The 71310-nt window shown below is 41.8% G+C and overlaps 3 protein-coding genes and 1 long non-coding RNA gene across 4 annotated transcripts in view; 1 reads left to right on the plus strand and 3 right to left on the minus strand.

The window, feature by feature from the left end:
• Positions 1-15500: 15500 nt before the first annotated feature.
• KCNK17 (potassium two pore domain channel subfamily K member 17) lies at positions 15501-39622 on the minus strand. The gene is made up of 5 exons (XM_044674425.1): positions 39335-39622; positions 35633-35747; positions 24144-24304; positions 23482-23656; positions 15501-15718 (listed from the first exon to the last, which is right to left on the minus strand). Exons 1-5 carry the CDS (start codon positions 39620-39622, stop codon positions 15501-15503), a joined length of 957 nt encoding a protein of 318 aa, XP_044530360.1.
• Positions 24215-25772, plus strand: LOC123245509. The gene is made up of 2 exons (XR_006506113.1): positions 24215-24321; positions 24411-25772. It is a non-coding gene; the product is annotated as an uncharacterized LOC123245509 (long non-coding RNA).
• A 2225-nt stretch (positions 39623-41847) lies between the features above and the next one.
• Positions 41848-50771, minus strand: KCNK16 (potassium two pore domain channel subfamily K member 16). The gene is made up of 5 exons (XM_044675842.1): positions 50547-50771; positions 44365-44479; positions 43872-44038; positions 43157-43322; positions 41848-42178 (listed from the first exon to the last, which is right to left on the minus strand). Exons 1-5 carry the CDS (start codon positions 50769-50771, stop codon positions 41955-41957), a joined length of 897 nt encoding a protein of 298 aa, XP_044531777.1. The 3' UTR covers positions 41848-41954.
• An 11546-nt stretch (positions 50772-62317) lies between these two features.
• Positions 62318-71310, minus strand: part of KIF6 (kinesin family member 6) — a 540790-nt gene continuing 531797 nt past the window's right edge. Inside the window, exon 23 of the mRNA XM_044675300.1 lies at positions 62318-62514. Within this exon, the coding sequence (XP_044531235.1) occupies positions 62318-62514 (197 nt within the window). The remainder of the gene's footprint in view (positions 62515-71310) is intronic.

Genomic DNA, 71310 nt, shown 5'->3' on the forward strand with positions numbered 1-71310 from the left:
TAAACAGCTAGCCAGATTTGAACTTAGGCATTCTTGACTGTAGGCCTGATGCTTTATCACAAATATCATTTTTGTGAAAATAACTGTTTTTTAAAAAATGAGTATAAAGAGTGGTATTTTACAAATCTCTTTAATGTCTTACTTAGTAGAAGACAACTGGATTCTCATATGTGCTTCTGCATTTATTCTGTCAGAATATGCTGTTTTGCTAAATAAAATCTGGCCGCATGTGGATACAGTTTAAAAAAGAAAGATAATTTTAATAGTTAAATAACAAGTTAATATTATTTCAAAAATAATTTTGATCTTGCAGACCCCCTGAAAAGTACTCTGGGATCCTCATGGGTCCTAGACAACACTTTGAGAACTGTTGCTCCAATGTTACCAATGATCTTTATTTTAGTTTTCTTTTTTTTAACCTAACAACCACCATATAAGTATCTTATTATACAAATTCTCAGTATACAATTTGACTGTTTCAATATACAAAGAATAGAAAAAGAGGCTCACATGCATAGCATTGATAAATTTTTTCCATGTACAGATCACTTCTCCCTCTAAGAATATAGAAAATTCTACGTGCTATTTTCAATGTTGTCCTGCTTTGTCTGTGTTTCCTATTGACCTTCTTTTTGTTCTCTTAAGTACATTTAACAATGATCTTTTAATAGCCATATCTGGGAGCCTTTTCTGTGTCTTCATCCTGCTTGACCTCTCTCCACAGCATTGACTATTGTTGATCACCTTCTCCTTCTGAATACTTTCCTACTTGGGAGAATACCACCTTCTTCTCCACTCTCTCTAGATTCTCTTACTTTCTTTCTTACCACTCTTCATCTCATTTGTTTGATGGATCAAAAGCCATGTCCCACTCCCTCTTTGTGATCCTCAAGGGCTCCCTTTTCTCTCTATACTTCTCTTTTTGACATTGGTTCAAATATCCCTAATCTTTCTTCTGATCTCTAGATTTATACCATCAATTATCTTTGGGATATCTCTAGTTGGATGTTCCATAGGCAGATCAAACTCTATACATCCAAAATGGAACTCTTTACATTCTCTCCAAACTCTTCCCTATTTCTATTAAGAGCATTATCATCTTTCCCGTCAATTATCCTCAGAATCATCTTAAACTTGTCCTACTTGAACTCTCAAGTCCAATCAACTGCTGAGCCATTCTTTCTTTTGTTCCTTCATTCCTTTGTTCCTTCCCTCCTTCTTTCCTTCCTTCCTCCTTCATGATTCATTCCAAATGCTCCATGCCTTTACTTTGGCTCTCCCTTATACCTTCAAGTGCTTTCCCTCTTTACCTGCCTCATGGAATCCAGGACTCCATAAAAATCTCAATTTCTGCAGGACATCCTTTATCATTCCCTCCCACTACTTCCCCAATGGGATAGTCTTCCATTTACTCTGGACATGTCTTATATATACAATTTTCTTGCATGTGATTTCCCTCTCTCCAATTAGAATATGATCTCCTGGTGAGCAGGGACCATGTTTCTGCCATTCTTTATGTCACCAGTGCTTGGCATATAGTAAAAAAGCTTAAAAAATACTCAATTAACTGACTGACCCCTCTCCCCCTTACATCCATTACATTAGCAAATATACTTTAAAAATGATCAAATTAAATGTTGGTAGCTATGGAGGAACAGGCAAGCCACTATTTTATTGAGGGCTAATACATTAGTATGAATGGGTGTCATCTTTGTTGAAAGTAACATGGTATTCCACGGCAAGAACTAGAAATATATTCATCCCCTTTTACCCACTCATTCCCACTACCAGAGCTGTATCCTAGGGATGTTACTGAAAGGAATAAAAAATACCCTTGTCAATTCTATCTTTAAAACTTATTCTTATTTCCATCCCTTTCTCTCTACTCACCTGGCCTTGAGCATCATCCTAGTTCAAGTTCTTATCACATCTTACCTGGACAATTCAGACAGTCTTCCATTTTATTCAGTCACCTCTAGCAAATTGCTTCTTCTATTGTCCCCACTCCCTTACTATTCAGTCTCTCCTCGTCCCCTACAAACATAACTTCATCCTCAAAATAATCCTCACTTGATCCAGACATCCCAGCAAGCTCTTGTTCTGAATCTTTGTTCTTTTCATAGTAAAACTCTTTGAGAAGGATGTCTGTGATAAGTGCCTCCACTTCCTTTCCTCTCATTCTCTTCTTAACCCACTGTAATCTGGCTTCCCGTCTCATCTTTCAGTTGAAATAGCTCTCTCTAAAGTTATCTCACTTGCCGAATCTAATAACCTTATTTTAGTTCTCATCCTACTTGGCCTTTCTTCTTCATATATTCTTCTCTCTAGATTTTCATGACATTTTTCTCTCTTAGTTCTCTTCCTACCTGCCTGAGCAATCATGTTCAGACTCTTTTGTTTGATCTCCATCAAGACTTTACCCACTAATCATGTGTGTCCCCCAAGATTCTGTCTTAGATCTCCTTCTTCTTTCCCTCTATACTATTTTGCTTGGTTATTTTTGTCAGCTCCTATGGATTCAATTATTATCTTTCTAATAATGATTCTAAAATCTATTCCTCAGCCCTGTCTTCTCTGCTGATTTCTAGGCTCACATCTCCAACTGCCTATTGGACATCTTGAACTAGATGTCCTATTGACATCTTAAACTCAACATGCCCCAAACTGAATTTATCTTTCTCCCTTAAACTCTCCCTTTCCCCTAACTTTCCTATTACTGTTGAGGATGTCCTGCTTCCAATCTACCCACATTTCAACCTATCTTTCATACAACTGTCAAAAATAATCTTGAAGTACAAGTACTCTTGCTCCCAAAGTTCCAGTGCTTCCATCTAATCTCAAGAATAAAATATCAACTCCCCTCTTTGGCATTTAAAACCCTTTACGATCTGATTCTGGCTCACCTTTTCCAGACTTATTTCTGATTATTTCCCTTCAGGCATTCTACATTCCAATCAAATTGGCTTACTAGCTATTTCCTGAATTCTGCATTCCATCTCCCAATTCCAGCACTTTGGCAAAAGTGATCTGGTATTCACTCCTTCCTCACCTGTGTCTCTTAGAATCCGTATCTTACTTCAAGGCTTGGCTTAGGTATTGCCTCCTATAGGGAGTTGGTCTTAGTCCCTTTAGTTATTAAAGTTTTTTTCCTCTTCAAATTATATTTTCTGTATACCTGTCCCTTGTAGAGTGTAAGCTTGTGAAGTCAATGACCATTTTTTGTTTTGTCTTTGCTTTTTATATTTGTATCCCTAGCACTTATCGTTGTGCTTGGCACATTTTATTGTTCGTCTTTTCAGTCATGTCTGACTCTTTGTGACTCCATTTGGAGTTTTTTGAACAAAGTTACTGGAATGGTTTGCCGTTGCCTTCTCCAGTTCATTTTACAGATGAGGATATTGAACACATAGTGGTGAGTAAGTTCCCCTTCCTCCCTCCCTCCCTCCTTCCCTTCTTTCCTTCCTTCCTTCCTTCCTTCCACCCTTCCTTCCTTCCACCAGTAGTACCCGGCATTGTTCCAGGAACATTTTAGATCCTTGATAAATGCATGATGAGGACAGCTAGGTGGCTCAGTGGATAGAAAGCCAGACCTGGAGTTGGGAGAAGACCTGAGTTCAAATCATCTTCCAGATTTGACACTACTCAGACACTTCCTAGTTGTGTGCCCCTGGGCAAGTCATTTAATCCCAATTGCCTACCTCTTACCACTTTTCTACCTTGGGATTGATGCTTAATAAAGCCAAGGTTTAAAAAAAAAATAAATACATGATGGATTAGAGGGGCTATCAGGGATTCCTAAGAGAAAGAAGGCATCCAGGTTACTTGAAATCAGGGGTAGAGAGAGAGAATGTTTCCCTAGAATTGGAAAAGGAATGACTGGTTAAAAGAAAAAAAAATATTTGCTGAGAGAATAGGGTCATGGTGGTAGGGACAATTGAAATGTGGGATTCCTTCCACTGAGTTCTTCAAGCTGCCTCCACTCATGGCTCAATGGATGCTCTAAGATACTTGGAGTCATTTAGGGGAAGTTTTGGGGATCATACATATCTTTGGGGAGGGGAAGAGAGGAACACCATTGAATTGGATGCTGGTAGGGAATGAGGTGCTTCATTGCTCCTGGGGATATACCTAGGAAACCATAAATTGCAAGAGCTTCATTCTTTATTCTCCAGTCCCCCAATACTGCTGCAGGTTTGGAGGGGAGGTCTATGGAGCGTCTAGGGTCTGTGATTCAGAGGAGCGGGAAAAGAGGGGATGGGAGCTGGGCTAGGCTGAGCTGGGCTGTGTACTCAGCCATGGCGTTGTGGCCCTGTCTGCTGAGTTTGCATTCTCCAGGCCAGGAAGAGGGTTACAGCCAATGGATTAAGTGAAGGGGGCCAAGAGAAGGGGAGGGGGTGAGGGGAAGAAAAGCTTCAAAGGAACTGCCAGATCACTTGCAACCTTTGACCCTGCTTCTGGCTTCTGCTGAAATCACTTCTCTGTTCTCAATTCCCAGAATGACCCACCCCAGCTAAATGAGCCCCTTCCATCACATTCCCCTCTCCTCTTTCCTTCCTCCTCCCCCTCCCGGTCCCCCTGCTCAGCCCTTCAGAAGTGGGACAGACTTTGGGAGGGAGAGGCAACAATGAGATGCTAGTTCATTTTGGTGCCAATTTCCCTTCTGTCCCCAGGGCCCCTGGATGGGTGTGTGCTGATGTTCAATATCCCAGCCTCTTTGGATCCAAATTCCAAAGTCAGCTCAGCAATGTTGGGTTACAGGGAGCTGATCTGCCATCCACTCCTAGAGAACTTGGTTTAATTAAAACAAGAGACAAGGGCTGAGGGAGTGGCTAGATTATAACATTAAAACTAAAAGGGGTGGCTGGGTGGCTTAGTGGATAGAGCTGCAGGCCCAGAGATGGGAGGTCCTGGGTTCACATCTGACCTTAGATACTTCCTAGCTGTGTGACCCTGGGCAAGTCACTTAACTCCCCCATTTTACTACTCTTCTTCCTTGGACCTAATACACGGTATTGATGGTATTGATTTTAAGGCACAAGATAAGGATTGGAAAAAAAAAAACACACACTAAATTAAACTAAGAGGGTGGGTGAGCAGCTAGGTGGCTCAATGGATAGAATGCCAGGCCTAGAGACGGGAGTCCCTTGTTCAAATTTGACCTCAAGATACTTCCTAGCTGTGTGACTCTAGGCAAACATTCGACTCCATTTGCCTGGCTCATACCACTTTTCTGCTTTAGAATCAATACTTAGTATCAATTCTAAGAGAGAAAGTATGGGTTTAAAAACTAAAAAGAACAAAAAGGGACCTCTTTATTTATTTAGTCCTATGCCTTTCATTTTACAAATGGGGAAACTGAGGCTAAGAGAGAGAAGCGACTTGTCCATGGACAGAGAGTGAGTTAGTGGCAGAAGCAGAACCTGTATTTCCTATATCCAAGCAGCCTTCACATCTGGACAGTGTCCACAACAGGAGGGAAGAAGGTATGCCCCAGAGGGTCAGACCTATATGTGCCATGGGCTAACTTTATCTGTACCACACATATGCACACGTATGCCCATATATACTGGTATTTTTACTTGTAACACACATCTACATATGCACACTTCACAGCTATCATGAGCTGTTATATACAGGGAGCTCCAAAAGTCTTAATGTAATTTTAAGATTTTAAAGCTGAAGCTGCACCGAGACTTTTGGAACAGCCTGTATATATGCAGACACACACTGTTTCCCATGGCTTACAGCCAGTATTTTCTGGTCTATTGTGCCAGCGTCATGGAAAATGTCCTGTACCGAATCCAAACAAACGAAAGATTCCTGTTGGTAGCGAGAATCTCCAAATGCTCTTACTCCCAGATGTCATTGTGTTAATTGCATCAAGTCCTAGAAAACTACAAAGTCCCCTTTAAGTAAAATCCATCAGTCTGCCAGAGAGATGGCCAAGCTTCCATGCTGCAAAAAACAAAGTTGATGAAAAATGCATATTTTCCACATTATCACATGGAGACCATCAAGCAAGTCCATCAATATTTATGTATTTGATAAGTGTTGTACATGGACAACCAATTCCGATTTGGATAAGAGGAGAGCAGGCTGTGGGAAACTCCACATTGATCTCCAAGCCTTGGAAACACACTTCTTTAGGACCAGTTTCCTGGTGATGCCTATGAACCATCTCAGAAGAGCCAGAGCAAGAGCTAGTCCACATTGGGTTATGGAAATGGAAGAAGTTCATGGCGAATGTTAACAGGCTGAAGCACGTCACCGATTATGACTTGTGCACGCTGAGTGGCATAAAAGATGTTGACAGATATGACTAAGGGGAAGCTATAAACAAGAGACAACATGATGGACAGTCCAGGCAGCTCTATGGCAAATTCTAAGACACTAAAATAACAAAAGTGAGGTTGGATTTGTCATTTATGGAAGATGAAACATGAATAAGAAGGCCCAGAGAGAGGATTGATGGATGATGAAGAATGCTACCCACTACCTGACAGTGAAGCAAAATGGCCTTGGCAGAATGAAATCATCGTTTTTAACCATGACCGACATTTTTTTGATTATGACATTTGAGGAAAAGGGTGTTTTTTCCTTTTTTCCTTTTTTTTTCTTTATAGAAGGAAAAAGCAAATGGAGAGAAAAGAAATATTCATTAGTGGAAAACAATTTTAAAAAGGCTGATGAGGCTGTGGTCATGGTAGATATAGGGAGAAGCCACATTGAGGAAAACATTGCTCTTTCACATGATCATAGATCTAGACCAGGGAGGAACCTTGGAGACCACTGAACCTGACACATTTCCCCCTCTTCCCATTTTATAGGTAGAAAACAGAAGCTCTAAGAAATTAGGTAAGATTCTGAGGCAGGATTTGAACTTAGGTTTTCTTGTCCCACCTTATCTACTACATTACCTAGTGCCTCAACTCAAAATCTTCATGTTGTTCTTCTTTGTTCCATCCCTGTAATGAGAAATAAGCCCCTCTACCTACCTTTAGGACAAGGACATCAGTAAAGGGAGAAGAGAGAAGTTCTGGAGTGTATTTCATCCTGGCTGTTGCTTTCTCTAGAGAGACTGGTTGGCAGCTCAGGTTCATATTGCAATTGTGTGTGACTGTTTTAAGACTGTTTTAAGTGTGACTAGGGGCGATTTCCTTACTGCAAAGATCACAAGGGGGCAGTTGGGTGGCTCAGTGAATTGAGAGCCAGACCTAGAGATGGGAGGTCCTAGGTTCAAATTTGTCCTCAGATACTTCTTAGCTGTGTGACCCTGGGCAAGTCACTTAACTCCAGTTACCTAGCCATTATTACTCTTCTGCCTTAGAACCAATACACAGTATTGATTCTAAGATGGAAGGTAAGGGTGTAAAAAAAAAAAAAAAAAGACCACAAAAGGATGATGGGCTGAGAATGAATACCTGGGCCAGGGGGTGCCAGGGAAAGAGGGTCTATAAAATTGTGTTCCAATCAGCAGCTTCTTTTGAGGCAGGCATTCCTCGATGGACCCCTTTCTTTAGGAAGGTATAAATGATGAATGAATGAATGAGTTCATGAAGGAAAACACTAAGTGCTTATTCTGTGCCAAGTGCTCAAGATACACATGTAAAGGGCAAGATTGTCCTTGCTTTTAAAGAACTTATACTCTAATATGGGATGACCACACATATGGAGGAGTAGTCACTAGGGAGGAGTATTTTGGTTTGGGAAGTCGAAGAAACTGTGAATGGAGTCATAGGGCAAGGGACCATGACTTTTCCAGGAAGGAGAAGAGTGGAAGATTCATGTATTGCAGCAGGACATGAAGATGTCCCAGGAGAGTTGAGGGTAGGCTAAATGTAGGTGGAGAGGAAAGGGTATGAGCTTTGGTGGCAGAGGACCTTGGCTGGGACACTGACTCTGCTCTTTGCCGTTTGTGCGGTATTGAGCAAATACTCAAACCCTTCTAGGCCTTAGTTTTTACCACTTTGCGTGGATCTCCAAAGCAGACTTTGGGGAGAATGTGGGCAAAAGTTTGCCCACATAGGATGGGTAGGTAAGGATACCACTAGAGAGAATTCCTCTGTCAATGAGATGACAGATCTGTTTGGATTTTCTTTTGAAAAAAATCACCTATCTCTGAGAGCTGATACCAAATGGTTATGAATGTTGGAATTCCCCAACCATGAAAAATCAGTGTTTTGGGTGAAACAAATGTCAATTGATGGGTGCAAGTATGCCAGCTGAGACCTATAAACTTAAGAAATAGAATAAGAGGTATTTTTTAAATTTAAATTTTTTTATTTGAAAAACTAATTAATTAATTAAGAATAGTTTTCTATAGTTACATAATTCTATATAGTGACATTTTCTAGTTACAAACATACATATAGTTTATGTTTTTTCCCTCCCTTCCTCCCACCCCCCTCCCTTAGCCAATGAACAATTCCACTGGGTGTTACATATGTCATTGATCAAGACCTATTTCCATATTATTAATATTTGCACTATCGCCTAGATAGTGATGGCCTAGATTCTACATCCCCGATCATATCCCCATTGACCCATGTGATCAAGCAGTTGTTTTTCTTCTGTGTTTCTATTCCCACAGTTCTTCTTCTGAATGTGAATAGTGTTCTTTCTCATAAGTCCCTCAGAACTGTCTTGGATCATTGCATTGCTGCTAGTAGAGAAATCCATTACATTCAATTGTGCCACAGTGTATTTGTCTCTGTGTACAATGTTCTCCTGGGTCTGCTCCTTTCACTCTGCATCAATTCCTGGAGGTTGTTCCAGTTCACATGGAATTCCTCCAGTTCATTATTCCTTTGAGCACAATAGTATTCATCACCAACAGATACCACAATTTGTTCAGCCATTCCCCAATAGAAGGGCATCCCCTCATTTTCCAATTTTTTGCCACCACAAAGAGTGGCTATAAATATTTTTGTACAAATCTTTTTCCAGAATAAGAGGTATTCTTGAAGAAATGTGTAGGTGGTAGCACAGTGATTAGAGCACTAGCTCTGGAGTCAGCAATGTCTGAATTCCAATCTGGTCTCAGACACTAGCTAGCTACGTGACTTTGGGCTTAACATCTGTTTATCTCAATTTTCTTATCTGTAAAATGGGAATGAGCACCTACCTCCCAGGGTTATTTTGAGGATCAAATGAGATAATAGTTGCAAAGCATTTGGCATGTGGTAGGTGCTATATAAATGCTATTTTGATTATTACTGAAAAAAATCAGACTGGTTGTGTAATGTGATTGAAAGTTAACATATGGACAGATCACATGATATACAAATAAATATAAGATGCAAAAAGACCTTTGTAGAGCTATTATCATGGCACACATAGGATGAGGTGGATTGTTATGGTCAGTGATGGAGGGAATGGCCACAATGATGGTGATCATAGATCTACTATATAAATGACAACATTAATAACTCATTTAGTTGAGAGGATCACACACACACAAATTATATATATATTTAGAGCTTGAAGAAGCCCTCCTAAAGGCCATCAAATCCAACTCCCTAATATCCAGATGAGAAAATAAGTTCAGGAAGAATGACTGGCCCAGGGTCACACCTCTAGGAAACTTCTGGGGCGAAATTCACTTCATTTACTCAAAGTTCTCAAAAACTATGCTGGTTGAGTTTATGATCCTACCAAAGTTCATCTGTCATCTAAAGATCAGTCTAGCTAAATTCAGGAAGGTTTACTACCAGGCTGATGGCAGGATGGTGAAATTTTTGGATGTAAAAAATGCTAATACTAATATTAATCAGGTGCTTTAAAGTTTGCAAAGCACTTTACAAAGATTATCTCATTTTATCCTCACAACAACCTAATAGACCAGAATCGTTACAAGTTGAGGCCAGCAACCAATAAAAATAATTGTGGAGATATAGAACAGCAAACTCCCTAAAAGGAGGGAGGAGAGAGTGAGGAAGGGGAGAAGAAATGTAGGTGATAGAAGCAAGAAGGGCAAAGGAAGGAGGGAGAGCTCGACTCTGTCAGAATCTTTGGGAGGTACTATTATTATTTATTATCCTCATTTTAGAGATGAGGAAACCAAAGCAGGCAGATATTAAATGATTTGCTTAAGGTCACACAGGTAGAGTCTGAAGGAGTATATGAATTTATGTCTTCCTGTCTCCAGGATAATATTTTCTCTAATCTACCATTTAGATGCCACTTAGATGCTGCAAATAGTGCTCTATTATGTTGTAAAGGCCATTATCTAAATCTTAGAGGGACTAGGAATCTAAAGAAAGGGAAAGGAAGAGAAGGGGAGGGAAGGGAAAGGAAGGGAAGGGAAGGTGAGGGGAGGGAAGGAAGGGAAAGGAAGGGGAGGGAAGGGAAAGGAAAGGAAGGGAAGGGAATGAGAGGGGAGGAAAGGGAAAGGAAGGGAAAGGAAGGGGAGGGAAGGAAAGGGAAGGGAAGAAAGTCAGACAGAAGTCAGGATGGCAAAACTCCTGATGGACAGCTGGTGACAGCCGCTGATGTTGAAGTTGGCCCTGCTTATCAGCAAATGCTGGCAAAATTCCCTGACCCCTATTCTTGAACATTGTCCATACTTTTCTAGTTCACTTAATTTATGTCCCTGGTGAATATATCCTTACTCTTTCTGTGTGTGTGTGTGTGTGTAAGTATGTGTAGAATAGATAACAATAGCTAGGAAATGTGCATTTAGTATATATGTGTGTACATGTCTGTTACAAGTATGCAACAGCTGTGACACATCTGGGTATATATGAGCAACTGTGTACGTTATGGCTAAAGCTAACCAAGACACATCTAGAACTTCATCAGTAGAATGTTTTCAGGCTGAGCCCTCCACTAAAGCCAGAGGTCGTGTGGCTCACTCATACAACAGTTAAATCTCTTCAGGGAGGTCAGTAAAGGCTTTCCACTACAAAGCCATATTTCTCTCTCATTCAATCAGTTTCTAAAGCACCTTTGAAAGGAGCAGAGGCAGTCAACTGAGTTGGCAGAGTGGTCTTCACTTGGTTTTTCCTCCTCCTCAGCTTTTTGCTCTGGCTATGATGTGAAGACCTTCTAGCCCACTTACATTAGAAAAACCAAGCTGTGTTAATTGACAAAGATAAAAATTTTTATCCATAAGGCAAAGAAAATAGAGATAGAATGAAAATTTTTATTTCAAAGTAAAATTACATCTACTTGTGATTATTTCTATTTAAAGTACATTTGTACAGATAGGAGAAATTACAGTAATTAAAAAAAATCTTGCACCAATTGACATGCCTCTTCCCTATATAATAATTCCACCTCTGTGTATACGTCCGAGTGTCTATCTCAGACCAGGAGATCCTTAGGGCAGGGACCATCTCTGGCAATCAAGCTCTCCCTCCTTCCTTTTCCCCTCTTGTTTCCATCAACCACATTTTTCTCCACTTTCTCACTCTCCTCCCAACTTTTAGGGAGTTTGCCTGTACTCTACTGCACAATTATTTTTATTAGTTGCTGGCCTCGACTTGCAGTAATTCTAGTTTATTAAGTACTATTCTCTATTCAAGGCTGAAAATTAATATTGGATGTTATTCCACTGGTGTCTATGACTGGTTCAGGCCAGGCTAAATGAGCTTCGGAGGCTAGACGCCTGACTTTGCTCTTCGCCACCTGTGTAATTTTGAGCAAATACCCAAGCTTTGATTTCTGCTACTTTGTGTTGACCCCCTGCAGCAAACTTTTGGGAGCAAACTCTCTTCTGGGTACGTGGAAGAGGAAGGTAGTGGACCCTTGTTTAGGGACTATGAGGGACAGTAGTCAAGAGTGATGTAACCTCTTCTGTTTACAATCTTGCCTCTGTCTGTCTATACTCACTCACTATAATTTCTTTCTAGGGATTAACTTCCTGTAGCCATTCATATTTGAAGTTTCAAAATTTCCTGGAAGAATGTGACATGTAGGTTCAAGGCACTCCCCTCCAAAGAACTCTGTTTCCTTCCATCATAGATGCCCCCAGGCCAGCTGAAGGGAAGGAGAATGGACATTCTCTGTTGTTTACCAACAGTGCCAATTTTAGTTGTACTTTGTACTAACTTTCAGCTTCCTCTGGCATACCCAGAGCTCCAAGGCCAATGTCTGCGTAGATATGGATGGTGTAACTGTACCCTGCCCTTCTTCTATGGAGATGATGCCCCTGACCTTATTGCCAGAAGGACAGGCACTGAAACTTTTTTCCAATAGTGGGTAGAGTTTACACTGAAGCAGCCATACTTCCCTCTCCTGAATGCCCTGTGGGGGGCATTCCTGTGCCAGCTTCCTCAATGTTCTCATCAAAGCTCTGCTGAGCAAAGATTTTAGGCTGACTGTTAATTTTGACAGGTAGAGGTGCTGATCAGCAGGATCTGCTAATAATGGCCATACCCACAAATTAATTCCAGGGGATAGAAGGACGGCTTTCATAGGAATAGAAGGAATCATAAGCTTTTGGAGCTGGGTGGGTTGTAATATTTCCATTGTACATATGAGGAAACTGAGGCACAGAGAAGGGAAGCTGACTCTTTAACAGAGCCCTGCCTAGTTAGGGCAGCTAGATGAAGCAGTGGTTCCCAAACTTTTTTGGCCTACCACCCCCTTTCCAGGAAAAATATTACTTAGCCCCCTGGAAATTAATTTTTTAAAAATTTTAATAGCAATTAATAGGAAAGATAAATGCACCTGTGGCCATCACTGCCCTCCTGGATTGCTGCAGCACCCACCAGGGGGCGGTAGTGTCCACTTTGGGAATCACTGAGTTCAAATCCAGTCTCAGACACTTGTTAGCTATGTTACCCTGGGCAAGAAACATAACCCTGTTGGCTTCAGTTTCCTCCTCTGTAAAATGAGCTGGAGAAGGAAATGGCAAACTGCCCCAGTATCTTTTCCAAGAAAATCCCAAATAGGGTTGCAAAGAGCTGGACACAACTGGAATGACAATGAACTAGCTAGAGGTAAAGGTGTCTTTGTAGGGTAAGGCTGTGTTTCCTTTTCTATGGCAACCACCAGTCCAGCTCTTTTCTCCCTTCATATCTCTGTCCACAGGTTCACTGTGGTTCTTCTCTTGCTGGGATCTCTAGCCTCCTCTGCATGAGTTGGGATTCAGGCTAGATTTTCTTGGAGATAGGATGTCTCTTCTTCTGGTTGACTGTACCCAAGACTATATGATTTGGGCTGTCTTTATGGCCCATTCCCTCTCATTTACCCCAGTATAAAAATTCCTAATTAACAATTGTCCTCTGTGGAAAGGCAGATAAGACACGGGTCCAGTTATGTAAACATGTACCCCATAGATGCATCAGTCTTACCAAGAATGGCTAAAAGAAATTCTGACCAAAATTTGACCATTTGACCAAAGAAATTCTTTTTGGTCCCTTAGTAATCATATAGGCTGTGATCTACATTCAGCAGAATTTTGTCCCCTTCCTCTAATTTAATATTAATGATGATAGAAATAGAGAACTGTCTTGTGTTTTCACTGGCATAAGAAAATGCTTGGATGAAGAAACTTTCCCAATGCAGGTCAAGCCCATCTCTTCAATTTATAGACAGATGATCTTAACCTGGGGCCCATAGTCTTATATTAAAAAAATATTTTCATAATTGTATTTCAAAGTAATTGGTTTCTGTTGTAATACTGTATATTTTATTTTATGAATTTAAAAACATTATTATGAAAAGGAATCTATCGGCTCCACTAGACTGGCAACAAGGTCTAATGAAACAAAAAAAAGCTGTGAACTTTCTGTTTTAGAGTTGCCTAATATGGTGGTGTCAAACTCAGTAAAAATGGGGCCACTAAACTTTACATAGGGATCTCTATGGGCAAATATATTAATTTAGAAGACACATGAACATCATCTGCATTCGTTTACATTTCTGATTATTTGTTAAATATTTCCCAATTATATTAAAAAAAAAACCTTGCTTTTCTGTCTTTGTAACAGTAAACAGAAGGACAAGGGCTAGGCAAACAGGGTTAAGTGACTTCCCTAGGGTCACACTGCTAGGAAGTATCTGGAGCCAAATTTGAACCCAGTTCTTCCTGACTCCAGGCCTGGCACTCTATCTACTATGCCATTTAGCTGCCTTCCCCTTCACCAATTACATTAAAAAAAACCCCCAAAACAAAACTCAACTTCTTACCTTCTGTCTAAGAATCAATAACTGTGTACTTACTCCAAAGTAGAAAAGCTGTAAGGGCTAGGCAATGGAGAGTAAAGCACTTGCCCAGGGTCACCTAGCTAGGAAGTATCTGAGACCAGATTTGACTTCCCATCTCTAGACCTGACTCTGAATCCACTGAGCCACCTAGCTGTCCCACCCATTACATTTTTTTTTTAAACCCTTACCTTCTGTCTTGGAGTCACTACTGTGTATTGGCTCCAAGGCAGAAGATTGGTAAGGGTAGGCAATGGGGGTCAAGTGACTTGCCCAGGGTCACACAGCTGGGAAGTGTCTGAGGCCGGATTTGAACCTAGGACCTCCTGTCTCTAGGCCTGGCTCTCAATCCACTGAGCTACCCAGCTGCCCCCACCACCCATTACATTTTAATCTGGTTCTGGCTACACTCTCTGGAGTGTGGTTTCAGCAAAGTGGTCCATAGGCATCATGCTTGCCACCTTTGACTTGACCTATAGCTTGGAGAGGTTAAGTATCTAGTCCAGGATCAAATATCCAGTAATGTGTCATAAGGCAAATCTTGAACCCAGGTCTTTCTGGGATAAGATGCTTCTTGCAGCAGCAGCAGCAGCAGCAGCAGCAGCAGCAGCAGCAGCAGCAGCAGCAGCAGCAGCAACAACAACATTAATTCATTTATACGGCACTTGGTCTTCCCAGATTCAAAGCCTTCTAAAGTCCTGGGCAATACCCCAACATTTCCCACACCCCTTTTGTATTCAATTCAATTTAAGATTTATTTAGCACTTCTTAAGGCATGCTCATAGACAAAATAGACTCCCTGAACTTGAGGAGTTTATGTCTCTCTTACACAAACACGATTCATTTTTTCTTGGGTAAATTCCATACTGTGGGCCTTTTCTCTTTGATCCTCTAATTGTGTCTCTGATTTTTACTATTTGGGGTGTGAGTTACATGGAGCTCTGATGCAAGCGGTGGTAGTGGTGTGTGGAGGAGAGGATGTTTTTCTGGAGTGGCCAACACAAGAGAAGGGCTGGCAGGAAGCCAGGGAGGAAGGGGAGGAGGTCACAGGTTATGGTTCATTGAGGATTAGCAATGAGTCATCTTGTAGGTAGGTGGTGATGGTGAGGAGGAGAAGGAGGGGGAGCTGCTATAAAAGTATGGGGGATTCAGAAGACCCGGGTCTGAATTCAAGTGCCACTTTTGCTTTTTACTGTGTGAGATCTAGGACAAGTCGGTACCTCTCTGGGGGCCTCAGTTTTCCACTATGTAAAGTGAGGGATTGGATGATCTCTAAAGTTCCTTCCAGATCTAAATCCAAAGGGTCTTGTTCCATCCATTATCAGCTATGGGTGGGGTTCCCACCACTATTATAAATGAATTATTTTTGATCTGTGGTGGTTAGTGTCTTCAGTGGATCCCCAAGTCCTGCATGGGTACCTTTGACTGCAAGGGCACAGGACTGTTGAACTCTCCAGCAGAGAGATGACCAAGTTGATGATGAGGGCCAGCCAAGCCATCCCGAAAAGGATCCACATGGACACGATATTCTTGTACCATACTGGGTACTTCCGATTTGGATCCATCCCTGGGAAAAAGAAAGAGCTCAAGAAATCATCTCAACTTTGAGAACTTAATAGCTATGTGATCCTGGGCAAATCATATAACCTCTCAGCCTCAGTTTCCTTATCTGTCAAATGGAGATGATAATAGCACCTACCTTCTAGGTAGGATTGTTCTGAAGATCAAATGAGATAATATATACAAAGTGGTTTGCAAACCTTAAAATGCTATACAAATCTGGCTATTTTAAATCTCCTTTGCCTTGGATCTCTATTTTTTTGAGATGACTTACTTATAGTATGTTTCCTTTTCTTTTTCTAATTTTTAAAATTTATTTCATTAAATATTTCACAATTACATGTAAAATTTATTTTTTCTTGGGTAAATTGTAAAATATTTTTTAACATTCAGTAGAAAATATTTTGAGTTCCAAATTCTTCCCTTTCTTTCTGTTCTTCCCCCACCTCTGGAGAAGTCAAGCAATATGATATTGATTATTCATATGAAGTCATGCAAAACATATTTTATGTTGTGTTTTCAGTAGATGCCTCTGTATTTGTTTGTTGCTTTGTTAGATCCAGCCTGGGAGCTCCCTGAAGGCAAGGACTTTTTCCATATTATAATACAATAAATGTTCCATAAGTATCTACTATGTGCTAGGCATGGCACAAAGTGATATGACACCAGCCAGTTTCCTTTTACTTTCCAAAGATAACTAGTTTTAATCCTCTTCCTTGAAATTCCTTTCCCTAGCCTTTCTTCCTTTGTTTCAGACCTTCCCTTCCCCCAATTTCCCCAAGAGATCCAGAGATGTTATGTGTCTGGGGCTGAGGACCACTCCCTTCTCTTGCCTTATCATATGAGAGTGATCTCCCAGACTTATTTTGGGTGCTCAGAAATACCAGGCTGAAGGAAGCAAAGGTGAAAAAAAAAAAAACCCACCTCCTGTCTCTCACCTTCTCTTCCTCTCCTTGGCCTTGGTACCCCTCCTGGTGTGGCCCTGCTGCCTCAGTGGTGGGGATTGGATTAAGGCTGATTGAATTACTAAAGCTCAGGGCTATGATTTAGTTGGGAGCCAAAATGAGATCAGTAGTGAGCAAGATTTCTCTGTAGCCAGCAGCAGGCAAGGGGGGAGTAGGGTGGAAGGAGGGATTTTTCTGTCCTCTTATTTCATTTTTCAGCCACAAACATAAAGGTCGGGGGACCAAGCAGCTGGCAAAGGGCTTAAATGGGTAGCAAATGCAATTGAAGGAAGAGAGGCAGGGCTGGAAGGGAGCCAATGGTTGGCAAGGGGGACTGACCCTCACCACAGATTGTGGGATAAAGAGGCTCTGAAAGCCTCAGTGAGGATGGCTTCCATCCATGGCTCTGCTGTTCTGTGATCTGAGGGGTATCATCTCTGGCAGATAGACCTCAGTTTCTCCATTTGGGGAAAAAAGGTTGTAATCCCAGGTAACTCTATTTTCCATCAGCAGCTCAGCTTTTTTTTTTTTTTTCTTTTTTTAAACCCTTACCTTCTGTCTTAGAATCAATCCTGTGTATTGGTTCCAAGGCAGAAGAGTGGAAAGGCTAGGCAACTGGGGTTAAGTGACTTGTCCAGGGTCATGCAGCTAGGTTCAGCTCCACAGTATATCATGCCTTCTCTAAGAGAAAAGCTGATCCCCTGAAACATCATCCCCATACAGACTTACCTAGGTTTTTTTCTCCCCAAAATAACTCTTACTTTCTATTATATTGACAACTCTAAGACAGAAGGGCAAGGGCTAGGCAGACAAAGATAAGTGATTTGCCCAAGATCACACAGGCAGGAACAGTCTGACACTAGACCTGAACCCAGATCTTCCTGATTCCAGACCAGGTGTTCTATCCACCATGCCATCTAGCTGCCTGGACTGACACTTTTTAAGACTCAACTTCCTCAGTTTCTTGTTTTCTCTGATTGAAGAGCTGGAGGATGGGGTAATAAATTCCTACAAAATTTTCCTTTATAGAGGGCTCAGAACTTTCCAAGTAATTCTGCATTTAAGCAGCTTGGCTGCTTCCCCCTTACCCCCACTGGTATTATAACCCTGAGCTTGGTATACCCTCCCCATCCAATCCTTTTCAGCTACTGTTTGTGCATTATCTTCCCTCATTAGATGGTAAGATCAAGGGCTGTCTTTCTTTTTCTTATTTGTATCCCCAGTTCTTAGCCCAATGTCTAGTACACAGAAGGCACTTAATCGTTGTTCTTTGTCCTTTGTGTTCAAATAGTTCCAATGACAACCTGGAGTCTTTACTTTTGAATGAACTGGATTTAAGAGAGGCAGAGATGTACAAAGTCTTTAGCCTCACTCTCTCTTCCAGAGTCACTGAAGTCTGGTGGCAAGACAGAAGTCAGGATGATTGGCTGTGGCCTGAGATGCAGTGGATAACCTTGGCATCTTCCATATCTAATGAACTTCTAAGCTCTCCACACCGCCTGCTTCGACAGCTTTCATGGGCTATGGAACAGATTGTTCTCTGCTCATTCCACAGGGAGAAGTCTTCACATGCTTGGGGCAGGCATTCCTATAATTCACCAGTGGGTTTGTGGCCCATTGGTTACCCTCAGCCTGGTTAAGCCAGTCTGTCTAGATGGTTTTGCCAGCCTGTGGCTATTGCATTTGCTACAGCTTCTTGGAGCCAAAGGTTTGAATTGAGTGCCAGGTGGATGCTAAAGGTAGATGAGCAAGCCTTCACACCAGAGGTACTAGTCCTTCTCAAATACCTATGCACCCCAACTGCTTAATAAATATTTATTGAATCGAATTGAAATCCTGCCCTCTGGAGAACTACCAAATTAAAACAATGAAGATTTAAAGTCCTGTTTTTCCCCCAGCTCCAATCCATCCTCCCTCAAACTGCCAAAATGATTTTCCTAAAACATAGGTCTCACCGTGTCACTATGCCCCCTCAGTAAATTCCAATGGCTCCCTGCTACTTCCAGAATCAAACATAAAACTCCTTTGTTTGGCATTTAAGGACCTTCGTAACCTGGCCCCTTTTTATCTTTCCTCTAAGTACTCCTGAATCCAGTTTTATCAGCCTACTTGTTGTTTCTTGAACCCAACTCTCTATAGCCTTACTCCATGCCTGTTCCCTGGCTATCCTCTAGGCCTGGAATGCTCTCCCTTCTTTTCTGTGACTCTTAGGATTGGTGGATAGTGGCCTGGGGCAAGTCACTCAGTTTCAGCTTCCTCTTCAGTAAAATAGCAATAATAATAACACCTGACTTATAGAGCTGATGTGAGAAGCAACCAAGAATTATCTGATTTGATCCTCCCAACAGCCCTTAAGGTGGTGCTTTTATAATTATATATTTATATAAATTATATATAAATTTATTATACATTATACTTATGTATTTAATATATAAGCTTTTAATTTATAATTATGTAAACTCTTAAAGCTAGTGTTATTTGTTTCTGTCTTTCTTCAAGACGTCTCAGCTTTTGCGGGAGGCTTTTCTATTTCTTCCTACCCCAGTGCTTTCCCTCTGAAATTTTTGTTTAGTCATTCAATCATGTCTGACTCTTTATGACCTCATGGACCATAGCATGCCAGGTCCTTTTAGCCTCACTATCTCCCTAAGACTGTCCAAGCTCCTGTTCATTGCTTCCATGATGTTATCTATCTATCTAGTCTTCTGCCATCCCCTTCTCCTTTTGCCTGTGATTTCCCTCAACATTAATCTTTTCCAATGAGTCCTGTCTTCTCATTGTGTGGCCAAAATATTTGAGCTTCAGCCTCAGTATTTGATCTTCCAGTGAAGAGTCTGAATTAATTTAAATATTTACTGCTTTGATCTCCTTGCTGTCCATGGGACTCTCAAAAGTCTTCTCCAGCATCACAATTTGAAAGCAGATTCTGTTGCTTTCAAAAGCGGCACCACAAAAAAAGTAGATTCTATGGGACTCAGCTTTCCTTATAGTTTAACTCTCACAGCCATACATCATCACTTGAGAAATCATAGCCTTGAGCATATAGACCTTTGTCAGAAAGGTGATATCTCTGATTTTTAGTATGCTGGCTGGATTTGCCATAGTTTTCCTTCTAAGGAGAAAGCATCTTTTAATTTCATCACTGCAGTCACCATCTGCAGTGATCTCGGAGCCCAAGAATATAAAATCTGATAACTGTTTCCATTTCTTCTCCCATGATCTGCTGGGAAATGATGGGACCAGTTGCCAAAATCTTAGTTTTGATGTTAAGGTTTAAACCAGCTTTTAAATTTTCCTCGTTCACCCTCATGAAGAGGCTTCTTAATCTTTCATTTTTTTTGCCACTGGAGAGTTATGTTCTACATATCTGAGATTACCTCCTATCTACTCCAGGGAATGCTATGAGGCTCAAATAAGATCATGGATGTATAACACTTTGTAAACCTTAAGGAGCCATATAAATATCAGTGATTATCACTATCAAGTCATTTTCATCATCATCATTGTCTCCCTCCTCTTTTTCTTCCTCTTCTTTCTCCTTCGGTCACTAGGCTTCCAGTCTGATGATAACTCAATTCCCTGAATCTTCTGTTAAATTGCTGCTTAACGTTTAATGTTTAGAAAGAGCAAAACCTAGGTATGCTGGTAAACACTTTAAAACCATGCTCTTGAGGGAAAATTTGGATCATATACTTTATTATTATTATTATTAGGCATTATTAGCATTTAAAAAGTATAGACAATCAACAAAACAGGAAATCAAGTCCTGATTTGTAGTGATTGCTAATTTCTCTTCCTTCCTTCCTTCCTTCCTTCCTCCCTCTCTGTTCCTTCCTCCCTCTTTCTCTTTCTCCCTCTCTTTCTCTCTCTCTCCTCTTATCTTCTGTCTTAGAATTCAAATGAATTCTAAGGCAGAAATGTGATATGGGGTAGGCAAATGGGGTTAAGTGATTTATCCAGGGTCACCCAGTTAGGAAATATCTGAGGTCACTTTTGAATCCAGGATCTCTTGACTCCAGACCTGGCTCTCTATTCACTGGGCTACTTCCCTCCCCATGATTCCAGCCTCTGAGATATAAATGCTCAGACTGAAAATGTAAAATTCGGGTGGCAAATCACATCCTTGATGGACTCCACATATATCTTGTACGTAACTGGTTAGTTACATGTTGTCTCCCCCATTAAATTGAAAGCTTCTTAAGAATGGGGGTAAAAAACAAACAAACAGTGGCTACCTTTTGCCTTTCTATCTTAACCCTTAGCAAAGGATTGTTGTTGTCATTGTAATTCTGTCATTTTTAGTTGTGTCCCACTCTTTTTGACCTGATTTGGGTTTTCTTGGCAAAGATACTGGAGTAGTCTGCCATTTCCATCTCGTGCTTATTTAACAGATGAGGGAATATGGCAAACAGGGTTGAGTGACTTGCTCAAAGTTGCACAGATAAGAAGTATCTAAGGCCAGATTTGAACTCAGATCTTTCTGACTTTAGGCAATGAGCCACCAAGCTGCCTCAATAGGCGCATAATAAGCACATAATAAATGGTGGTTACCTGCCTGACTGCTGTTATATTACTAAATTAGATAATCCTCTTGGCTTCAGACACTTACTTTCTAGATATGTGACTGTGGTCAAGTCACTTAACCTCAAATGCCTAGCTTTTATCACTCTTCTGCTTTAGAACTGATACTTAGTATTGATTCTAAGGCAGAGGTTAAAAGTTTAAAAAAAAAATTAGGTAATTCTCTAGAAGTAGAAGGACCCTTAGAGATCCATCTAGTTTGACCAAGGAATACTTTAGAGTTTCAGCTATATTGACAGCACTGATAAATGCTGTTGGTTGTGTGAGTTTGGGAGAAGCCTAAGGACATGGCACATCCCTGAGATAGAGGGGATGGGAAAGGGGCTGGGAGAATTTTGTAGTAAAATACATGAAAATAAGTCAATTTTCCTACTGGAAAAATGCCACAATATTGTTTTAATATATGCTTTAAATTTAAGAGGGAAAAATATGCTAAATTTCCTATTAGAGAAATTGCCACAATATTTTTAAAATATATATACTTAAAATTTTAGAGGGAAAGGACTAGTAATATGTTCTCACAGACATCTTTCTCCACTCCCCCTCCTCTCCAAACAAAATGTTGGACATTAGGTTTCTGTGTGATCCATTTTGGAAGATGCTGGTCTACCTTTCTGATTTTACAGGTGAACTAAGAGAAGGAGAATTATCTGTTAGCTAATCAGTGGCAGAGGTGGAACTTGAACTCAGGTCTCTTTCCTCCTAGTCTCTTGTTCTGTCCACACAGAGTGGTATATTTGACTTTATATGGAACATAACTCTTAGAAGTTCAGGTATGATCGGAATGACTGATGTGTGATCTATTCCCCCTCTCTGCCCCACCTTCCTAAGATTGGGCATTCCTACATTGGGTGTGAGGGTATGGGGGAGGGTCTGGAAGAGGAGATCTGGACAGCCTGGAGGCTTCTGCCTCCTTAATGACCCAGGAAACATTAATTGGAGCCCTCAACTTTCTTTAGTGGGAATATATATCACCCCATCACTCACTACTTTAAATTGTTTCTCCAGCAGGGAGGAAGGAGCCACATTGAACTGTCCACAGCCTTTGGAGCTTTTGACCAATGAGCTGGAGAATGGAGACCAAGCTACCCTCACTTTCCCCTGAAGACTGGACCAAAAGAAGAACCTAAAACAGGAGGGATTTAGGAAGAATTAGGATCAGGCTTTTGTGCACTCTGCAGCAAAGTTTGAAAATGGAGCCCTCTTGTGCTTGAAAAATGTGTGTGTAACTGAGCAGCTGGAAGGATTTGAGGCATCTCTGAAAGAGAAACGTGCCACAAAGAGTAGAATTTGAGGCCTCTTAAAAAAAACGGGCTTGATCATCTTTTGTTTTTGAAGAGAATCATTCTCATCATGGGGGTAAATTGGATGAATATATGAATTCATGAGTACATGAATTGGATATAGATGAGGCAGAGTTGCACAAAACCTTAGCTTTAATCATTCAGTCATTGAAGTCCAATGGCAAGACAAAAGTCAGGACTGGTCATAGCCCAGGATGCAGTGGATGACGTTGGCATCTTTAATGTCTGCCAGGTCTCTAAGTGTTCCATAACACCTGCTTCAGCCACCTTCATAGCCCTTGGAACAAATTGTTCTCTTCTACCCATTCTGCTGGGGTCATTGCCACATGAGTGGGGTAATGTCTCCCTAACTCACTGATGGGTTTGAGGTCTGTTGGTCATCCTCAACCTGGTTTAGCTTGTTGGCCTAGAGGATTTTACCAGGGTATGGCCACCATGCTACATTTTCTTGGTGCCACAGGTTACTCTTGTTACTTTTACCTGTGGCGTCAACACAGCAAGGCTAAGGCTTCACTCTTGGTGCTTCCTTGCACATTGAGTGCATAGCTTGCCTATTTCCAGTTCTAGATTTAGCTCCATGGGGGGGGGGGGGAAGGGAATGGGAAAAAGCATTTATATAGCACCTGCTATATTCCAGGCTCTGTGTTAAGAGATTTAGGACCATAGGTTCATAGGATTTCATAGAGATCATCTAGGCGAACTCCTTGATTTTAGAGAGGAGAAGATGAAAGTCTAAAGAGCTTGACTTTCCCATAGTTATAGTTAGGAAGTGGAATAGCCACTGTGGTGTGAAATTCTTAGATAATTCTTAATTCAGAGATAAGGTATCATCCTTGAAATCTCAAGGAAAGGAAGGAAAGAGAGAATGTCTAGCCCGAAGGCAGGAGGATGACTGTGATGATCCTTGGAAGTCTTTTTGCCCCTCCCTCCCAGCAACTCACCTATTACATAGTCACCAAAGCCCACAGTGCTGAGGGTAATGAAGGAATAGTAGAATCCTTCTTCATAGCTCCATCCTTCCATGGAGGAGAAGAGGATTGGAGGCAGCAAGAAGAAGAGTAGGAGGCCTGAGAAGAAGGCAAAGGAGCCAGCATACCACCGGGCTCTGGCTTGGTTCTGTAAGGGAATATAGACAAGAAACCATGGGAGCATGTCTGGAAAGATAGGGAGTAGATCTAAGGGGGCAAAATCTTGCAGGTTCCCAAGAGACAAACTGAATTTGGGGGCATGAAGCAGTAACCACCCTCTCCACTATCACTTGTATACCTTTATACCTCAGACCTCCATGCAGCTAGCATTCCTCTTGACCTCCATGACTTCTTCCTTGCCTGTTAAGAAGGGTCCCTCCTCAAATGATCCTTCAACTCGGTAGGAACCCCACACTTATAATAACTCCCCCATTTTAAGTAGTGACTTTTCCTTTCCTATCCCTCACCACTGATCTCTAAGAATGACTCATCCTCAGTAATGTTCCCCCTCTCTCCCAAGGGATTCCCCATCCTCAGAAATGATCCCCAAGTTCTCTGCAGGGCACCTGGCTCAATATTTCCCCAACTTCTACCATTGTCTCCACATCCTTCCTTCCCCTTCCAATATCTCTTACCTTCTGGGCCCCACCCAGCCACAGGGCCCAACGCTGAACCCAGGAGAGCATGAGGCGTCCCAGCCTGTTGAGCAGCACAAGATTGAGAGGGATTCCCAGAAGAGCGAAGAAGATGCAGAAGAGACGGGCACCCATTGTTTGGGGGCTCAGGTTCCCATAGCCTGAGGCAGAGGAGGAGGTAGGTATTACAGGGAATGAATGCAGGAGATACCCCAAATCTCCTCCATCACCATACCTTACTAGTCTCTTCTGCCTCTCTGTTCTCAGAATTTCCAGATCCATGGAAGGTGAAGAAAGGGGCATATTGAAGAAAATGGAGAAAAAGGATGAAAGAGCATTATCTCTTTCCTTGATGATATATTCCCTTGGAGAAGGTGAAGATGGAATGGAATAGGACAGCCACTGGTTGAAGGCCCTGCCCAATTCCTCCTTGGCTTTGCAGAAAGGGACAAGGAAGAGCAATTCTAAATGAACTTTATGACATCAGGAAGGTCCCATCCATCTGAAAAGTTTTTGCTTCCCTTTTATACCTTTATTTACTCTTCTCTCATCCCTCTCCTACCCCCTTCTCCTTTTCTGCCACCCAACCCTAGGAATTAACCCTATAAATTTAACCCTAGTAACCCAGTATTCCTACTGCCATCATTTTATTGAAATTATTTCCAGTCTAAGGTCATTAGTGACCTCCTTAGGTCTCCTCTTTCTTAACTGTTCTGTAGCATCCATTCCTGTTGACCATTCCAGCATACTCTCTTCCCTTGGCTTTCATAATATGGTATTATACTGGTTTGATTCTACTCCTACTTCTCTAACTTATCTTTCTCTGTCTCCTCTTTTATCCCCTCTTTCCCTTCCCATCTTCACTGATGAGCCATCTCTCTTCTATCTTTTCATTCTTTTCATTCAACCATCAAGTCTAATTTGATAACCATATCTGTAACTTTAGTTCTCTGTTTCAGCTTTTTATAGGATTTGTAGGAATCCTATTTGTAATTCAAGTTCTTCATCCATCCATCCATCCATCTATCCACCCACCCATCCATCCATCCATACATCCATCTATTTGCCTACTAAATACAAAGCTAAATCTAAAATCAAACAAGCTCCCTGTTTGTTAGTTCTACTAGTCACTCAACTAACAATTTTATTTACAAATTTATTCTATTAATTCTTTTCCCAAAAGGTTTCTCATATCTGCTCATTCCTCTTTATTCCTCTCATTACCAACCTAGTTCAGTCTGCTATTCCCTCACACTAAGGTAATTTTAATAATAACAAAAATGACTGTGCCATGTGAACTAATTGATGGAAAAGGAGGTGCTTTATGATGGTACTTACAGACCAGGACACTGCCACCAGAAATTAGAGAAAGAATTATCCTTAAGGGTCCTAACCATAGTGATCAAGAGGAGATTATGCAAAAGAAATGATGAAAAAATTATACAGTACTACTATAGTCCATAAAAACTTAGCACCTAATGAATACTTAGCAATACACAATCTGTTGGCTAGAATTATGTATACATCAGAACTTTGCTGTCCTTCATGAACTCACATAGACAAATCCCTATACTACTAATATAGACTTCAAAATATCCTGGAGGCCTCAACCAATAAAATGTACTTGAACTAGATTATCAGCACAGACTTCTTTCCACTATTACCCATAATTGCCTGGCTATCACATCAATTCATACAAAATGAAATGCAACATTTTAAATGACTGTTGTCATATCAAACACTCATTATATCCAAACTGTATGGAATGAAAGCTTTCAAAACATAGAGACCAAGCAGAGGAGATCAAAAGTATGAGATAACAGGAAGAGGTATCTATTATACTCTTTTTGTGTCTGCCACTGGAGGTGTCCTGAGGACATTTTTGGTGAGCTCAAAGAGAAAGAGCTTGTATCCCAATACTTTTTATCCAATTACAAAAGGCAGTTATTTTTATCTACCTGTGCACAGAACTTTAAAGATTAAAAAATAATAGTGGGATAGAAACTTGTTTCAGGACTATTTCTTTCTTAAGCCCCTCAAAAATGGTAAAAAAAAAAAAAGATGATAATAAAAATAGTGATAACCCATCCCCTAACAGAAAGTGGAAATGGACTCAGGTACAAAATGAGACATATATTTTCATGTTATTGTTTAGTAACATTTGACTTTTGTGATTGTATTGGGGTCTTGGCAAAGATACTGTAGCAGTTGGCCATTTCCTTCTCTAGTTCATTCTACAGATAAGGAAACTGAGGCAAACAGAATGAAGTGACTTGTCCAGGGTCACACAGCTAATAAGTATAGTAGATTTTAACACAGGAAGACGAGTCTTCTTGACTCCGGGCCCAGCACTCTATCCTTTGTGCTACCTAGCTGGACACTGCCAATTGGAGAATTTGTTTTGTTTGACCCCGCCTCCCCACATTAAATAAATTCAAATATAATAATAGAGAATATATTACAATATGTAGTTTTTTTCACAAGGGTTTGCTTTGTTTTTCTTTTCCCCGTAATTGTGCTAGTTAGGAGGGTAGGGTAGAGATTAGAGAAGGAAATTGATTTTTTAATTAAAAAAAAAGAAAAAGCAATACATTTTTCCTTCCTTTTCTTTCCCAATTATCTTCAGTCTTTGATGTTTCAGTCACAAACACAGTTTCTTACTAAAACACCAAGTTCATCAGACTGTGATCTCCTTAAAAGCACTTTTTTGCTTTTCTTTGTACCCCCAGCTTTAGCACAGTGCCTAGTACATAGCAGGCATTTATTAAATGCTTGCTGACTGACTGACATAGTTTGGATATGTGTAAAGGGAACTCCAGATGAGTAAGCTTCCTCTATCAGTGTGGACAGATCTGCAACTGTTCTGCAACTATAGTCTTTCAGAGTTCCCTGGGGACTAAGGTCACAAAGCCAGTATATGTCATGAGAGGGGCTTTAATTCAGGCTTTCCCAATTCCATCCCCAGTTCTCTAGCTACTGGCTTAGGCTATATACTAAATATTGTTGGATTGTCTCGAATCAGATACAGATTGGAAAAAGATCTGGTGGGGGATGTGGGAGTGGGAAGAGAATTTTGTTCATCTAATTCATATACAAAATAACAATGAAAACAACATTCCCACTTCTGGGTGGGGAAAAATTCATAACTATGTGGGCAATCTACTCTGATGGGGCTCTTTGAAAGTAGCTGGTTGATCCTTAGAAAACGTGATTTTCATAGCACCACCCCTGTAGCTTTCTAGCTCAATATAGTAGAACCTGCCGGAGGCTATGTTCCTCTGGTATAGCCTGTGAGAAACCGTGGTCACCTTCATGACATGAGGAAGGAGAAGGGAAAAGAATAAACATTTATTAGGCACCTAACATATGCTAGGTACTGTACAAAGAGCTTTTTTTTTAATCCTTACTTTCTCTCTTAGACTCAATATTAAGTATTGAATTTAAAATAGAAGAGCAGTAAGGGCTAAGAAATTGGGGTTAAGTGACTTGCCCAGGGCCACACAACTAGGAAGTTTCTGATGCCAGATTTGAACTCAGGCCATTTCCCAACACCAGGCTTGGCAGGGCAGCATGTCTTTCTAAATTCCTATGACCTGATAGGGCTTTCCCTTTACTGGTCATTGGTTTAGAGATGTGGAATTGGAAGGAACCTTAGAGGTCCTGATATAAGGAAACTGAAGGTAGCACAGCTGATAGAGTGCTGGGTTTTGAGTCTGGAAGACTTGTGTTCAAATCCAGCCTCAGCCACTTATTAGCTGTGTGACCCTGGGTAAGTTACTTAACCCTGTTTACTTAAAAAAGAAGAAGAAGAAAAAAATTGAAGTCAGAGAAATTAGATGACTTTCCCAGGTATATAGTAAATTGAGTGGCAGAGTTGAGAGCTAAATTTGGGTCTATTGACTTCATTCCAGCCTTCTCTGTAAGGCACTCTGGTACTTTCTCAAAATATAGCTTTTGAGGGGCAGCTGGGTAGCTCAGTGGAGTGAGAGTCAGGCCTAGAGACAGGAGGTCCTAGGTTCAAACCCGGCCTCAGCCACTTCCCAGCTGTGTGACCCTGGGCAAGTCACTTGACCCCCATTGCCCACCCTTACCACTCTGCCACCAATGAGACAATACACCGAAATACAAGGGTTTAAAAAATATATAGCTTTTGAGAATCCTAGGGTCTATTCCAAGCCATGGTGTGGCACCATAGAAAGACTTGAGGCCATTGATTTAGAGCTGGAAAGGGCTTTAATGTCATCCAGTTGTATTCCTTCATTCTACAGTTAAGGAAACTGAATCAATGTTAAGTGATTTGCCCAAACTCACCCAAGTAGTAAGAGTTAGAGACTTTAGAGGAGGATAAATAATGGCTCTTTCTTTCTCCATTCCTTTCCCTTACCTTCTGTTTATAGTATCAATTCTAAGAGAGAAGAGTGGCAAGAGTTAGGCAATTGGGGTTAAGAAAGGGCCACATAGCTAGGAAATGTCTGAGGCTAGATTTGAACCCAGGACCTCCTGACTCCAGGCCTGGTACTCTATACACTGCACTATCTAGCTGCTTCTCACTCTATAGTTTCCAAGTGATTTTAAGACATTATCTGGTTTGAGCCTCACAACTGATCCCATGAAGTAGGTAGTGTTAGTATTATTATTTTCACTTTACATGTAATAATAATAGCCGATATTTCTATAGCACATAACAATTGTTTAGGTCTGCAAGATGATTTATATAATTATGTCATTCTGTCTTATGAGAGTCCTATGAGGCAGGTGCTATAATCCTCATTTTACAGTTGAGGAGATGGAGGCACAAAAGAAGTTTAGTGACATGCCCAGGGTCCTACAGCCAGTAAAGTTTCCCTGGGACATCTCAACCCAGATCTTGGCTGCAAGACCAGTGCTCTATCCATTGGGTTATGCTGCCTCTCATAACCAAACAGATGACCAAACATGAAGATGTACAGTTTGGGAACAGGAGGATCAGGACTTGCACCTAGGTCTTTTAATTCTATTTCTAATGTTATCTCCCTCATATCAGAGTTGTTGTAAAATCTTCCTAACCTGAAATTTCTCAGGTTTCAACACATTCTCACACTACCATCAGATTTTTTTTCTTTTTAATAATTTTCCTTTTCAATCTTAGAATTGCTACAAAGTATAGCTTCTAAGGCAAAAGAGCAGTAAGGGCGAGGCGAGTGGGGTTAAGTGACTTGCCTAGGATCGCTCAGCTAGGAAGATCTGAGACCATATTTGAACTGAAGTCCTCCTGACTCCAGGGCTAGCTCTCTATCTACTGAGTCACCTAACTGCCCCACTGCTGTCAAATTAATTTCTCATGGGCACCATCTCATTCAGTCACTTTTCTGTTCCAACTCCAGTGATTCTATCTACCTAGAGGAAAAAGAAATTATGACTAGGACACAGAAAGTAATATACTTGCCCAAATAATGAAAAAAACAAAAACAAAACTCTAGTGATTCCTGATTGGATTAGTCTGGATTCTTTAATAAGCGGTTGAAAGGTGGGTCCTAGCCTAACTCTTCAACTGTATGCCCTATTACAATAGGGATTCATATTATGGGGTCTTTGTAGGTTCAGGGGGTCTGAGAACTTGAGTTCTCAGGGGAAAATTAATTTTCATTAATTTCTAACTTAGATTTAGCATATCCTTCATTTAGGAATGTAGGCAATAGACATTTCTCTGAGAGGGGGTTGGTAGGCGTCACCAGACTGCTGAAGGGTCTATGACACAATGGGATTTAAGAACTGCCTTAAATCTAAGATGCATCCTGTGATCCCTAATGTGCTCTGACCCACTCTGGATGTTCTTCAGCTTGTCAATGCCTTATCTATAACATGGCACCAAAACCTGAAAATAATATCCTAGATATGGTCTATTCAGGGCAAGGAAGAGTCCAGGGGGATGGACCCTCACTTGCTTCTTTCTGGGTCCGTGCTTCTCTTAATATAAATTGAAGATCACAATAATTGGGGGTGGCCTCTCAATGAATGTTGAACTTTTGGTCCTTTAAAAGCATCAGATTTTTTAGACTTGCTCTCTATTCCTCCCCTCTCTTGTGAAAAAAAAAATTCTTTTTTGGGGGAGGATCAATAATGTAAGCCTTTATATTGATCCTTATTCTGATTCATCTTATTAGTTTTTGTCTCCATGTTTCAGCTTGTGCAGATCTTTTTGGATCCTTGACTAGGTCATACAACCTATTAGCTATCCCTTCTATCATTGGAGTTTCTACTATTTTATAAGCATACCATCAGCGCCTTTTTCTTTTTCTTTTTTTTTTTTTAAACCCTTACCTTCTGTCTTGGCCAAGGCAGAAGAGTGGTAAGGGTGGGCAATGGGGGTCAAGTGACTTGCCAGGGTCACACAGTTGGGAAGTGTCTGAGGCCAGATTCGAACCTAGGACCTCCCATCTCTAGGCTTGGTTCTCAATCCACTGAACTAGTCAGCTGCCCCACTATCAGTGCCTTTTTCTAAAGTTAAGTAACAGAGAGTCAAGGATACATCACTGGGCACTTAACTATAGAGACTTCTTTGCAACTTGATAAGAGTATTAGTGGACAGGTTGGTAAAGCCCTTCCTTACCTGTTCATGTAGGCTGGCTGATTATGGGGCTAAACATTTTGGTACCTGGATCTTACCATATGTACTTCCTGATACCTATCTTCCCCTCCATTCAGGCTGGCTTCCCCTCACAGGCTGTATTGTATCCCACCAGGGCTCATGCTGCTTGCTAGTTTACTCCTCTAATTTCTTCCTAGAAGCCTCCCTTGGCTAATCCTCCACTGTGACATTTTTTTGCTACTAAGTCTCCTCAGCGCTTACAACAGTTAGCAATGCTGTAAAACATTTTACGAAACATTGTCTTAAAGATGTTCTGGAGTTAATTTACGTATGTCAGTTTTCCACGTTTAGACAGTAATTCTCTAAGGGAAGTAACTACATTTATTAGTTCTGTATATTCTGTGAATTCAGGGGGCTGGGAAGGAAATAGGGGCTGATTATATTGTACTGTGCATCACATTGTCTCACTTCCTTGTTCGCTTGGTCCTTCTCATCTTTCAAACTCAGAACCAGCTTTCTTGGATGGTCAAGGAGGGAGTGGTGAGTATTCTAGGCTGGGACCTATGTTGCAGGAGGACCAGGACCATAATATTCGGAATTTTGGAAAACCACATTTGACCCATGGGGGTGGGCTAGATTTGAGAGGGGGAAAAAGTCCACATCTTGGGTCTTCTTGTTCCCTTTCCCAGCCATCTAGTCCCCTTCCTTTATATCTTGGTCACAAATGTAGCTTCTTCACAAAATACAAAATTCAAGGTCTATTACCTGAGTAAGGAACATAGATTAGACATAACCTATTGGGCCCTTTTTCTGGTGCCAGAGAAAGAGTCAGAAGACCTGACTTTGAATCTAAACTAGACTATTTATTATCTGTATGACCTTGAGCAATTCACTCAAGCTCTCGGCCTTAGTTTTTCCCCGTAGTAAAATTAAGGGGTTGAATTGGAATGCCCTCAGAGATAATTCAGATGTGACTTTCCAGCTCTAAAACTTTGACCTTCTGATCTTATATCTGTGATGATGCCAAGCCCTACAGTGACATCATCCTCTTCATCATTCATCTCCCCTTCCTCATTGCTAAGGCCTGTCCATGCCCTGTCTGTTGGCAAGTAATATGCTTTTGGTGTAGCTGGAAGTAGCAAACTCCATTACCTCTTGCTCTTAACCAACTTACATGAATGACAGTGACTTCATGGGCAAGACCACAAGCCAGGACAATTATACAAGAGAAGTTTTTGACAGGAAGATTGGGGCAGAGGGGAGATGCCAAGAATATAGTAGATGAGGATTTCTGCGAAAGCATTTGAAGGCCTCTGGAAATGTACTTGTAGACATGAAGGAAAGAGAGAGATCAAATGATAGAAGAACAGTCATGTGGGTTTTAGGACTCTTGACTGACCCAACCCAACCAGTTGAGTGTTGATCGTGTCAACCTGGGGGGAGGTATCTGGAGGAGTAATGTGACTGTCTTCTCTGTTCCCTTATTGATGACTGACTAAAGACATAGATGGCTTGCTAATTAGATCTGTGGATGATTAACAAGTTTAGCTGATATATTGGAAGATGGAATTAGGATACAAAGAGATTTCAACAGGATGAAATGAGGCTAAAAGCGGATGATGAAATTTAATAGGAATAATGTGAAATATTGTGCTCAATTCAAATAATCAAATCCACAATTAAAGGATGCAGGAGATGTGGTTAGAAACTGAGCAGCAAGGAGGAAATTTTATGCATAGGCAAAGTCATTTGTGGGGTGTACAGTAGTGACTTAGAGGATAGTGTGATCTCAAACACAGGAGAATCGGGGAGGAAAGATGGAAAGAAAATGGAGACCCTTTGGGGTACCACAATGACAAGACTCTAGGAGCTATGGCTCAGGGAAGGAAGGGAAGCTTTCCTCTCCCTTCTTACCTCCTCTTCCTGATTTCTTTCAAGACTCAGTTCAAATCCCATCTTTTGCAAGAGACCTTTCCCGATCCCCTCGTCCTCTCTCACCACCTATTTATATTGTATACATCTTGCATGTACACAGGTGTTTGTATTTGCCTCTCCTATTAAAATGTAGCTCCTTGCCTTTCTTTTATATTCTCTCCTCTCAGAGCAGTGCTTGGCACACAAGTAAGCACTGTGTTTTCACTGCTTCCCCAGTAAGCAATATTTGTTGAGTTTCCTCTCTCCCTCAGGAAATCAAATCTTTGGTTGCCTCTCTGGCTAGAAAATAACTCATGTGAGAAAAGATCTAGGGAGTCTAATGAACTGCAAGCTCAAAATGATACGATAGCCAAAAAAGCATTACTTTAATCTTAGGTAACATCAGTAGAAGTTTAGCATCCAAAGTGGGTGGGGGAGGTGTCCTGCCTTCTGACCTGGAGTATTGTATTCAGTTCTGGGTGCCATCTTTTAGAAGGGATATATATTAACAAGGTGGAACTGATGTCCAGAAGAAGGTCGCCAGGAAAGTAAGGTAACTTGAAGTTATATCAATTGATAAGTTAAAGAACCTGAGGGTATATGACCTGGAGAAAAGAAAACTAGGGGGAAGCTAACAGCTATTTTGAACATGTGAAGGATTAGTCTTGTTCAGCTTGGTCACAGAGGACACAACAAGGAAAAGTGCATGGAATTTAGAGGGAGGCAAATTTTGGCTTAAGAGAAGAAAGAGCTGCCTGATGATTAGAACTAACCTCAAATAGAATAGATTGCTTTATGGAGTAGTGAGTTCCCCATCACTGGAGCATTTGAGCAGACGTCAGATGTCCACTTGTTAGGTATGTTGTAGATGATATTTTTGTCCTATTGCTGGTCAGATTAGGTTTTGGGATTCTTTCCAAGTCTGAGATGCTATGATATCTTCAAGGGACTTTGACCAGAAACATCACTGCTCAGCACAGTTCTTGGCACAAAGTGCTTAATGACTTATTCCATTAGATTTTCCTCTCTTCCCTTCCTTGCTTTCTCTATTTGAAGTATATATACCCAAGGGCAGAATACTTCAGATGATGATTTCTTGATTTAATCCTCCAATCCTGAGATTTATGATTCTACAAATTAATGATTTTAGCTCTAAATTAAACAGCCCAATGTGTGAGGCTGTTCTTCCTTCATCCCAAGGAGTCAGTCATTCAAAAAACATGTATTTAGTGTTTACTGTGGGCCTGAACCTAGGCTAAGCACTGAGGACACATAGAAAAGGAAAAATCTCCCCTCTAGGGATAGACAGTCAGGGAAACTAGTTGGGGTGGGAGTAAGGGATGAGATCAAATTCAGTCAGACAGAGGCAGCACAGTGGATAGAGTGCCAGGCCTAGAGTCAGGAGGATCTGGGTTCAAGTGTGGCTTCAGGCACTTCTTAGCAGAGAGATGCCAGGCAAGTCACTTAACCTTAATTGTCATTCTTCTGTCTTGGAGACGACATTTAGTATCAATTCTAAGACAGAAGGTGAGTATCTAAAAAAAAAATCAGCTAGACAAGACCAGAACAGAAAAGAGCACAAGACAATGGCTGGCCCCTAGCATTATCCTTTCTACCCCTGCACTCAGGCATGCAAACCTCCCTTTTCCAGTCCCTTAAACACCGGGAACTGGACAATATCCCACCCAAAGTGAGTTTTAGGCAGTGATCTGACTGATGGTTTTATCCTGCCACCTGGTGGCCAATATGGTACAAGGCTGAACTAAGGGGCCATTGGACACCAGGAGGTGACAAAGGGAGTCAAGATCCATAAAGATATGGAAGAGGGCACTGAAGCAAATGGCTGGCTCTCCTAGCCTCCCCCAGTTTCATACCAAAGAAAAGTTCTTCCTTAGCCCTCCACTAAGGATAGTGCTAGAGTGAAAGTTACTTGGGTTACAATTGGGAGAATAATATCTGCCCTGTAGTGGGATGGTGAGTTGGAAAACTAGACTTGGAGCTGGAAAACCTGGGCTAGAATCTGTCCTGCAAATATATCTGTGTGACCTTGGGCAAGTCCTCTTCCCTCTTTGGGTAATGACTTTCCTTCTCTATAAAACCAGGGGCAGCAGTGGTGAACTGGGTGACTTCTAAAGTCCTTTTCCATATTCTAAGATTTTAGGAAAAGATTCATTACAACCTCCCCCAAGCTTCTAGCCAGTCCTTGAAGTGAAATGTCCCTGCCTGTGTTTTGCCAGTTGTTACTAGAGATAGGAAGGCATTTTCCCCAATGTAGAGGACTTTTAGGTCTCTTTTAGGGGCATTAGACCTTCCAACCCCATTCCTGAAATACCTTAGAAAGCCTGAATCAAGGGTAGCACTACAGACTCTTTTCTTCTTTACCACCTGGGACAGTAATATCTGCTATTTCTTCTTATTGTTTTAAGCAATAATTTACTTTCCCTGCAGTAATATCTGCCATTTATATAGTGCTTGTTTGGGAATTTCAGTCATGTCTGATTTTTTTGTGACTCCATTAGGGGTTTTCTTGGCAAAGATACTGGAGCAGTCTGTCATTTCGTTCTCCAGCTCATTTTTCAGATAAGAAACTGAGGCAAAGTGAAGTGACTTGGCCAGGTCTGAGGACAGATTTGAACTCAGGAAGATGATTCCTGATTCTAGGCCTGGTACTGTATCTACTGTGTCACCTAAATGCCCCAAAGGACTAAAAGGATTTAAAAAACTGCTTAAAAGATTTCAAAATTATAGAGTATACAAAGCACTTTACAAACATTATCTCATTTGATCCGTACAACAACCCTGTGAAGTAGGTGTTATTCTTATCCACAGATTACAGTTGAGGAAACTGAGGCAGGCAGCAATTAAGTGTCTTGTCCAGGGTCATGTAGCTAGTACATGAGGCAGGATTTAGTTCAGATCTTGCTTACTACAAGCAGTATGACACCTAGTGGTCCCTAAGAAAAAATCTCCTCCCCTCTGCCCCATATCCCCGGTTCCAGGTCCCTACCAATGGTTGTGATGGTGGAAACAGAGAAGAAGAAGGAGCCGGCTAGTTCCCATCGGCCCATGCTGGTAGTGTTGCTGGGGAAGATGACTCCACGCTTGTACTGCTGGATAATATCCTGTGGGGACAGCAGTCACAGTGATCTCAGGGATTTGGCCAAGGTAGACCTTCACTGAAAATATACCCTAGGGCTGTGTTGGGGAATACAAGGCACTGTGCCTCTTTGTGCTGGAGGGGGCTGCTCTGTTCCCCCTCTCTACAGTGCCTGAGAATGTTTTTCACATGCCCTGTCCTTTTGCCCAGCAGCCCAAATGGAGCACTTTCTTCCTCTCTTGTCTGGGGTATTGGGGGAGGGGCTCACAGATGGCTTGAGGGTGCAGTTTGGGCACTCAATCTGTTTGCCACTCAATCAAAAAGTTTGCCAACACTACCCTAGGGCACACAGTTTTGGAGCTCCCACTTTGGACTGGTGAGTACACACACACACACACACACACACACACCCCTACATGGCCCACTATCTCCAGCTATCCTCAGAATATGCTTCACATCTCATCCAGCCATCAACACTGGCTCTCTTCCTGCCATCCTCCTCGTCTATGGTGGTGTTTGTTATTATTCTTTATGACTCAATTTGAAGGTTTTTTTTTTTTTTTTTTTTTTGGCAAAGACACTGGAGTAGCTTGCCATTTCCTTCTCCAACTCATTTTACAGATGAGGAACTAAGGCAAACAGGTTTAGGTGACTTTCCCAGGGTCACAAAGCTAGTAAATGTCAGGTCAGATTTAAACTCAGGCATGTGAATCTTCCTGACTTCAAGCTTGACATCTATCCACTGTGTTATCTAGCTGCCTTGGTTTATGGGAGTTTTTTTCTCTCTCTCACCTTCTTTGTTGTCTCTGTCTCTCCTCCTCTAGCTCCTGAAACTGTAATCAAATCAATAGTATCATATTGTAACTGGAGTATGTAGCATCTTAAAACCCATTATGCTCAAAACCAAACTCAGTAACTCATTATCTTTCCTTTCCTAAACCTCTCTTTTTTCTGCACTTACCTATTAAGATATCCTCCTAGTAACTCAGGCTTGCAACTTTCATATCATCTTCCACTTTTTCCTCACACTCACTCCAGATATCCAATCTGTTGGCAGTTTTCATATTTTTTACCTTAACATCTCTGCTAAAAAACTCTTCTCTTCACATACACAGCCCTAATCTTCCTTATGGTTCCCATTGCCTCTTGCCTAGACAATTGCAACTCATCCCCCTCCCTCATATCTCTCTCTCCTCTGATCTGTCTTCCACTCAACTATCAAAAGTGACTTTTTTTCTAAAACACAGATTTGGCCATGCTATAACTTCCTACCCTCCATCCTTCATGAGCTCTAGTGGATCCCTAATATCCCCAGAATAAAATAGAAAATGCTCTTTTTTGGCATTCAAAGCCTGGACTCCTTGCTACAATTCAGTCTTACGTTTCATACTCCATACTCTTTGATATAGCCACACACAGGTTTACTCACGGTTTCAGAACACTCACCCATCTGCTCCTCTTTGCACTGGCTCTCAGAAAAGCACAACATACTTTTAAATTTAATCTGCATTACTAACATTTTCTGCATTGCTTTCTAATCTAGACAGTTAACAAAATAATCCAAACCTAGATTTGTAGTGTTTGCCCGCTTACAAGGTATAAATACACTAAAAATTGAACAAATCCCAGGGAATGGTCAGGCACTGGCTTCAGCGCACATTTGGCTGTTTCCACAAGCCCAGAATGCTTTACCTTTTCATCTCCACATTTTAGTTTCCCTGTTTTTCCCCCTCCTTGGTTTCCTTCACAGCTCAGTTTAAATCTCATATTCTACAGGAGACTTTCCCTAACTGTCCCCTCCATTCATCTCCAGTCCCAGCTGCCTGTGCCTGACCCTCTGAAATGACTACTTTTAGCTGTATATCTTTTACCTAATATTTGAATAATGTCTCCTCATTAAAGTGAGCTACTTGAAGGCAGAGGCTGTTTTTACTTTTCTTTGTTCTACTCAAACTTTGCACAGTTCGAGGCATATAAGCCCTTGATAAATGTTTGCAGACTGACTTCTGGAAATCAACTGTCAATTTACACCTTAACAGCTACATTCATTATCTCTATGATTTATTAGATCAAAATGCCACTCCCTGTCCACTTCCTTATTGTTGATTCCCCTACTAAAATATAAACTCCTGGAAGGCAGGAACTGTCTCAAATTTCTATTTTTATTCCCTGGCATGTAGTCCTTAATACATACTATTCTTTCATTCAGGTACAATAATTCTCCTCTTGATAATTCCTCCCTTAAACTGAGGATTTCCTGACTGCAGGGCTTTCCCCACCTTTTTCTTCCCTCCCCCCCTCCCCCCACTAGAATTCAGCACTGAGTCAGTGGTGTTTCTCTTACTGAAACAAGAAGTTATTAATGTGGTTCTTCCAGGCAAGGGTAACATTAAACCCTTCCCTCTCTAGTGAGAAGGTAGAGAATTTCAAAAGTTACAGTCTAGAGTATGGTTCTAGAATTTAGGAAGATGGGAGGGAGGGATGAGAGACTTTTCCTGAACTCCTGGGATCAGTGGAGATACAACAGGATGCTTTTGTGTTTTCCTTTGTTGGGAGAAGTAACAGCAAAGTATGTGGACTCTTGACTCCATCTGGTTTCTTGGAGTTGTACTCAGCTTTCTGGGACTGCATGGGATTGAATGAGGTGGGAAGGAATGGACACAGAGCTATTCTGGCAAGAGATGGATTTTTCTGAGGTCCAATATTTGGGAGATTGTTTCATTCAGTTTGTCTCTTGACTTTTGCTAGGGAAAGGATACACAGGTGAGAGATTAGTTACCAACAAAGGCAAGATATCTTTGACGCTTGGCGGTGGCAGTTGGGGTAATGGGTTTCTGGTAGGCAGAATTCTCCTAAAATCGTTATTCTGTGGAACTGACCCCATCAGTTCATAAAGGGTTGAGGTCCTCTCCCTCCCTTCTCAGGCTCTGTACTTCTCCCGCCTCCACTTCATACCATCTCAAACGAATACTGGAAGGAACATTGGAAGTCATCTGGTCCAAACCCTTCATTTTATAGATGAGGAAACTGAAGACTTAAACTTGCCCAAAGTTACAAGGCAAGTTAGCAGTAGAGAGCTGGGATTGGAGTCCCGCCCCTAACAAGGACTTCAGGACTCGGAGCTCTTATACCCAGGCCACTGCTGTGCTTCAGTGTCCCCCATTTATTCATACTTTGGTGATACCACAGAACCAGATCTGGAGATTAGCTCCCGGCGGACCCGGGGTCGGGGTCAGGGTGGAAAGGAAAGGGACAGGATTACAAGGCGGGGAGCAGGAGCGGGGTGGGGTGGAGTGCCCCAACACCAGCCCACCCCAAGTGAACTATGAAGTTCTTTCTCATAAGAAAGACGCCCCCTCCTACTTTACGCTCCACCACCTACCCGTAGCCCACCCCTAACAGAGATATACGCTTCACTCGGAAACACTCCCAGCGCTCTCCATCCCAGTCTACCTCCGGCATGTCCCTCGCCTTGGCTTTCCTTCAGTTCCCCCCACCCACTCATCCTAGGAACACCCTCCCCCACTCCTCCCCGCAACCATCCTACTCCAGCCTATCCTTCTCCATCCCCAGCCTTCGCCCCAGGAACCCAGAGAAACACCCCCGCCTGACCCTGATAAGCCGGTCCAGCGCCGGGCTGTCCAAACACGTGTAGTTGAGCAGGGACGCCCAGTTTTCAGGCTCCAACTCCTTGGAGTCCCGTGCAGCGCTGCTCTCCAGCGCCTGGAACACGCTCGTGCCCAGCGCCAGGTAAGCCAGGTAGCAGCACAAGAGGAGGGGCGTCCCTGTCACCGAGCAGTGTCGCCCGCGGCCCCGCGCGCGTTCTCTGACCCGCGGCTTCTGCACATCTCTGGCCTCCTTCGCGGCCTTGGGGGCCGTCTGGCCTCGCTCTCCGAACATGCCTGGGGGCTTAGGCCGGGGGAAGTGAGGGTAGGGTTTGGGGTCGTCTCGACCCCGTGTAAGACCAGGGAGGGGATGGTCTCAATTCTAGGGGCAGTGAGAGGCCCCCGGGCCAGCCAGTTCTCCGACTAGAAAGTGTCTGCAGTTTTGTTCTGCCGGGGTCCTGGATTCCCTAGGGGGATATGAGCTGGCTCCAGTGCTCCACCCAGAACAAGGATCCAATCCCTAGCCCCTAAGAGAATGCGGAGCCCCTGGTATCTGGCCCCGCCTTGCATACGAGGAAGATCCCCCTCATCCTGCTAAGGGCCCTCCTCTCCCCTATTAACCACCCCACCCCTCCCAAGCCCTAGTGCCGAATACCAGCCTGTGATGTGATTCAAGTCCCCAGGGACAGGGAAGATGGAAAGGGAAGGAGGGAACACTGGAAGAGGGCCAGGATTAAGGTCGCAGTAAGGGGACTGGAAGGGCAGAGGAGGGAGGGGGAGAGCTAGGGAGTTACTAGTGGGAGGACTCAGAGCCCCCTATATACGTGTGTATTGGAATACACTTGCAGTCAAAGCTCACAGAAACTACACACCCAGGAAGAAATTAGGCCCATGACTTTACTTTCTTTTCGATTCTGTACCTGTGCCATCTAAAGGGCATCTAAGTGTTGCTGCTTAAGTCTACAAAGCCCTTTTAGACCTACTAACCCATCTGTGAGTCCCCCAGCCTCAGAGTATTAGGCACTAGGTGAGGATCATTTATTAAGAAACCCGGGGACATTAAGGTGGTTCTGCTTTTCAGCCTAATCTCTACTTCCTAATGTTGCTACATCTAATTGCCACCAGCTCATCATCTATTGAGGGGTCAGTCTGTGTGGATGGAGGAAAGCCATCCTTTATTTTTCCAGTTTGATACCTCACTCTCACATTCTAGGATCTCTCTCACCTTCATCATCTGAAAGTTCTTTATGTCAATTGTCATCTCTTATGGAGTTGATTACTTCCTCTTCTATCAATAAGGAAGAAATTATGCTCCTGTTCCCGCCCTCCTCCCCCTCCTTTTATTCTAATAGCTATGAGATTAGTTGGGCTTTTGCTGACTGATGAGAGGTTGGGGAGACAGTTACTGGGAAGACACTTCCTTCCTGTAAACACACTTTTAGAAGTGATAGAGGTGTGTGTAGGCAGCATATCTCATCTAAGGCATCAGGTAAGGGGTTCCCACTTGCTGCCCCTCTCTGTTTATCCCTGAGACTACCAGCATGCCTTTAGGGGGAGAACAGATACTCAAGGGCTCTCATTTGAGGCACTCTGGTCTAGTCCATCCCTTCGCCCTTCAGACAAACTGACTTTTATTCCAAGCTTGTTATCACATTGTTCTCTCATCTACAGAACATCTCTCTATCCCCGTTCAATGAGAGAAAAATCTCTGGAGGCTCTCAGTACTCTTCTAGCTTGTTTCCTGTGGTTATTTGGATTGCCTGCTTGTGGAAGAGCATTGCTTAAAAAAGGTCTTATCATGTCATGATCTGTGAGAGCATGTATTTAAACAAGGCACGCAGAGGAAAGAACAGAGACATAGGCATGGGGCATGGAGAAAAGGGGAAGCATATCTAGGGTGGTGACTGGTCCAGAAGGAGACTTTGCTTGGGTATCCCAGGACTCAGAAGTTTGTTAACAGTGCCCCACACTTCAGGGCACGAATTCTCTAGCTCTTCTGGAGTAGCTAGAAACAGAGAAGAGGAAACAACCACCTTTCGTACATACGCTTTTACCATCCCTATATTGTACATTCCCACAAGAGCTGGGAGACAGGACAGAGGATGCTTTCAGTTTGGACAGGTACTGAGGCATTAGTCTGTTACCTAATTACATGAGTCAAGAAAGCTTAATCAGTTGGCATTGGGAAGGAGCAAGGTCCTTGAGTTTCAGGTTTGTCAGGTGGTGGGTTGTGTTTTGGTGAGGTCTGTGGTCTCTTTTCTGAGTCAGGCAGCTTTCTAGAGGTTGAGGGTGGGTCATTAAAATGGAAAACAGACTTCTAGACACAGTTCTAGAGGGGATGGAGAGAGGGACAAGTGAATCAGAATGAGAGTATGTCTCTTTATTTTGCGCTTCATTCTTTTTTGGGGTCTCCATCACTTGTTTACCTGGACTTTTTAGGCTTTCTTTCTCTTGTTGGAGAGCCCTTGGAGAATGACCCAAAAGGGAGGGCTATGAAGATCATGTCAGTGTCAGGGAGAAAGAACATTAAGACAGTGTAAGAGATTGTGTGTACTACAAGTGATCTATGTAGGGGCTCTAAGGGAAGAAAAGCTGGTTGGTGTATAGGTTGGGACTACTCCATGAGCTTATATGGCTATATGGAGCTTAGTGGGGTGAGAGAGCCCATCAGCCTCAGGACCTATCCCCTTCTTAGAGCTTGGATCCTTGCTTAGTTGCCAGAGGTGCATGAGTCGGTGCAGGACCATGGGGCCCAGAGGTAGCACAAGAGCTAGCCAGGCCAGGCCCAGGATGATCCAGACAGCTGCTAAACTTCTGTACACAGAGATGTAGTGTTTGTTGGGGTCCGTGCCTGGGAGAGGAAGAACAGAGGTAATCATGTGTTATAGTCATTCTACAGGTCCTCTTCTCCAAAAACATACATGCCTGGCTGAGTTAGTCCTCACAGGTCTTCCACCATAATTCCATGATATGTAATGCCTAGAAGACCACAGCTTCTGACTCTATGTAGGGAGAATCTTTTCTTTCTCCCAAAGCCATTGAGAACTTTATTAACTCAGGCCAGATCTGACTTTCAGTCCTACAGCAAAGGCTTTGGAGGTTGAACGAGGAGCAGAGGGAAGAGTAGGGATGGACATGGACTAGAGACCTTGATATTAACAATATTAATAACTCAAATTTCATGCTTTTAGAGTTTTCTCACAACCATCCTGTGAAGTAGGTAGTGCAGGTTGCATTTTTTAAACTTCAGGAAGGGATTTAAGGAAATAAAGACTATGAGGTCACTTTCCCAAGGTCACATAGCTATTAAGTGTTTGAGGCAGGATTTGAACCCATATCTCAGATTCCAAGATCTTCTTTCTGTTATGAAATACTGCCTTGCTGAAAACTCAAATAGTAATAATAGCTGGGATTTATAGTTTTTTAAGATTTGCAAAATATAAACATCTCATTTTATCCTCATAACAACTCTGAGAGGTAGGTGGTATTCTCATTTTATAGCTCAGGAAACTAAGTTAGGCAGAGGTTAAAATGACTTGCTCATGGTCACCCATCTAGTAAGTGTTTTGAGCTAGGTCAGTCTGACTCTAGGCCCAGTGCTTTAGGCACTGTACCATCTAGCTTCTTTTACCTTATTAAGAGTTTGTGGAGGGTCACAAATCATGCACTCCTTCCTCTCAGATAGTCTTGGTGGAGCTGAAATCTGGTTTCCAACCCTATTCTCCTCATCCCCTTGTCAACCCTCAGGTTCTCCAGCTTTTAATGCCCTTCCCCATGGCTTCCCAAGTTCCCCAGTTACTTATGTGCCCTTCCCACACAGCCCTCTTACCTACAACATAGTCCCCAAAGCCAATGGTGCTGAGGGTGATGAAGGCAAAATAGAAGCCCTCGCCATAGCTCCAGCCCTCCACGTGGCTGAAGACCATGGGGGGAAAGATGAGGAGAAGAAAGGTCCCCAAGGTCAGGAACAGAGCAAGGCCCAGGGTCTGTACCACCTAAGAGAGACAGGAAACTGATGGAGTAGCTTACATGGCCCTAGGTCCACCGCAGAGACCTGAGGCTACTTCTTTAGTGCACGAAAACTTATAGAAGGTTGGATGGGGTCTAGGAACCTCCTCTGCCCAGCAACTTCTCTGGGGATAATTGGCACATATTTAGAACTATCCTATGCCATTACAGATTTTTGAGAACTTTCAGTTCTTGGGGACAATGCTCCAATTGGCATTCTGTCCTTTAACATGAAAAATCAACCAAAATTAAGTTGGAACTGGGGAGGAGGACCACCTACATACCATATTCTCCCTTATTCCTGGGAGAGGATGTGAGGTCAGTCCAAGTGAAGGACATTGGTTTCACTGAGGGATGAAGAACCAGGGCCAAGTTGTAATGGGAATGTGGTTATATTTTGGGAATGGGGCAGGGGTCACAAGGACCAGGGGTAGTGATTGAGAGTCAGAAGAGATTGGGGGTGAAGAAGAGCTTTGGCTATACTGGGACTGCAGTGGGGAGTGGAGAAGGGGCCACAGGCTGGGGAGAGGTGGTACCTGGTATCGTCTTGACTGAAGCCCCCAAGTCTCTAATGTGGCTAGATGAGACCTTAGTCCAGTCCCCAGATGGTTGAAAAATACTACATTGAGTGGGATCCCAAATAGGGCATAGAAGATACAGAAAATCTGACCTGCTTCTGTGCTGGGGGAAAGGTTTCCATAGCCTAAAAGAGGGAGAGAGAGTTGGAAAATAAGATAAATGGGGAGGCTTATATGGAGTAATGCAGATTTCAGAGTACATATGTCTATGCCTTACAACCCTCCCACAATCCTCTTTCCCCTGCCCCCAAATCTTATAGCCAGTTCTAAGTGGGCAAAATAGAGATCAGGAACTCCTTTGTTGAGGAGTGACTGATTTGAAGACATTGGGTGGGTGGGGGAATGGAGGTGGGAATATAGTATTAAAGACTTAATCAGAGGAGACCTAGGGGAACCAAAATATAGGAGTTGAGCCCTTTTCCCTTCCCCCCTGTCCCCAATCCCCCATTACCTATGGTGGTGACAACCGTCCCTGCAAAGAAAAAGCTGTTGCTGAAGTCCCAGTTGCTGGGGTTGGTGGAGTTGCCAGTTGGGTTCACACCTTTGTCCCAGGCTTCCATAATGACCTATGCCAGGTATGAGGTATTGGAGTATGGGGAACACGGAGACATTCGGTAGTCAAGAGGAAGGAGGGACAGGGTTAGGTGGAGGGTATTTATATTATAAGGATCTGAGAAGGAAGGGATACAGAAAATGAGTCTGGAAAGATAAGGTAACTTGAGATTGTCAGGATGGTGGGAAAGGTTTTCATTGAGATGGAATCATGGAACGCCAGAGTTGGAAGGGACCTTAGAAGACCCAAAGAGATAAAATGATGTGGCCAAGATCACACTTCAATAATTATTAAGGTAACACTTGAACTCAGGTCCTTCAAGGCTAGCTCTTTTTCCTTAGAAAGATGACTATTCAAAGTAAGGCTATGGAATTTGTTTTTTAACCCTTACCTTCCGTCTTAATATCAATTCCAAGACAGAAGAGCAGTAAGGGCTAGGCAAATGGAATTAAATGACTTGCCCGAGACACAGCTAGAAGTGTCTTACACCAGGTTTGAACCTCCCGTATCTGGGTCTGATTCTCCATTCTCCATTCACTGAACCCTCTAGCTGCCCCAGGGTTATAGAGTTTTATATACTCAGAATCTCCAAATATAAGACAAGTTTCTGTTTGGTTTTCTGGAGGCAATGAGGCAGGGGGATGGACAAGATAGCCTGAAATCCCTTGTGTTTCTGTGTGACCTGGTAGTTTTAGTCTCTAAGACCTTCCAGCAGACCAGATTCTGAGCAAAGGGTGCATATGCATGGCCTTCGGTGGTATGGGTGGGTGCAGATTGGAACATGTGCTCCATTCCTTGTCTCTTTTCACCCCTTTCAGCTTAAAGAACCTTTAGCTCCTTAGGCAGTGATTACTGCAGCTTACTAGGCTTGCTTGGCTTTTGGGGTGGTCATTGAAGCGGGTGTGTATGTGTAGGGAGAAGGGGTCAGTAAGACATGGATACAACTTTCCCTAGACTTAGTTTCCCATGAGAAATGTTCCCTAGCAAGGAGGACCGTGTGAGCTCAGGGCCTTGTGGGGGTGGAGTGGTGGCCTGGCCAGAGGGAGATTGTCATAATACAATCTGTTTCTCCTCAGTCTGACAGGCTAGGTCCCCTGAAAAGACCCAGACCTTGTCCTTACTCCCTTTCCCATACATATAGAGAGGAAAGGCCCAAATAAACCCCAGCAAAGAACCTTCACCCTTTAGATGGCATCAGTCAACTCCCTGCTGGCAAAAGGAGTGGAACTTTGAAGGCAGTCCTGATCATATTTAGTGTTTTAAAAAAATTGTTATTTTTAAAAATTAGGAGACAGTCATAAAGGAGCTGGCATTATTAGACTGGAGAAGAAGGTACTTCATACCTTAAAGGGTTATTGCAAGTTGAGACCAAGACCATTACCTCTACTGAGGGTACAAGAATGATGGTGAAGGGGAGGGGATCAGCTTTGCCTGGAGCACCAGGTTGTAGTATCATTCCTTTTTCAGGGAACCGTAGGAACTGCATGAGAGAATGGGTACCTCTAAGAGGCAGGGGCATTGAAAAAAAGATGTCTTTAAGAACAGGAAGTGCATGTCCCCCGGCTCAGCTACCTCTGTTTAGAATGGCTTCAGACCAGGCTGGAGGCAACAGGGAGGGCTGAGAAACACTGCCTGGGTCTTAAATATTCACTCTCTCCAAAACTTTCGTGGACTGATACAGAATGGTGTAAGAAGAAGAATATAGCGTATACTCTTCACTAAAGTGAGGGAAATGGAAAAAAGACAGCATTAACAAAATGAAACAATGTTTTTGTGATTGTAAGAATCAAGGATGGCTCCAAAGAAGAGGCAAAAAATGGACCTTCTTCCCTTCTTTGAAGAATGTGGAATCAGATCCCAGCCCATGTGTTGATGTTTCCAAAATCTTTTTTTTTCTTTCGTTTTTATTCTTTACAAGGTATGGCTGGATGGGCAGGGGAGGAGGAGGAGGGATGTAATTGGAAATGAAAGTGATGTAGTGATAAAAGATATCAATAAGAATTGGATATGTTAAAAAAAAAAAGGGGTAGTCATTATCCTGAGGGCTGGTCCAGGTGAATAAGGAGCAGTTGGTTTTGGGAAGGAGACAGATTCATTTCACTTGAGGACCTGCCCCAGGGAGTCAGTGATGAGGGAGATAGCAGCTTTCTGGTGATCACAGATTCCTGGTCTTCATGCTTTATCAGAAAAGCTTCCTAATGATGGTGAATAAATACTTCCTTGGTATCACAGAAGCTGCTTTGAGCTTCTGACTCATAATAGGACTTTAACCATCACTATGGTTTGCACCCTCAGGAACATGAGTGTTAGACCACAAGAAATAATTGCCTCCATGTTAATCAGACTACTTCTAGTCTCAAATGATGTAAGATAGTGGTGTAAATTTCCAGGGGACACACCAGAAAATTGTATTGTTACAGCTGAGAAGCATTGTTGTATTGTGGAAAGAATGCTAGAATTGAATTCAGGAAAGATTTGGGTTCAATTGTTGCCTCAGTATTCTATGTATCACTGTGGAGCATCATAACTATGTTATGATTTGTATCCTATACTATATATCCAAGGGCAAGATACTATATCTCCTTGTGCCTTATGGGTTAAAATTAGGATAATACCTAGAGCAGGGGTTGGCAACCTTTTTGGCCGTGAGAGCCATAAACGGCACATTTTTTAAAATGTAATTTCGTAAGAGCCGTACAGTGCTCACAGTGCACTCCTGTAACAGCGCCTGAAAAAAAAAATGACTTTATGGCTCCTGCAGAAAGAGCCATATCTGGTCCTCAAAAGAGCCAGATATGGCTCAAGAGCCATACGTTGCTGACCCCTGACCTATAGTATCCACTCAAGGAATTGGGAGGTTCACATAAAACAGTGTATGGAAAGTACTCTGCAAATTGTAATGGTATATTAATTTTAATTTATAAATTCCCTGCTGGCACAGGAGGAAAAAGAGTGCTGTTTTTTTTTTTGTTGTTTTTTTTGGTTTTGGTTTTTAATGTTCCCAGCACCAGAGTCTTCTAAAGATTCTGGGAATATTCTCCTGCCTCCAGGCCAAATGATTCCTAACTGGTGATTTCACAGCTTCTCTTAGATCATTCTAATGATTAGGGAGACAGGGTGGAATAATGGATAAAGATCAAGGAAGACCTGGCTTCCTGTTCCAGTTTTGACACTTAGTAGCTGAGTGACTGGGCAAGGCACTTAGTCTCTCAATGGTTTAGGCTCTCTCTAAGATTCTTCTTTATTTTAACCCTTCCTTTTAAGTTCTTTTTAGAAAACAACAACAACAACAACAAGACACAACCTTTACTAACAACTCTAAGGGAAGGGGCTATGCAAATGGAGTTAAATGACTTGTCCAGGGTCACACAGCTAGGAAGTGTCTGGGGTCACATTTGATTCCAGGACCTCCCAACTCCAGGGCTAGCATTCTATGGACTGAACCACCTAGCTTCCCCAACTCTCTAAAATACTTAAGATGAAGAAAAGTAGCTCCATCTTTCCCAATTAATTGATAGTAAAACCATACTAATGGGGGACCTTAACTTTCCTCTATCAGAACTAGATGAATTGAACCAAAAAGTAATAAGAAAGAAGTAAGGGAAGTGAATGAAATATTAGAAAAATTAGAGCTAATAGATATCTGGAGAAAAATAAATAGGGATAAAAAGGAATATGCCTTCTTTTTAGCAATACATAGCACATATACAAAGACTGACCATGTACTAGGACATAAAAACATTCCAATTAATTGAAAGTTTTTTTTTTCCAGGCAGACATTCATTTCCTAAACTAAGGAAATCCTAGGTCTAGTCCCTCTTCTTAGTTCCTGTGATCAGAAAGTTTTATGTCTTGGTATATAACAGGTAACTTGTGGATTTCTAGAAAGAGAAAATCCCCAATGAGTTCTGTGAAAAGAGCATCATGATAGGAAGGAAATAAGAATTTATTAAGTACCTACAAAGTACCAGGCACTGTGTTAAGCACTTTTCAAATATCTTATTTAAAAAGACTTTTTTTTTTAACCTTCTGTCTTAGAATCTATATTGGTTCCAAGGCAGAAGAGCAGTAAGGGCTAGGCAGTGGAGGCTAAGTGACTTCCTAGGTCACACATCTAGGAAGTGTCTGAGATCACATTTGATTGCAGGACCTCCCATCTTCAGGCCTAATGTACTAAGCCACCTACCCTCCCCCCCCCCCCCCCCCCCCCTTATTTAATCTTCACAATTCTGTTAGGTAGGTGACATTATCCTCATTTTTCAGTTGAGGAAATTGAGGCAGACACAGATTAAGTGACTTGCCTAGAGTTACAGCAGCTAGTAGATAATCTATGACTCTGATTAGCACATATATACTAATAATCTAGAGGGGGCCTAACCATCTGTCAGTTGCTACTTTTGTGTAATTGTATATCACCAGGTGTCATGATAACAGACTTGGATCAATTAATAACTATAATGGTTAAAAAAATTCACGTAGCTCACAAACAGATGTACAGTGTTTTGCTTTTGCTATCCAATAAATGAAAAGGCTTGAAAGCCTGTGATCCAACCTATAACCTTCCTGTTGCAGACCAAGTTCTGCCTTTATTCAGGACTTATGTTCTACTTAGAAATGCTTTCCATAGTCTCTGGCTTCTCTATTTCACCTTCAGTTCTGGGGAGGAGCTTTTGGAAGCACCTTCTATGTCCCCATGCCCTGTCCTTTGTTTAGGTCCCATGAATCTTAGTCTTAACTCGGACTAGGAGTTAGTGGTCCCAGAGTGTAGGGGAGAAAGATGGATAGATTCTGAGGCAAGAGATTCTAGGAAAAACTATTCAGTAGAGGAAAGGGCTTTTATAATGCCGCTGCCCCAAATCCTTAACTTCTTAGTATCAGTTCTAAGATAGAAGGGAAAGGGTTAGGCAATAGGGGTTAAATGACTTGCCTAGGGTCACACAGCTAGGCAGTGTCTTTGGCCAGATTTGAACTGAGGTCCTCCTGACTCCAGGCCTGGTGCTTTATCCACTGTGCTACCTAGCTTCCCTAGACTCTTACACTCTTTAGAAAGCTCTGCTCAGTGAACATATTGGCCAGTCTTATATTTCCCTCAGCACATATAGTCTTATTTGCACTCTTTTGTGTGACCTAAAACAAATAACTTCCTCTCTGTGTGTCTCAGTTCCCTTTCTCTGACTATAAAATTAAATTCGGTAGTACGATTTTCATTTGTTGAGTCTGCTTTCTAAGCATTTTAAGTCATTTCATCCTCTGATCATTCTGTCTCCTCGACTCAAGGGCAGAGACCGTATCCTCTGGTTTTTGATGTCTGTCACAGATGCTAGGGCAGGTCTCTATAAAATGAATCTTTTCTTTACCTTTTGTTTATCTCCATGAGAGTGAGTGTTGTTGGATCAGGGATGCTCTGAAGCCCCAAACTAGGGATTCCCAGAATCTTTATAGAGGTGCATGGCAGTAGGTAGAGTAAGGTTGAAGGAACAGAGAAGCTCACTCATTAAAAACAGTTCCCTTGCTTGGATCTGGTCCCTGCAGAGACTTGGACAATCATGGCCATATAATGTTCCTGAACAGGAAACTTCAGGTCCTTCCCATTGGAGGAAGGTCCAGTAAAGGTCCAGTGACAGCTATTGGGGGACATTTGTGTGTCATAGTTGTTGTCCAGTCATTGTAACTGGGTTAGAAGAAGGTCAAGGGGAACAAAGGCTTTGGAGACCAATGGTTCAGAGCAATTGGGGAGTAAGGTTTTTTTGTTTTTGTTTTTTTAGCTCTTACCTTCTGCCTTAGAAGAGATACTAAGTATTGGTTCCCAGGCAGAAGAGTAGTAATGACTAGGTAGTTGAGGTTACGTGATTTGCCCAGGGTCACACAGCTAGGAAGTGTCTGAAGTCAGATTTGTATTTACCATTAATGGTCCCCTGCCACTTCCATTTCTCTAACTCTGACTCTTAGACTTCTCCAAAGCCATTCAAGTCCAGACCATCCTTCTCCGCCTCCACTTTTGAGCCCCCTTATCCAAGTCCTGTCATTTCATCTCCCCCCATCTCTTTCCTCTCCACCCTAGCCCCACCTCCCCATATCACCTGCACAAACCGTTCCAGGGCATACTGGTCCAGGCAGGTGTAGTTTTCTAGGAAGCGTAGCTTCTCCACCTGGAATTGGTTTCGAGACTGAGCTTCTGCCTGCTTCTCCAGCAGTTGGAAGATGGCAGCACCCAGCAGCAGGTAGAAGAGATAGCCCAGCAGTAATGTCAGTGTCCAGCTGCCCCGACAGTCATAGATCCCTGAGCCAGCCATGGCTCTGGTCATGGGATAGGGGTGGGGGCCACACCAAAGTGGAGAAGGTGCTCTCCCTGCCAAGTGCTTACCTTTTTTCTGGCCCTCCTGGGCAGGGCCCCCCTCAAGCACTGTTCCTTCCCCACCACAGTTGGCTGGCTGGGCTGGGGAGTCTGTTTGAACAGTGCAGTGTATCTCAGCCCTGCTGCTCAAAGTGCCATGAATGCAAACAGGTCTGACGTCCCCTGACCTGGATGTCCTTCCATGATGAGTAAGTCAGGAATAGAGAGATTCTGCTCTCCAGAAATCATCCTGCCCTTTCCTCTTCTGCAGAGTAGAATGAGAACAGTCTTATTACTTCCCCTTCCACCAAGGGCAGATCTAGCCTCAGCTAGGTTGCTGCATCAACTCCCTGGCTTTTCCTGGTCCGTCAGATAGTAAAACACGGGTCCTTTGAACCCCAAACCAGAGGACTCTCACCTATACTCAGTTTCCCTCTCTGTGAAATGGGGTTGAGAAAAGACCTGTTGCTGGGGGGAATGCCGAGATAGGGGACAGGTGAAAAGACTGCACAGGTGGAGGGAGGATAACAATGATAATGGTTAATCTGAATAACAAATCAGAGTAAAACAAGCATAAAGCTGATTGTAGTGTTCAGGAACAGTGGGGAGAGACAGGAGTATCTAGGACCTCTGGCCAGTTTTTATAGAAGTTTTCATTTTTCATTTCTCTCCTGTGACCCTTAACGTAAAAAAAAAAAGTTATTGGTGTCCGTTTTCCTTAGCCACATTTCTTAATAAATTCCTTCCCTGGCCCTCCCAGAGAGTTGTCCCTTAAAGCAAAGAACTAAAAAAGATGGAAGAAAATTCAGTTTCCCCAAACTAAACCAATACATTAACCAAGTTGGATCTTATATGCTGACCTTCCACTTTAAAAGTAGGGGAGAGAATTGGGCAATGAGGCTCAGTCTTGCTGGATGAAATATCACAAATGCCAACACATTTTGCCTTCATTCCCTGACAATTTGAATCATCTTCCAAGGGGAGTAGAGAAGGAAGCCCTGTTTTCCAGGGGTTGTCCTATCCACCCCTCTGTCTCCAAGCAGAATATGACAGGATGATGATCATTGATTGCCCATCTCCACTAGAGACAACCAAAGAGTAGAATCTCACTGGCTGGTTTGTTTTAGATGGGATTCCACCGAGTGAAAGAATAGGGAAAGTTACCCATTTACTCTGCTCTATTCTACTCTGTCGCCATCTTAACCCAGAAGTCTCAGGCAGTTTTCTCTTTAGCTGTCCAGCAGTAGGATTCCTCCTGCTCTGTCTCATTGTTAGATTTGGTCTTCTTCCTTCTCAAAGGGCATTGTTTTCTATCTCGGTGTGGAAGGGTGCAGAGGTTTTAAGATTGGCTCCATCTAAGCCGCCATCTTCCCATAGAGAGTTACCCATTTAAAGAAATGCCTAATGCATCTAGATGCTCAAATGAATGAACATTTAAGAAAGGGACTTGACGACCAACATCTTGCAGAGGCCCAGTGAACAAGGTTATAAAGGGTCAGGTTTTAGAACAGTGGAGAGCTGGGCAGGGTCTCCTCTGGTCACACTATTTAGGAAACCGGATAGTCCATATATTTATAGATTTGGTCCTTTTAGGGCATATCAGTGAAAATCCTCTATAGACTTGGTGAAGTTTGAGTAAGACTTCATCATTGTTCCAGGGTCTTATTCATTATCCTTACTCATTTCCAAAGAAGGTGACAGCCATGGCTATGATGGACAGACAGAAGACATGATTTACAACTGTCTAAATGGGGAAATTATTGCTCCTAATGGGAAGAACTAACTTGTGCTTCCCAAGGGTGGGGGCCAAAATCAATTAATGGAAACCTTAACATGACTGATCCTATTGGTGGAAGTTGATCTGACATCTGGAGACGATAAGGGATGTTTTGAAGCTGAACTAATTAGGAGGTTGGAGGAAAAGAAGGAAAAACAAAACCCCCAAATCGATTGAGTGTACAATATATAGAGAGAATACTGAGTAAACACAACAGAGAGGAGACTCTTTCCAACTGAATAACTCTCCAGATAAGGAAAAAGGACAAATCACTCACCCCCTATCTGACATTGGTATTTTCCCATGAATTGACCCAAATAAATACAGATCCAGGCAAACGGAAAAAGTACATTTTCTTAAATTGTAACCAATGGGTCAGGAAAAGTACTTCTCTCTTTACAACCTTCTAGTGCCCGGGAGAGAACAAATCAAGATAGAGTGGGGTTTTAGGAGCAGAGATTCAGTGATGGAAAGCACCTTAGAAATCACTGAACCCACCACCCTCAAATGAGGTAACATATGGAAAGTGCTTTGCAAATCTTAATTAGCTATTAGTATTATTATCAAAATCCTTACCTTCTGCCTTTGTGCCAATTCTAAAACAGAAATGCAGCAAGGTCTAGGCAATCAGAGTTAAGTGGCTTGCCCAGGGTCACACAGATAGGAAGTGTCTGAGACCAGATTTGAAATCAACGTTCCCCTGACTCCAGGCCTGGTACTGTATCCATTGTGCTACCTGTCTGCCCCTGTTATTATTAATATTACAGGTGAGGAAGGTGAATTATGGAGAGGTTAAGTGACTTCTCTAGGTTAAGAGCTAGTAAGTATTTGAGGTAGGATTTAAACCCAGGGCTTCCTAACTTGAAGTCTAGTGTCCTATCCACTATGCCATGCTGCTGGGGCCCCCCAAAACTCAGAGGGGGCAGAAAGCAAAGAAGGCTTCCAAAAAGGTTTGATGAAAGGTTTGGAAGGTGGCTTCTTATAGGTCCTAAAGGTCATCAAAGCAAGGAGGGACCTTTGGCAGGTCCCTTTATCAGAACTGATATAGGAAAGTATATATTTTTATAGATGGAGATGGGGACAGTGGTGTGCTGTGTAGGGTCTCCTCTGGCCATACTACTTAGGCAGCCATGTAGTCCATATATTTATAAATGTGGTCCTTTTGGGGGCATATCAGTAAAAATCCTCTCTAGACTTTTACTTGGTTTTTATTTTATTTATTTATTTATCTTAAACCCTTACCTTCCATCTTAAAATCAATACTGTGTATTGGTTCTAAGGCAGAAGAGTGGTAAGGGGTAGGCAATGGGGGTTGCCCAGAGTCACATAGCGAGGAAGTGTCTGAGACCAGATTTGAACCCAGGACCTCCCGTCTCTAGGCCTGAATCTCAATCAACTGAGCCACCTCACTGCCTCCCCTCTATAGACTTGATGAAGTTTGAGTAAGAAATGTATAATTAGAAATCTTGTGCCCTTGGACTTCATCTCCCAGCATCCCTTTCCCTTCATCCCCACGTTTTTGTCCTTATGTAATGTTTATAAGTTTGGGGTAACTCCGCCTCTCGCTCGCTTTTCTCACAACCCCAGCTGGGTTAGTGCCCTTTTTACTCTAACTTTTTATTTTAGTTATTATTATTAAATCTTATTAAATATAATACTTGGAGTATTTGGTTATTAATTTTTTAATCTTACAGAATTCCTCATTGTTCCAGGGTCTTTCTTATTATCCCTACTCAGTTCCAAAGAAGGTGACAGCCATGGCTATGATGGACAGACAGAAAGTGCTACTGGTCTAAAGAGCTAGGCTTATCAAGAACTTAGAGGAATTGGGGGCAGCTGGGTAGCTCAGTGGATTGAGAGCCAAGCCTAGAAACGGGAGGTCCTAGGTTCAAATCCAGTCTCAGATACTTCCCAGCTGTGTGACCCTGGGCAAGTCACTTGACCCCCATTGCCTACCCTTACCACTCTTCTGCCTTGGAGCCAATACATAGTATTGACTCCAAGATGGAAAGTAAGGGTTAAATTAAAAAAAAAAAAAAAAAGACCTTAGAGGACTTAAGCTATGCTCAGCAGAAGGGAATGGGGGAGGGGGTAGCAAGGTGGCTCAACTGGAGACATCTGGTCCGGGGTTCAAATTTGGATTCAGATACTTCCTAGCTGTGGGACCCAGGGCAAGTCACTTAACCCCAGTTGCCTAGCCCTTACTGCTCTTCTACCTAGGAACCAATACTTAGTGTCATTCCAAAGACAGAAAGTAAGGGTTTAAAAAAAAGGGAATGGGGGAAGAGTTCTGATTGGTGATTCAAGGCGAAGATTCTCTCCCCACCCCACCCATTTTGTTTAAGTTTCTAGGAAGGACAGCACTCTCCTATATATCTCTCTTTTCTTTCTCAGAGATTCTCAGTGGCTGTCTACAATCTCTGTTGTTATGTGCTCTCAAATGCGTGCCTTCACTAACACCATCCCCAACTGGGTCATCAGTTTATCCCTGGTCATTTTCAACAGTTTCCTCATTTTTCTTCCTGGCTAACCAGGCATTGTCATTTTCTGTCTAACTTGGCTTCTAGTGTCTAGTCTCCAAAGCATCCGTGACCAAATACGGAGCTCAGCCTTTCACAGTAGGGCAGTGGCTACTAGATGTGATATTCTATTTTCCCTTTCTATATACACATGTCCATCAACCCCATACTGCCCCCTTCTACATCCTCAGCTGAACCGCTCTACCCCCAACCGTCTGCCCCAGACCTACGTACTCACCCACAAACCCTTCCCAAACAATTCCTTCTGCCCCAAACCCAGGCATCACTTCACAAACTATTCTCGAACACTCCCCTCAGCAAACCCCCCAGCTAGCCAGTGCACACAGACCTACACACATTTTTTTTGCTTCCATTTTGCTCTTATATTTCCCTACACATCCTACACAAATTTTCTACATTCTCTCCTCATCCTATACATAATAATAACCATTGCCCTAATTTTCCCCATGTATCATATCAGGCGATAAGACTTGTCTGTGCTTCAGAAGTTTCTACAGCTTCTCTTTATAGATGCCTATATTTGCATTAGAAACAAAATCCACCCACAAAATCTTCCTTATACCACCTCAATGGGCAGCATGGTTTAGTGGAAAGAATATGATGAGTCTTAAGAGTAAGCTGTAGATTTAGAATCTGGTCCCAATCCCTATCCTGCCACGAGCTGGATAATATTAATCAGGTCACTTCCATTCAGTGGTTCTATTTAAAAAAAAAAAACCCTTACCTTCTGTCCTAAGAATCATTTCCAAGTCAGAAGAGCAGTAAAGGCTAGGCAATTGGAGTAAAATGTCTTATCTAGGGTCCACACAGCTTGTAAGTGTCTGAGGTCAAATCAGAACCCAGGACCTCTCATCTCTAGATGTGGCTTTCTATCCACGGAGCCACCTAGCTACCCCTTCAGTATTTATTGCTTTATATAGGGGCAGTGAGGTGGCTCAGGGGATAAAGAGGTAGAGCTGGAGATGGGAGGTCCTGGGTTCAGATCTGGCCTTAGATACTTCCTATCTGTGTGACCCTGGACAAGTCACTTAACCCCAATTGCTTAGCTCTTACCACTCTTCTGCCTTGGAAGTGATATTTAGTATTGCTTCTAAGACAGAAAACAAGATATTAAAAAAAAAGCTCTCTTTTTACCTTTAGGAGCACAGAAGAGTTCATTGCTGGTTTTCTTGGGCTTCAAGGGGACAATTTGGTATGGATGAATAGTACATTTTCATCTGAAACTTAGTTTGCCTCAAAATCTGGGAGATGTAGAAGCTATGAAAAGACTTTCAAACCCCAGAATAAACAAACAATTTCAAGCAAAAATCTCCTAGAAAATGACCTTTAAAAATCTGATAAAATTCTTTCAAAGCATTGCTTCTACTACTTTGGGATTCCTAGGCAAATATTCTCAGCCTGATTTTGTGCCAAAGGTTTTCTGGCAGGCAGGAGGTTATGGTTTGGAGTCATTCTTTGTTTGGGAACCATCACATAGAGGGCAGCTGGGTGGCTCAGGGGATTGAGTGTCAGGCCTAGAGTCAGATACTTCCTAGTTGTGTGACCCTGGGCAAGTAATTTAACTCCCATTGCCTAACCCTTACTGCTCCTTCTGTTTTGGAACCAGTATACAGTATTGATTTTTTTTTTTAAAACCTTTACCTTTGGTCTTAGAGTCAATACTATGTATTGGCTCCAAGGCAGAAGAGTGGTAAGAGCTAGGCAATGGTTAAGGGACTTGCCCAGGGTCACATGACTAGGAAGTGTCTAAGGTCAGATCTGAACCCAGGACCTCCTGTCTCTAGGCCTGGCTATCAATCCACTGAGCCATCCAGCTGCCTCCCACAGTATTAATTCCAAGACAGAATGTAAGGGTTTAAAAAAAAAAAAAAAGGAACCATCATTTTGTCCCATTCAATTGCTTCGAGCACTACTTTGAGAGTTAAATTCCCCTAATTTGTCTTCCTTTCCTCATTTTTCTTTCTGGCTTTGCCCCAGTCTGGCTGACTTCACATTGATGCATGGGTCCCCCATACTTCCCTGCGAACAAGGCCTTTGGATCCAGAGGATAACTGCTTCCAGCTGCAGCCTTGGAATCAATAATATTTATCCTGCCCCAGTCTACATAGTCCTCTCTCGTTCAGAGAGCAGGCTGGGTGCATGTAGCCCTTTCTCTGGGACAGTGACATGGACACCTCCAAACTCATTTCAGGTTTTGTTAGTATAAGGCACATATATCCATGTACATATGTATGGGTACTGTTTGGTTCTTCTCAGATCAGTTTGGTTTAAGGGCTGATTGCAAAGCTGGGGAGCCCTCAGATAAAATCAATGTGGTGTCGTAGGAAGAACATTGGTCTAGAACTAGAGAGACAAGGGTTCTTGCCCTGGCTTTGTCACTCTGTAGTGGGCTGATGATAGCCTGTTCTTTCCCCTTACTGGGTCTTAGTGTCCTTATCTTTAAATGAGGGGGGTTGGACTAGGAGGTGATCTCTTAGGGCCTCAGTTTTAAAATTATATTTTCATACACGCAGCTCTGGCCAAGGAAAGACCCCCCTTTTTATACTCTTCTTCCAAGCTTTTCAGTCTTTATCCTTACCAGACAGAGATTGCAAAGAAAGTGGGCAAGTTCTTTTATTCAATTTGTGGCATCATCATATGGTCCTAATTTGTTTCAGTTTCCCAAGGCTCCCTGTTTTCAGTTCTCAAAGGGCTCCAACCAGGCTAAGACCTAGATAGACCATTAACCATTGGCCTTGTACCACTATTTCCCTGTCTTATGTGATGGAAGTCTAAAAGATTCTAGATTCTTAGGTGGTCTCTACCATGGCTAAATGAGGCATGATCTGTGTAAAAATTCTAGAAGAAACAACAATTTTTTTCCTATGGCCATAAGGAAACAGCAGCCAGAATTCTGAATAATCACAGATATCTGTGTCAGGGTCCCTTGAAGTTTGGACTGCCCATCTGAGTCTCTCTACTATGGTTTTTGGAGAGACAATGTGAGGTCCTTTTGATCTGCTCCAAAATATCCTCACTCTAGCCGAGCTGAGGACTTTCTGGGTTTGTGCCCAATTCAAGCTGGGTATCCTCACTGTAAAGGTAATGGCAGACAATTTGGCCTGAGTTATCAGAATCGACCATCAAGATGTCCTATTTGGCTCTCCTCTGCTTGGAACCTAGCTTTGTAGTCCTGGCCTAAGGTATTGATTGCTCTTTCATTCCTGGATACATGTTTTTAAAAATTTCTCTATATTAGATGACAGTCTAGGCTTAGTAGGAACGGGGGAAGGCGAGAGCAGTAGAGTGGAGCCACCAAAAAAGAAACAACAGTTGCTTGACCTATATTTCTTTCGCACAAATATCCTGGCTCCATCTTGCAAGATTGCTGTTTCATAATCTCAAGGTATCCAAGTTATCCAAAAAGCAAGATCTAGACATAACCCAAGTTTTTTTTCCTAAAGGTTAAGGGGAATTACTTTAAAAATACAAAACCAATAAAAAAAACACCTGCATCTCTCTACTTCCTGTCCCCACCTCAGCATATCCCATCATTCTTGAATTCTTCTGGTGTCCCTTCCTTACAGAAACACAAGGCTTTCCATTAGAACTCAAGTCACATGTTGTTCCATCCATTTAGGCATCACATCCAAAGAGAAGATGAAAGAAGAAAGGAGTTTGATCTATATTCTCTCCTTGCTTTTCTGCTGGGTGGCTGGGCTGGCATTATTAATTCAATGGTTTGCCAAACCTGAAAGGAAATAGTAATTCTTTTAGATCGGTGGTTCCTAAACTTTTTTGGCCTACCGTCCCCTTTCCAGAAAAAATATTACTTAGCCCCCTGGAAATTAATTTTTAAAAAAATTTAATAGCAATTAATAGGAAAGATAAATGCACCTGTGGCTATCACTGCCTTCGTGGATCCCTGCAGCACCCACCAGGGGGCGGTAGCGCCCACTTTGGGAATCACTGTTTTAGATTGTTCACAGGTAATAATAAAGAGAATAGCTAACAATTCTTCAACATTTAAAGTTTGCAAAGCATTTAACACATTATCTTTTATGATGCATACAACAACTCTGTGAGGTTGGTACTGTTATTATTTCCATTTTGCAGATGAGGAAACTGAGACTGGGAGAGGTTAAGTGACTTGCCCAGGGTAACACAGCTCATAGGTGTTTGAGGTGAGATTTTAGGTAGGATTGTTTTACTTTTAAGTCCAACCCTGTCATTATGTTACTCTGGCTGTCATCAGTGGCACTTGTCTCAAAGGGCAAGAGAAGGTGGTAGGAAGAATCTTGATCTCCCTGTTCCTTAGAGTCTCAGTGCAGCATGCTTCTCAAGGACTCTAATTCTAATTTTGAAGGATACTCATTAATGTATTCATCCAAACTTTATTGTGCGAAAACCCAGTATAGAATTTCAGGAAAGGAAATTAAGACAGGATTCTCACACTTGAAGGAGACAATAATATGCAAGAAAGGTCTTAAGAAGAATAAATGATAACACATTTGCAAATACAAAGAGAGTGACTCATTAAAGACAGGAAAAGCAGAAGGGAAGTCTGGACAACAAGGAGAATAACATGTGCTTGTCCACTAAAGAGAGAGAGCAGCTTGGGCTATAAGGAATGGCATTAACCAGCCAGTTGGAAGGTGGTAGATCCCAAAAATCATGCAAAAGAGGGCAGAGGCTATTCCCCAGGTAAGTGTGTTCTCTTTGGCAAACCTTGTTACTAGAGTCAGCATGATGCATCTTTAGAAGGAACTTCATGGTTGACTCTAGTACCTTTGTTACTTCCGATAAACTCATATGTCCACAAAAAGGTTCAGCCAGGGAAATCACAACAAACACTCGGACTGTCCCTTCAAGACACATCTTACCAAGAATACGAAATGTCCTAGCAGTCATTTTCAACCTTCATAAATGTCAGAAGTGGCCCTCATTAAGTCCCCTATGATGCTCATGGGGCAGAAAGTCCCTCAACCTCTTCACTCCTGATATAGGGATGCCAGCATGATTGGTATTAACCATTTGGCCCCTGAAACCGTCCCTGGAGTATGGCTCAGCGCTATCCCATTTTTGTCTCAGGTGCCTAAAGACCAAGAATCTATGCATGGATGACCTTAGCTCGGTAAAAAAGACAGCTCTCACCTTATCATACTGACTTCTGGTCTCCATGGCTTCATAAGCAGGGATGTTAGCTCACCCTCAGCTATACAGTGGGTAAACAATACAGCTGACCCATCTGCCATCTTTCCCTCTATGTCTCTCTCTGTTTTGCCAGTCAAGCTTGTGCTTTTTATTCACACTGTTTTAAGATCTCATGATCCCAGCTCTCTCTTCCCCAGGCAACTTGGGGAACCCAAACCTCAAAGCCTCTGATCTGGTTTAATTAAGATAACACTGTTGCAAAATCCCAGGCTTACTCCTGATGGCTTTTATTGCAACACATCTGATATTCTTTAGTGCTCATCTCTCTGGACATCTGAATGATTGAGTCCTTGCTTTGCTGTGCTCCTGAGCCCCATCCTGTTGGATTTTGTTTGTGTAGATAAAACACCTGTGATCTTTTGTGACCAATCAATAAAGAGGAGCTCTGTTCTGCTTATTCTGCAGAAGAACTCATTTTATTTTTTGAATTGACTCTACCCATTCGGGATCTTAGGAAGTAGATAGCTGGGGAGCTGGCCAGGTTCTATCTGTATCTTCCCTCTGGGGTACTTAGCTTTTCAACCACCTAACAAGTACTATTTATATAGTACTTTAAATACTGCAAATGTATTTTATATGGGTTATTTCTTGATAGGGACCCAGGGAGCAGGTTTTTGAGACTGGACATCTAGAGGAGTATTGTTCAGTCATTTCAGGCACATCCAACTTTTTGTGATCCCATTTGAGATTTTCTTGGCAAGGCTACTGGAGTGGTTTGCCATTTCCTTCTCTAGTTCATTTGACAGATGGGGAAACTGGGGCAAACAGTGTTAAGTGACACATAGACAGCAAGTGTCTGAGATTGGATTTGAACTCAGGTCTTTCTGACACTAGGCCTGGCCCTATATCCACTGAGCCATCTAGCTGCCCCTACCATTCCAATTCTTAACCCTGCCTTCTCCTATCTCTCTATCCTTTGCTGTCTCTCATATTATACTGCCAAAGTACTTTCATTTCTATCCACTGCAATCCCTTCTTTTCAGGCCTGGGCTATAAATATTACTTTCCTTTTCTCTGAGGAGATTTTTGGTGCATATTTTGGACCATAGATTAGACAGAGGTTGGTTCCTTCTCCACTGTCCTTGATACTGCTTCTCATCCATTGCAGAGCAGTCCAAGGCAGGATTAGGAAATGATGTCAATGAGAATGATCCAGGAACCTAAAGCGAGAGTTCCCTCTCCTCCCAGCAAAAAACTCCACATTCCCTTCATAATTAATTCTCTTATGCATTCATTGAACACTAAGGGGGTCAAATGTTACTTTAAAGAAACACAGAATGAAAATTTTACAGCAGAAAGCATTCTAACATACACATTCTTACATAAGGGCTTCCGATATGAAAGAGAAAAAGAAAAACATTTCAAGCTCACTGTTTTCTTTCCAAGCAGCAATCACTTAGAAGCTGGCTTACTTTATATTGGGGTTGGGATCATAGTAAATTCTCCTACCCCAGATAAACCACCAGTATAATAACTCATTCACCTCTAAATACTCTTCTCTGCTGAGGTGTCTTCTAGAACAAGAAGGGAGGTTCAGTTGTTTCAAATAACGGGAAAAACTTAGGCTAGAAAGCTTTGTAATGAGAAATCCACGGTATTCCTATCCTTGCTGGGTCTCTGCTTCTCCAGGAAAGCAAGCTCCAAATTTAAGGAACGAGGCAACAAGGATTTTTGCTTTTTAAACTCTAAGCAAGAAAGTTAACCACATTTTTTTCAGATTAAAAAAAAATATTCTTGGCTGTCTGAAGCCACAAATCTGACATTGTTAATGACTAACACCCCCTAGAGGGGCTTCTATATCCATCTATACATTCCCTTGCCTGAGATTTAAACTTTCCTAGGTTTGCTCTTGAATACTAAATCAAGTGAATTCACATTGGGCTGCAGTGAAGTCTAAAAGCTGAGGAGGCTTGTGTTAAATCAGTTTCTCTCTAGGCTTTGGTTCTCAGTCTAATAGCCACAAATTCAACTTAATGAGGGCTCCCGAAGAGGCCTATGACAGCTTTGCTAAATTATGAACAAAGAGAGTGTAGGGGTTGTTTGCTTTGGCGAGGGGAAGGTGGCTGGGGCCCCAGCCTGGGTGTTTGCCTGACAGGTTGGCTTGATAAGTGGGCTGCTAATGAAACACTGCTTGGTGATGGCCCTCATACCATCTGCCATGTGCTGATAGAGGCCCATGACTGCTGTCCCCTTAGGCATGCCAGCTTGACAGAAGCAGAGACTTCACTAATCACAAGTGATTTTGGCTTCCTTTGCCATTCCCACCTTGTGAAGTGACTTTGGTCCTTTTTTTCATGGTGGTTTTTAAAAGCCAAATCCTCCAAGTTGTGCTGTTTGTTGGGATGAATTGTCTTCACCTACAGTTTATATTCAGGAAGAAGGCCACCTTGGCTGCCCCTACACTGCTTAAAGCTCCCTGCCTTATATCCTTGGATCAGAAGGTCAAATACATTTCACCACAGACAACTGCAGGTTATATACACTATAGCTGTTGAGTTCTTTTTTTTAAAACCCTTATAGTCTGTCTTAGAATTAATACTTAATATTGGTTCCAGGGCAGAGGAATGGTAAGCGTTAGGCAACTGGGGTTAAGTGACTTGCCTAGGCTCACACAGCTAGTAAGTGTCTGATGCCAGATTAGAACTCAGGATGTCCTGTTTCCAGGTCTGGTTCTCTCTATTCACTGAGTCATCTAGCTGCCACCTCACTATCCTCATCGTTAAACTTTAATAGGAAATATCCTGGGAGTTTCTGGCTCTACTTGCCCCTTATTTTGTAGGTTGCAGTGAATCTTGATTCAGTGGAAGAAACATTTCAAAAAGGACATAAAGACAAAGGCTTTAGAGAGGCAGAGGGAAATTTCCATCTGTATCAGAAGGCTGCAGAGTTGAAGAATGTGAGATGGTGGAGGAAAGAAAGAAGGACCACCTTACACTTAGAACTAAGTAGCAGATATAAGGTTCTTTCTGTGGAGAGGGGAGGGGAGCTGTATGTGCCATTTCTTTAAAAAAATTATTTAAAAATATTTAAAAATATTTTTTAATCAGCAAAAAATATACCTTTCCCTTTCTCTTATCTTCCTTCTCCAATTGAGGGGAAAAAAATCAACAACAATAAAACCTCAATTATAAACATGTATTGTCAGGCCAAACAAATTCCTGTATTGGCCAGAGGGGGAAAAGTCTCATTTCTCACTTGGAATCCTTCACTTCTTGGAAAGCAGGTGGCATTTTTTTCATCACGAGTCCTCCAAAATCATGATTGGCCAGTATGCTGATCAGAGTTTCTAAGCCTTTCAGAATTGTGTGTCTTTACAATGTTATCATTGTTTTCCTGATTTTACTGACTTTACTCTTCCTCAGTTTGGACAAGTGTTCCCAGGTTTCTTTGAAACCATCCATTTCATCATTTCTTACAGTATAATAGTATTCCATTGTATTTATGTACTAGAACTTGTTAAGCCATTTCCCTGTTAATAGTTACACCTCCTCAGTTTCTAACTTTTTGCCATCACAAAAAGAGCTGTTATTAAATATAAAGAAGGAAATTATAAGTAATTTAGGTGAACATAGAATAGTACACCTGTCAGATCTATGGGAAAGGAAAGAATTTAAGATCAAGCAAGAGATAGAGTATATTACAAAATGTAAAATGAATAATTTTGATTACATTAAATTTAAAAAGGTTTTGTACAAACAAAAACAATGCAACCAAAATTAGAAGGGAAGCAACAAGTTGGGAAAAAATCTTTATAACCAAAACCTCTGACAAAGGTCTAATTTCTCAAATTTTTAAGGAGCTAAATCAGTTGTACAAAAATCAAGCCATTCCCCAATTGATAAATGGGCAAGAGATATGAATAGGCAGTTTTCAGATAAAGAAATCAAAACTATCAATAAATACATGAAAAAGTGTTCTAAATCTCTCATAATTAAAGAAATGAAAATCAAGACAACTCTAAGGTGCCACCTCACGCCTAGCAGATTGGCCAATATGACAGCAAAAGAAAGTAATAAATGTTGGAGGGGACATGGCAAAATTGGGACACTAATGCATTGCTGGTGGAGTTGTAAATTGATCCAACCGTTCTGGAAGGCAATTTGAAACTATGCCCAAAGGGCCTGCCCCTTGATCTAGCCATACCACTGCTGGGTTTGTATCCCAAAGAGATAAAAGGGAAAAATACATGCAAAAAAATATTTATAGCCATGCTCTTTGTAGTGGTAAAAAACTGGAAATGAGGGGGCTGTCCATCAATTGGGGAATGGCTGAACAAACTGTAGTATCTGATGGTGGTGGAAAGACCTCCAGGAATTGATGCAGAGTGAAAGGAGCAGAACCAGGAGAACTTTATACACAGAGACTGATACATTATGGCATAATTGAATGTAATGGACTTCTCTACTAGCAGCAATGCAATGACCCAAGACAATTCTGAGGGACTTATGAGAAAGAATGCTCTCCACATCCAGAGAAAGAACTGTGGGAGTAGAAACACAGAAAAAAACAATGCTTGATCACATGGTTTGATGGGGATATGGTTGGGGATTTTGACTCTAAATGATCACTATTGAAAATATTAATAATATGGAAATAGGTTTTGAACCATGACACATGTAAAACCAGTGGAATTGCTCATTGGCTATGGGAGGGGGTTGGAAAGAGGGGAGGGAAAGACATGAATCATGTAACCATGGGAAAATATTCTAAATTAATTAATTAATTGATTAAATTTAAAAAAGATTGTAGACATTGAATGTACCTCAAGTAACTGGTACAAGAATGATAGCCACCAACGAGACAGTGAGGAAGGAAGTGAAAAGATTTGTCCTATTTTTGTCTCTCAAGCGAAATCTTCCTCTTAAATAAAATTATTTTCAAGCCCCCCCCCCCAAAAGAGCTGTTAGGGGGCAGCTGGATGACTCAGTGGACAGGAGGTCCTAGGTTCAAATCTGACCTCAGACACTTCCTAGCTGTGTGACCCTGGGCAAGTCACTAAACCTCCATTACCTAGCCCTTACCACTCTTCTGCCTTAGAACCAATACACAGTATTGATTCTAAGATAAAAGATAAGGGTTAAAAAAAAGCTGTTAAAATATTTTTGTTATTTTTATTATTATTTTTTTACATCCTCAGAATTTGTTTTACTCAAGACTAGTCCTTTCCTTAATCTACCTACCTTCTTACTTCTCTTCCTTTTTACCTCATGTTCCTCTATTTTATAAAACATATTAACTGCACCTGCTTCCTCCTTGTGATCAGTGCAGATGAGAGTGAGGTTCAAGTATCAGCCACTCCTCTTACCCCTCCCTCCAACTCTAATTACGTGAGATAATTTCTCTAAACCATACTCTATTTTTTGCCCTCCAATTCCAGTTTTTCAAAGATTTTCAAGACATAACAGAATCACACCTAGGCCTTCTTTCTCTCTAATACCCCTATGGATATATGTATCATCTCCTCATATTGGAATGTAAACAGTTTATCCATGATTAGTCCCTTGTAATTGCTTACTCATGTTTACCTTTTTATATTTTAATTGACTCCTGTGTTTGTACTTTAAAGTTTTTATGCAGCTCTGATCTTTTCATCAGAAATGCTTGGAAGTCCTCTATTCAATTAGAGGTCCATAGTTTAATGCTGTAGGATTCAGTTTTTTTGGGTAAGTCATTCTTAGTTTTAAGCTTATATCCTTTGCAGAATAGAATATTGTATTGCAACCTCCCCTCTTCTTTATAGTAGTAGCTGCCAAATCTTGTGTGATCCCGTCTGTGACTCTTGCATACCTGAATTCTTTTTTTCCTAAATGCTTGAAGTATTTTTTATTTGATCTAGAAACTCTGGATTTTTAACTATAATGTTCCTGGAAATTTTAATTTTTGGGTTTCTTTCAGGTGGAATCTTTTCACCATAATAACTTTTAATATTGAGATTTTTTTGTTTGCTCATTCTTAGAGAATATTTCTTGACTTAGAACTTTATGTTAGGCTCAGGCTTTTTTAATGCTTTTGCTAAGGCCAGCCCCCTTTGGAGGAAATGTCTGGGATGATCCTATAGCTGCTTCAATGGGAGTTTTGAGTGTGTTACACTAATCTAGTATGTTAGGGGCACCTCAGGCTGGGGGATTTATAGGCTTTAAGTGTTCCCAGAGTGGTCTGATCTAGGGCAAAGTCTGATCACTACCCACAGTGGTCTGAGTTCTTTAAGCTACTGATCTGATTGTAGGCCTGGGCAGCATGCCTATGGACTTGCCCCTTTTGGAGTGATGCTGGATTAAACCACTATTAGCCAGCTGGACAGAATTGTAGACTTCCCTTTGGTTATTCCATTGCAGGCTCCAGACTGGGCTTGCAGTTGGAACTGAGGGCTTCATTCTCCTCCTAGGGCTGAGCCCCTTAGCAGCTATTTTCTTCTGATGTTGCTCTTTGCTGATTCCATAGTCTGGAGCTTGCAACTGTTTCTCATCCTGTGATATACCCATTAGGTATAGATCCCCTCCTCAGTCAGCCCTGGATCTATGACCCAGACTAAGTAGTAAATCATGGAATTGCAGGTTTGCACCTGTTCCTCTACTTTGCTTAAATTCCAGTCCCTTCGCTGGATTTCTCTGGAGAAGTTTTGGGGGGATTGGGGAGAGCTTGCTATACTTCTTCCTGCTACCTAGCCATCTTGGCTCAGCTTTCACATATGCCCTTTTTGGTAGAAGTAGTTGCTTGACCTCCAGGGAATAAAGGTGTTATCAGGTGATAGATTGAGCATTAAGTGTCAGAGGGAGGGAGATAAGTCCCAGTGGAAGGATTCTGAAGTAGCTATTCACTCACCTCCACAGAACAAAATGCCCCTCCCAGGATAAGCTCATCATTTCTCCCCTCACCATAAGCTGCTAAGTTAAGCTTTTAACTCAAGCCTTGATTGACACCACTTCCCCTCTAATTGGAGGGCTGGAGGGTGGAGTACTAAACTCCTCCCAGCACCTTCCTTTAAAGTGGGCAGAAACTGGCCTCTCTGTTCACTCTACTTTACATCTGCTGCTCTTCCTGGTTTCAACTCTGTGGAACAAGATTCCCCCATGCCAGGTACCCTCTGCTGTCCTCCACTGCCCTTCTGCTTCCTTTTATGTGTGGTCTTTCCCATTAGATTGCAAGCTCTTTGTGGGCAAGAATTGTCTTTATTTTTATTAATTGTATCCTCAGCACTTTGCACAGTGCCTACATACTAAACACTTAGTAAATGTTTAGTGGATTATTGGTTTGGACAATAATGATGGAGATGTAGGCAGCTTTCCTAGGGCATGTAGCTAGGGCATGCCAGAAAACGTACATTTGTTACATCTGATGACTATAATCCATTTCAGATGATTTAATTCAAGTGATAGTGCCAGAAGAAATTTAGGAAGCCTTGCTAAGGATTATGAAGTTCTAGGTAAAAAAAACAATGAATATTTTAGGAATATTGATGGTGCCAATTAAGGACAAGGGCTTCAGAAGAAGAAAAAGGAAGATTTGAGAAGTCAGCAGTTGGTTAAATGTTGAATTCAGCATTTATTAATCGCCTGTATTGTGCCAGGCACTCAGATAGGAAATGGGGACACAAAAACAATAATGAGACAGTCCTTGTCCTCAAGAAGGTTATAATATTCCAAGGGAAACAATATATGTAGAGATAAATAACTACTAAAATTATGCAAAACAAATATAGAGAATGATTTGGATGGGTAGGTATGGAAATGGGGAGCATCAACAATTGGAGGGTTCAGGAAATGGGAAAGTAACTCTTGAGATGAGCTTCTAATGGAGTTAGGAATTCCAAGAGACTTGGAGTTGAACAAGGAGAACTTTCTAGGCACGAGAAACAGCTTATTTAAGAGCATAGAGACAGGAGATGGCACATCATGTATGGAGAACAGTAAGTAGTTTAGTTTGGCTGGAATGAAACGTATGGCGGGGCAATGATTACAATAAGAAGACGGTATGTGAGAGCAGAATTTAGATATCTGGACCATAGTTTGACATGGAGGAATGACAGGCTTCTGTCCAGAGATGGATAGATACAGTAAGTATAATAATAAATTTGCTTGGAATTTTGTAAATTAAATTGTACTGAAAAGGAATGGGAAAGGAGACAATGACCATCATATATCCACCTAGCTACATATTGTAGAAAGCAACTACAATATAGCAAGAAAGACCTTTGGTGAAACACTGGTTCTGGAAGGGTATTAATGATTCAGAATGATCAGGAGGGGTAAAGGCTAAGTGTGGGTAGAAGAGCATTTCATGGTAATAAGATAGGTTTATGAAAGCCTGGTGGAGAACATTTGGGGGAAGAGTAATGGCAACAGGAACAGATTATGATTGGATGGTACTCTAGACTAGCTAGACAGAAAGGGGAAATAAGAGAATGCACTTGGAAAACAGATTATAAGCCTGGCACAGAGGCATAATCAGGACACCTGCTGGAGCATTCCCTGCCAAAGACAGAGAAGTGTGTGTGTGTGTGTGTGTGTGTGTGTTTGTGTGTCTAAGGGTGTGGTGATAGTCTTGTATTTTGCCCTGTTAATACCATATCTGAGTTTCGTGTTTAGTTCTGGGCACTACGTTTTGTGGTGGAGTTTGATCAACTGGCTTGTGTCCAGAGGAGGAAGAGGAAGATGTTGAGGAGACTCAGCATATAATGATTGACAGCATAGGATGCTTAAGTGTTTAAGGGGGTGTTTAGCTTAGAAAAGGATGGACTTGATAGCCTTGTTCAAATATCTGGAATGCAGTCATGTGGAAAGCAGGATTAAATAAATTTATTCTTTTTGATCCTAAAAGGCAGAACTAGTTACAGTCAGTAGATGTTACAAAGAGACAGATTTAGGGGCAGCTAGGTGCTCAGTGGATAGAGAGCAAGGTCTGAAGATGGGAGGTGTTGAGTTCAAATGTGGCTTCAGATACTTCTAGCTGTGTGACTTGGGCAAGTCACTTGACCCCAGTTGCCTAGCATTCATCTTCTTTCTGTCTTGAAACCCATACTTGAATGAATTCTAAGAAAGCAAGGGTTTAAAAAAACCCAAAGAGAAAGATTGACATAAAGATTAACTTTAAACCAATTGCAGCTAACTAAAAAGTGGAATGGGAGATAGTGGTCATTCCCTTAGAGGTGTTCAATCAAAGAAGACCGAGATATACTATAAAGGGGATTCTTGTTTAGGCACAGCCTCGACTGTCTCCTAATTTCCTTTCATAGATTCTATATTCTAGCTGAGATATTATGTGGTTCTGTGAAATTGTACCAATAGAAGAAACATAGAAAGAATTGCTAATGAGGGCAAAAAAGTAAAGCCCTTGGGGACATGTTTGTTTGGTTTTTTTCCTACATACAATGCCAAATAGAAAAAGGAGAATGTATATGAAGCTGCAAATATCTATTATGCATAACTTTTTGTTTTAGAGTATGTGATTTGAAGTATATCACAGATAGTTTTGTTTGTTATAGTTTAGCAAACTCTCTTTATCTAGCTTAGTGGATATACAGTGAGAATTTCCTCCTCTTCTCCCTTTTCTTTTTTCAGTTTCTAAACTGTTCTGTTTAAGGCAAGATGGCATTTTAATTTCTACTGTCAACTAAGAATATAGGATTCAAAAGGAAAAGAACATTTGGGAAATAAACTAAGTGGAAAGAGAGGGACAAAAATAAGATTTCTCTTTGTGGATCATGGTTTAAAACAAAAGAATAATGGACTTTTGGCATGGTATAGAGTAAACCCAATGAATGTTGGTAAAAATTCATTTACCTGGACCCGTGGGAATCTAAAGTAGGACTCTGTTTTTCATTTTTGAAACTCTTACCTTCTGTCTTAGAATCAATACTCTTAGTTCCAAGGTAGAAGAATGGTAAAGGCTAGGCAATGGGAGTTAAGTGATTTGCCCAGGGTCACACAGATAGGAAATGTCTCAGGACAGATTTGAACTCAAGACCTCCTGTCTCTGGGTCTGGCTCTCTACCCACTGAGCCACCTACCTGCCTCCTATAGACTTATTTCAATTGTCAATTCAATTTCAATTTCAGTTCAATAGACTTTCAATTGAATAGTGCTAGTTAGTGGGAGAAAACTTTCTATACAGATCTCATAAGACTGGTGCAACAAAGAACAGCAGCTGAAGCAAGGGATAGTCAAATCAATATTGATACTTTCTTTCTTTTTTTTTTTTTTAAGTCTTTAACTACTGTCTTAGAATCAATACTAAGTATGGGTTTGGAGACAGAAAAATAAGGGCTAGGCAATTGGAGTCAAGTGTCTTACCCATGGTCACACTGCCAGGAAGTGTCTAAGGTTAGATTTGAACCCAGGACCAACTGTCTCCAGGCCCGGCTGTCTATCTACTGAGCCACCAACCTGTCCCTACACATATCAATTCTAAGACAGAAGGTGCCTTTTTTTTTTTTTTAATACAAAAACAAACACAAAAAGAAGATATGTTAGGAAATCCAGAAACCTGGGGAGAGAGAACTTTTGGGTGAGGAGAAACAGAAATCCAAGAACCTGGAGATAGAGAACATTTGGGTGAAGATGAGCACAAGTAGAAGTTGAAGTGATATCATTGGTCTTATCCCTCCACGGTCAACTCTCATGAAAAGAAAGAAAACTTCTCTTTTGAAGACATGGGCATAAATGATTCCAATAAGTAGGGTGAGGGGAAGCTGTGATATAGACACACTGATAAAGTCAGAATTTTAAACACATTTATTCAAGATAGAAGGGAAATAATTGAGCATGGACCTGGGGCAGTTAGATAGCTAAAGGGTTAGAGTCAGGCCTGGAGACAGGAGGTCCTGAGTTCAAATTTGGCCTCAGATACTTCCTCATTGTATAGGCAAGTCATTTAACCCCAATTACCTAATCCTTACCACTCTTCTGCCTTGGAACAGAGAGATTCTAAGATAGAAGATAAGGGTTTATTAAAAAAAGAAAGTCCTGCTAAAATTATGTCAAGATTGCTAAAACTCAGAATGA

Source organism: Gracilinanus agilis, chromosome 4 (assembly GCF_016433145.1).
Source record: "Gracilinanus agilis isolate LMUSP501 chromosome 4, AgileGrace, whole genome shotgun sequence".
Lineage (NCBI taxonomy): Eukaryota > Metazoa > Chordata > Mammalia > Didelphimorphia > Didelphidae > Gracilinanus > Gracilinanus agilis.

What these genes read in the sequence shown, in the direction of transcription:
- KCNK17 (XM_044674425.1), bottom strand. Translation starts at nt 39,622, where the DNA reads ATGTTCGGAGAGCGAGGCCAGACGGCCCCCAAGGCCGCGAAGGAGGCC. An exon ending in CGCTGGACCGGCTTATCAGG is followed by an intron (nt 35,748 to 39,334) that starts GTCAGGCGGGGG and finishes CTGTCCCCACAG; the next exon opens with GATATTATCCAGCAGTACAA. An exon ending in GGCTGGGTGGGGCCCAGAAG is followed by an intron (nt 23,657 to 24,143) that starts GTAAGAGATATT and finishes ATTCCCTTACAG; the next exon opens with AACCAAGCCAGAGCCCGGTG.
- KCNK16 (XM_044675842.1), bottom strand. Translation starts at nt 50,771, where the DNA reads ATGACCAGAGCCATGGCTGGCTCAGGGATCTATGACTGTCGGGGCAGC. An exon ending in CCCTGGAACGGTTTGTGCAG is followed by an intron (nt 44,480 to 50,546) that starts GTGATATGGGGA and finishes TACCTGGCATAG; the next exon opens with GTCATTATGGAAGCCTGGGA. An exon ending in CTTTGGGGACTATGTTGTAG is followed by an intron (nt 42,179 to 43,156) that starts GTAAGAGGGCTG and finishes TTCCTCTCCCAG; the next exon opens with GCACGGACCCCAACAAACAC.